This window comes from Triturus cristatus, chromosome 6 (genome assembly GCF_964204655.1).
Source record: "Triturus cristatus chromosome 6, aTriCri1.1, whole genome shotgun sequence".
NCBI classification, from domain to species: Eukaryota; Metazoa; Chordata; class Amphibia; order Caudata; family Salamandridae; genus Triturus; species Triturus cristatus.
Window position 1 is genome coordinate 1,654,736,431 of NC_140589.1, and position 72,089 is coordinate 1,654,808,519.

General features: G+C 44.0%; 1 long non-coding RNA gene across 1 annotated transcript; it reads left to right on the forward strand.

The window, feature by feature from the left end:
* Window positions 1–16,882: 16,882 nt before the first annotated feature.
* LOC146821768 (uncharacterized) lies at window positions 16,883–41,721 on the forward strand. The gene is made up of 3 exons (XR_014962770.1): window positions 16,883–16,979; window positions 38,939–38,999; window positions 41,493–41,721. It is a non-coding gene; the product is annotated as an uncharacterized LOC146821768 (long non-coding RNA).
* The last annotated feature ends 30,368 nt before the right edge of the window (window positions 41,722–72,089 follow it).

Sequence of the window (72,089 nt, forward strand, 5' to 3'; positions counted from 1 at the left end):
CAAAACAGGGAGTTGTTGTGGCTGCGAAGGAAACAGCACTTCCAATTTCTTTAATCGCTTTTCATATTTGTCGATGTCGCTTGCCAACTGGTGTTGAACCCCATAGGAGGTCTTGATACAGGATCCTCAGTTGACAACCTTCTTTGCTTCCCAAAATAGGGCCAAAGTGCTAGCTGAGCCCCAGTTGTCAGCAAAGTACTGTTCTAGTGTCTGGTTAACAGTCTCCATGCGTGGGGGATCAGACAATGCTGCATTATGGAGGCACCAGAGAGGAATCGTTAGATGTCCGGGTGAATCTTGGCAAATCAACAGGATCAGGGAATGGTCTACAGAGGGTGCTAGATCGCTTGAGACAAAACAGCATTAAAACTGATTATGTGTTTTGGTCACAGTGGTGTAACAGAAGAACACTCTCTCAGTTGGATATCTGTCTCAACAGACATCATTTAGGTGCAAACCATGTATCATATCACAGAGTGCTTCTGTCAGGCAGGGCCTAGTACGGTTTTGGAGAGGTTCCCAATCTAATATGCTATCTAGGGCAAAATTACAGCCCCCTTCTAATAAAAAGGGCTTTGTCAAAGTATGGGGATCTGCTGCAGCAACGTCAGCATAAAAGTCTGGGCAGTCAATATTTGAAGCATAGACATTTATGAAGCATATCTCCCTGCCATATAAGGTCTCAAGCAAAATAACATAGCAGCCCTCTGGGCCAACTACGTGATTTATGTAGCTGAAAGGGACTCCCAGAGCCACCCAGATAAGTACCTCATGGACGTAAGTCAGTGAATTCCGCCCCATTCCTACTACTGCGCAATTCAATAAAAAGAAAGCATTGCTGGAGACATGCTGATTGGAGCTGTGTGTCAGGCAGAGACGGGTTCAATTGACTTGGGCCCTGGCCCGATGAGCAAGGCAGAGTATCCAGTCATTTGCAAACGTCCCCCAGAGAGAAAGGAACAGGGCCTTTCCTTCATGCTGTATTCTTGGTTTTGCTGGGTACATTAGGCTGTATTTCATGTTGAGGTCATGGAACCTCTTCTTAATTGGGAGAACGCTTTTCCACTGTTCCTGCACTCATGTGTAGTCAGGGAACACAGAAATAGGGTGTTCTTCGAAAGGCAGCGGACCGCGAGTGCTTTGCAAGATGGCGTCACCATCACGGTTGAGGAAATTAAACAAATGGGCAATGATTGCTCTGGGGCAGGGCTCCATGGCCCCATGCGTATTCTCAAAGGCAAACATTTTAGAAAGTCTTTTGGCCATAAAGTTCAATGTGATCCAGTCCTCCCAAAAAAGTTTGGTAGGCTATCCTTCTGATCTTTCTCTGGAACCCCACAAATCTTAGATTTCTGAGTCTTCGATTCTTTCATCCAAATGGGTCATCAGTGTTCAAAGTTTGAAAACTGAATCTCATAGGGTGCAGACCTATCTACATTTTGCTCTGTAGCTGTCACAGGTTCAGCCACCTTACTTAAGTCAGTGCGCAACAAATTAACATCAATGGCTACAGAGTCCATTCAATGAACCATTTTATTCCCTGAGTTTTGAATTGCTGCTAGTAAGCCCAACAGTGGCAGAGTTGCATCTGCTGCTCCATCTGCAGTTTCCATTGCGCCAACCAAGGGACCGTCCCACATATGGCCCTCGGGGGGAATAGGTTGCGTACAAAGGATGGTTTTGTTTTGTTAAGTAGGTTTGGGTCCCTTGTCTTTCACCATTGTGGGGGTTAGTTATACACCAAACAGGGAGAGCAAGACACACAGTGCAAGAGGCTCCTGGCTGTCTCCCCTCCTCTCAGTATTTAGTTGGGTTCACCGTGCCCCTGTGCACCACAACAGTCTTAGACCACTCTCAGCAGTCCACGAGGGCCTAGAGACATCAGACATCTTGCTAGGTTCAGGCCACTAGACTCATGGACCCACTACACATATAGGTGGGCAAGCATGCTTTTTTGCTATTTAGAAGCACTAACCGGGCGAACCCCAGAACATTTCATATTTTCATCCCCAGGCGGGCTGGGGTGCCCAGTTTAGGATTCTCAAGATCTGAACAGCAGGGGACTCCCCATCCTCTTACCTGGCTCCACTGGGTGATATCCGTGCTCTCTGACAGGGTCTAATGTGGCCGGGCTCAGTGGGAGGCAGATTAGCAAGCCCAAGGGGGGCAGGGCAATAGCAGGTACAAGTTGCGGAAAATGTACTGTCTCTGCTCCTCACACATTATAGGGCGATTAACAACTCATCAAAACAAGGACTGTGCCTCCGGCATTAAATCACGCAGGCCATCTGGTGGGAGGCCCTGCATCAGGTAGGCCAGCAGGTCATTAATCGGGCCCTGCAGGACCACGTTCACTTGCCTGAGGGTCCGAAGTGCTTCACCGCACTGCTGTTGGCACTCCAGTCAAACCAGGGGGCCACACAGATCTTGACACAGCTGATTGATTATTTCCAACAGCAGGCTCCTCTACAGCAGAGGCTGCTCGACCGCCATCACTCAGCGTGCGTACCTCGAGACTCAGGCATCTGCTTGGGGTCTAGTGCGGGCTGCTGCCGTTGACATTTCTTCAATCACTCCCAGAGGGGGCCACCAGCAACATCCCTGTATGGCCCGCCAACAGCTGCCTGCAAAAGGCCTTCACGGAGCGCACCCTGCTCCAGCGCAGCACCTCAGCTCAAGCAGGCCTGCCAGGTGCAGCAGCTCATCCTCACACAGAGGGGCACACCGGCACCCAGCAGGCTCTGCAAGCACCATGATCACCCAGGGCTCGTCTCTATGAACCGGCCAAAGACATGCAGGGTTGCCTGTAGCAGTCCTAAACTGAGCAGCACTCCGATTTAAAATTACATCTGTTCATCCCACATAGGCGGGATCCAGGTGAGGGCCGCAGGGCAGCTCGAATTTTAGCGAGAGTCGGCAATGCACCCAATTGTAGTGTCAGAGGTATGAGGGAGCCGTTGGGTGATATCTGGACTCAGGATCACGGCGGATTAGGGCAGGATTGTGATCGTCACAAAATAAATCCACTCCAAGCTGTTAAACGTCCATTCTCAACTTCACGGCCCTCTAAACATCCTCTCTTGCCTTTCTTCTGTTGCTCCTTGCATCCTGCGCTCCGCCATCAGTCACCTTTACCTTCCCTCCAGAGGGGTGGCTCAGCCCGTATGTGACTCACCGCCCCCCAAAGTTCCGCCAACCAGGCACCCATAGGGCAGTTACTTGCCCCATCAACTCAACATGTGCACCTTTCGTATCCCTCAGTCCTCCCTGCGACACCATATGGACTCATTCCATAGTTGGCTGATCATATCTCGTACCTCCATCATATAATACGAATTCCCCATCCTCGAAAGGGATCACCGGGTCATCTCTGAATAAAAGAGACTCCTCCAGCCTTAAACCCCCATGAGCAATCACCTTTATATCTTTTGTCTGGCAAAAACAACTCATAGCTCTATTCAATTTTCTCCATGCCTTGTCAATTGCAGCATGACTGACGGCCCCTCTCTACACCCTACGAGGTACCATCTCAGTCTATATTATGCATGTTCCTGCCAAATTCCTCTTCAATGCCTCCAAATCCCTTTGCATGTGCTGGAGCAATGCCAGTCCTGACACTCTCACTAGGTCATTTTCTCCCAAGTGTATTACAAGCATATCTGGCCAGCCCCTTTGAGATACCATCTTAGTCAACCAAGGCAGCAAAGCACCCCATCTAAAACCCCCTTTACCCCACCAACAAACTTCATGGTGGCTGCTCCTCAAGCCCAAATTGCACCCATACAATTGCTGGTCTGCATACTTGGCTGCCCAGTGCACGAATGAGTGTCCCACAATCCAGGTAACCGTCTTTGGTCCCGGTCGTCTCACGCAGCCTGCAGTATAAAGAGATGATAATTAGTCTCCAGCAAACAAACCTCTTCCTCAACCGCTTCTACCCCCCTATTCCTCCTTTCATTTCCTCACGTATCTCTCACAACATCAAGAGAGCCAATGGCCTATTTGGCAAATTTTGCCCCATTACCAGCCCAAACGTGCCGCCGATGCAGCCGCGCCTATGCAGAAAGAATGTGTCCCATAGTCTGCTGGCTCCCTGCCCACCCTTCAGAGTGCCCTGCATAGCACCGCTAGTAACTGGAAAGCTGCCACTTGATCCCCAGAGGCATTACAAAAAACCTCTTCTCCAGTCCATCTCTTATTTGCCGCATACTCCAGCCATTCTCACACTGGGCATACCTCGCTGCAGCCACTCTCCTTCAACCACACCCATTGTCCCCTCCCCACCTGATCTGTTTTGGACCGACTCTACCAGGTTCCCAGTTGTCCTCGATCCACCCGCACTTCACCATTTGGCGAGACAGCGGCCCTCATCCTTCTGATTCTCTCCACCGCCTTCGACACCGTCTGCCACCGCACACTACGCACGTGACTCCAAGACGCAGGGATCCGGGAGAAGGCCCTGGACTGGACCACCTCCTTCCTCTCAGGCAGAACTCAGAGAGTCCGCCTCCCCCCGTTCCGGTCCAAGGCCTCTGAGATCATCTGCGGCATCCCACAAGGATCTTCCCTCAGCCCGACGCTGTTTAACATCTACATGGCACCACTAGCACGCATCGCCCGACAGCACGGCCTCAACATAATCTCCTACGCCGACGACACTCAGCTAATCTTCTCCCTCACCAAGGACCCTCTCACCGCCAAATGCAACCTCCACCAGGGAATGAAGGCAGTCGCCGACTGGATGAAGGAAAGCCGACTTAAGCTGAACTCAGACAAGGCGGAGATCCTCATCCTCGGGTCCAACCCCTCAGCATGGGACAACTCATGGTGGCCCGCATCCACTAACCATGCACGCAACCTGGGAGTCATCCTCGACTCGAAACTCACCATGACCAAACAAGTCAATGCAGTCTCCTCCACCTGCTTCAACACCCTCCGCATGCTCCGCAAGATCTACAGATGGATTCCGACAAACACAAGGAAAACAGTCACCCAGGCCCTAGTCAGCTGCAGACTCGACTACGGAAATGCCCTCTACGCCGGAGCCTCATCCAAGCTCATCAACAGACTGCAAAGAATCCAGAACGCCTCTGCATGCCTGATCCTCGACATCCCGCGCCGCGACCACATCAGCCCCCACCTGAGGAACCTGCACTGGCTCCCCAGAATCTCCTTCAAGCTCCTGATCCACGCACACAAGACACTCCACAAGACCGGACCAGCCTATCTCAACAGTCGACTCTCCTTCTACGCACCCAACAGGAAACTCCGCTCTGCTGACCACGCCCTGGCCACGTTCCCGTGCATCCGTAGAACCACTTCCGGAGGCAGGTCCTTCTCCCACCGCGCCGCCAAGACCTGGAACACCCTCCCCCTCTAACTACGACAAACCGAAGACCTGCTGACCTTCAGGAGACAACTCAAGACCTGGCTCTTCGACCAGTAGCAGCAGCACCCCCCACCCCCCCCAGCGCCTTGAAACCCTTACGGGTAAGTAGTGCGCTTTACAAATTAAATGATTGATTGATATGACAGCTCTGCTCGTGGTGTTGACCCCAACAATTCTGAGACCCTGAAGGCCATGAAAAGCATCCAAATCATGCATAAGCAAAATATGGACACCTCAACTGTGTCGTAACAGCAAACTGCCAAAACCCCCAACAACTCCCTCAACAAATTGAAAGTGATAGCTTTCCTCAAATCTCCTCCCCCTGTCCCCTGCATCCACCCCCAACCTTTCAATATTCTGCTTAGCATTTTGTTCTTGGTGGGATCAAAGCCCAGATATAGCTTGCTGTAAAAAGATATACCAGCTAATTTTCCAGCTATGGTTGTCTGCAATAGACCTTTATCTATACAAAGCAACACAAAACCCAACACTCCCTGCTCTGCCGCTTGACGTGTGTTATTCCTTGTCGCTACCCCTGGGCCCAAAAGCTCTCCAAACCCTGACCATGTCAGTCTGTAACTCTGTTGAGTGGATTTCGCCATTTCTCAACCAGGTCAACTACTCTCATTCCCCCCAGGCCCAGATGTCGTCCAGCAACTGCGTCTTGCACTGCTCCGCTCCAGGCACCAGAAATCGCTGCCACTGGGAACAAGATAAAGCATCCGCTACATCATTGCTAGCCCCAGGCATGTGCTTAGCATGAAAAATCACATTCAATTTCAGACACCTCGACATAAAGCTGCGCAACAGTCTCAACACCCTCAGGTCATTCGCCTTCTGCCTGTTTACTAATTCCAACACTGTTGTTTTGCCTACGTAGAAAAACACCGTCCGATTCTGGAGTTCACCACCCGACACCACTAATGCCACTAGCAGAGGCAAACTCCAGGAATGCTATACTCCGCCCTTGGCTCAACCATGGCACCAGCCACTTCCCTGCACACTAACACCCATCCCAGAACAAACCAAAACCTGAAGCCCCTGCCACATCCGAGAATATCTGCACCTGCCAGACTGTGCTCTCACAAAATCCAAGGATACACCGTTAAATTCAGCCAAAAAATCCTGCCACACTCCTATATCTGCCCAGACCCCCAATGAGATCCTGATCCTGTGATGTGGTAATACTGCGCCTGACATGGCCATGCCAAGCCGCCTACAGAAAGTCCTTCCCACTCGCACCACCCTGCACGCAAAATTCAGGAAACCCAGAAGCTTCTGCACAGCCCTTAACTCAATTTTCCTTTCCCCCATTACTTGTAACATGAAAGCCTGCATGTCATCCACTTTCCCCTTAGGTAGTTGTGCCATCCATGCACCGAGTCCAGTTCTATGCCCAGGAATGTCAACCTGCAGCTGGGCCCAGCTGTTTTCTACAGTGCCATTGGTACCCCAAATGTTCGTGCCAAGCCTTCAAACGATGTAGTGCTCTCTCACAGGATTCAGAGCCTCCCTTCCCCATGAACAAGAAGTCTTCCAGGCAGTGTGACACCTCTCTGTGACAAGTGCTCTTGACCAAGAGCCAGTGCAGAAATGTGCTGAACTTCTCAGAGTGTGCAAGAATTTGCGCACCCCATGGACAAAACTGTGTCCACGTAGATGGCCCCCTGAACCTGCATTCCTAGTAGCAGAAAATCCACCAGGTGTATGGGCAGTGGACAGAAAGCAGACTTGACATCACACATCACCACTTCTGCTCCCCACCCACACCCCCTCACCCGCCGGACCGCATCACCCACTGAGGCATACAGTACCCTAGAGTCTTCCTCAGCAATGAAGTTGTTGACTGATCTCCTTCTGGCCATGATAGGTGATGAATCATTCTGAACTCCCCTGGTTCTTATTTAGAGACCACCCCCAAGTGTGACACAATCAAGTCTTTAAATGGCCAGTCCGAGAATAGGCCTACCATCCTCCCTTCCTCAACTTCTTTTCCCAATTTTGTTGCCACCACGTGCAGAAATTATTTGGCTGATTTCAGGTTGTCTGCCACCGACGTACCCTTGGCCCTTGGTAACCCACCCGGAAACCTTCAATAAAGCCCCCTGTAAACGCAGTGCTGCCTCCCTGTCGGGGTAAATCGAGAGCCAGGGGCCCATAGCCTCAATCTTAATTGGAGTAGGGGCACGTCTGTCCAGACTGTCCTCTCCCCTTCGTTGACCTCCACTGCTCGCTTGGTGTGGCCCAGATAAAACACTAAGTGAGTGGGTGCCTACCCGCGCATTTGGAGCATTCATGTTTGAATTTACATGGGTGCCTGGAACAGAAACCTTTCTTGAAGTTCCAGCAGGCCCCGGATGTGGCTCCTGCCATTTTTGGCGGTCCACTCGCTCCGCTTACACCAGGATTAGCCCCTCCCGCCCCTTGTTGGGTGGGACGCGCCTGAAAAGACTGATATTTCATCGGCAGGCTACTGACTGTATGCGTGGATGAAGATGAGTGCGTGGACGACATCCACTGCATCCTCTCCCCCAAGGCTTGTCGGGGTTGATGCTAACCCTGGCCCTAAATTCTTCATCATAGTTGAGCCATGCAAAAGCCCCAAAATGTATCTGGGCCTTTCGTATAATGTCCATATACTTTAACAATGCGATCGCCCTATTTAGTATATCTCGCAGTAAATTTCTCTCTATGCAACAGCTTAAAAATTGTACATATTCGTGCTTCCAGATCCTGTTTTTTTTGTCCTGTTAGATAGGTGTGAACCTAATGGCCTCGCCAGACCCATATAAGGCAGTTTGTTGTGGTGTTTGTCACCTATTTTATCCTCATTCCTGTCAGCCCCTTCAATTTTGTCCGTCTGGACCCCTGCGCCTACTAAGCGTGATGCTCCACCCTTTTCTTTGGGCTCCGCAGGTGCCGCTGCTGCCTCGGCTGTCCCTAAAATCCCTCCCTTGAGACCCCCCTCCCACCTTGTGCTTTCCTGCCATGCGCGAAGTACCCCGGGGGGGGGGAGACTGGTCTGTAATCCTTACTTGCCCCGGGCCGCCGGCATTCCGGTGGGAGAAGCATCTGTTCAGCCATCTTACTTGGCCACACCTCTCACTGCATAAGGGAAGTAATTAAAGTACTACTTATTACAGGGAGCAACATTTTTAAAGTCAAATTGGCTGTAGTATGTTGTGGTTGAAAGGTCAGTAAAAGTCTCTATGTCCAGGGTGTTTATCTGGAGATGTTACTCTGGTGTCTAGGTGTATACTGTTTTGTAAAGTAGACCCTCAAAAGAAACTAAATCATGAACTAGAAATACATCAAACATAATGCAACAAATGCTGAGACATAGACCGTATCAATAAAAATAATATGCCAGCATCTTCATGCGTACAGCATTTTAAAATAAAGTTATTAATTTAGGATTCACTTAATGGGTCACCGTGAGCACCTGTTCTTTTATAGAAGCCAAGAATATATATGCTCCCGGAAATGGATATTAAATGATTGTGTAGCATATCAAAGTTACCGAAGAATGTTATCTTATACATACATGTATACTTTTGCATTTGCACCACTCTTTGTTTGCATATTTTATTGAGCCTTCGCGAAATAATGTATTTGTTCTATTTGAAACTTATTTGCACAGTAAGCATTTATAATACTATAAAAATCGATAACCTGGCAAATTTGTTGAAGCTCCAGCAGGCCCCGTTTGTGGCTCCTGCCGTTTTTGGCCATCCATTCGCTCCGCTTACCCCAGGATTCCCCCCTCCCGCCCCTTGTTGCGTGGGACATGCCTGAAAGGACTGATAAGTCATCGGCAGGCCGCCGGCTGTATGCGTGGATGCCGATGAGTGCGTGAACGATATCCACTGCATCCCCTCCCCCAAGGCTTGTCGGGGTTGATGCTAACCCTGGCCCTAAATTCTTCATCATAGTTGAGCCATGGGAAAGCCCCGAAATGCATCTGGGCCTTTTGTATGATGTCCATATACTTTAACAATGCGATCCCTCTATTTAGTATTTCTTGCAGTAAATACTAGCATATATCAGGAATGTCAAGGTCCAGTTTTTCATATTATTGGGCACCCTCGGTCTTCTTGTCAATTTCAATTCTTCCTCTTTCGACCCCTCCTTGGCTTTTATCTCTCTATGCAACAGCTTTAAAAAGTCTACGTATTTGTGCTTCCAGATCCTGTTTTTTGTCCTGTTAGATAGGTGTGAGCCTAATGGCCTCGCCAGACCCATATAAGGGAGTTTGTTGTGGTGTTTGTCACCTATTTTATCCTCATTCCCGTCAGCCCCTTCAATTTTGTCCATCTGGACCCCTGCGCCTACTAAGCGTGATGCTCCACCCTTTTCTTTGGGCTCCGCAGGTGCCGCTGCTGCCTCGGCTGACCCTAAAATCCCTCCCTTGAGACCCCCCTCCCACCTTGTGCTTTCCTGCCATGCGCGAAGTACCCCGGGGGGGGGGAGACTGGTCTGTAATCCTTGCTTGCCCCGAGCCGCCAGCATTCCGGTGGGAGAAGCATCTGTTCAGCCATCTTACTTGGCCACACCTCTCACTGCATTAGGGAAGTAATTAAAGTACTACTTATTACAGGGAGCAACATTTTTAAAGTCAAATTGGCTGTAGTATGTTGTGGCTGAAAGGTCAGTAAAAGTCTCTATGTCCAGGGTGTTTATCTGGAGATGTTACTCTGGTGTCTAGGTGTATACTGTTTTGTAAAGTAGACCCTCAAAAGAAACTAAATCATGAACTAGAAATACATCAAACATAATGCAACAAATGCTGAGACATAGACCGTATCAATAAAAATAATATGCCAGCATCTTCATGTGTACAGCGTTTTAAAATCAAGTTATTAATTTAGGATTCACTTAATGGGTCACCATGAGCACCTGTTCTTTTATAGAAGCCAAGAATATATATGCTCCCGGAAATGGATATTAAATGATTGTGTAGCATATCAAAGTTACCGAAGAATGTTATCTTATATATACATGTATACTTTTGAATTTGCACCACTCTTTGTTTGCATATTTTATTGAGCCTTCGCGAAATAATGTATTTGTTCTATTTGAAACTTATTTGCACAGTAAGCATTTATAATACTATAAAAATCGATAACCTGGCAAATTTGTTGAAGCTCCAGCAGGCCCCGTTTGTGGCTCCTGCCATTTTTGGCGATCCATTCGCTCCGCTTACCCCAGGATTCCCCCCTCCCGCCCCTTGTTGCGTGGGACATGCCTGAAAGGACTGATAAGTCATCGGCAGGCTGCCGGCTGTATGCGTGGATGCCGATGAGTGTGTGAACGATATCCACTGCACCCCCTCCCCCAAGGCTTGTCGGGGTTGATGCTAACCCTGGCCCTAAATTCTTCGTCATAGTTGAGCCATGCGAAAGCCCCGAAATGCATCTGGGCCTTTTGTATGATGTCCATATACTTTAACAATGCGATCCCTCTATTTAGTATTTCTCGCAGTAAATACCAGCATATTCAAGGAATGTCAAGGTACAGTTTTTCATATTAATGGGCACCCTCGGTCTTCTTGTCAATTTCAATTCTTCCTCTTTTGACCCCTCCTTGGCTTTTAGCCCTCTATGCAACAGCTTAAAAAAGTCTACGTATTTGTGCTTTCAGATCCTGTTTTTTGTCCTGTTAGATAGGTGTGAACCTAATGGCCTCGCCAGACCTATATAAGGCAGTTTGTTGTGGTGTTTGTCACCTATTTTATCCTTATTCCCGTCAGCCCCTTTAATTTTGTCCATCTGGACCCCTGCGCCTACTAAGCGTGATGCCCCACCCTTTTCTTTGGGCTCCGCAGGCGTCGCTGCTGCCCCTGCTGATAACCCCAACTCTTTTACCTTCAAATCACCAACACCCAACCAGCAGGATTTCCTACCCACAACCCCATCCCCCCAGTCTGCCCACCAATCCCCCGTACCTGAGGGTCCTCTTTGGGTCTCTTTGTCCTTGACCCGGCAGCTGGGCTTTCTCTGCGGCGCTGACTTTGCCTTATCCTTGACCCTGTTGTCCTCCTGAAAAACACTAACTCTCTTGTTTACCCTCTCCTGGACCCCAGGGCCCCCCATCACCCTTTCATCCTCATCTTGAAGTTCACCTTCTTCCCACTCATCACTCTCCTCCTCGTAGTCCAACACCAATTTAGCCTCATTCATCTCCGTTTCTCTCACCTTCTCCTGCACCCTCTTCTGACCTCTCGAAACTACACCACTCTTTCCAGTGCACTTCTTCATTGCCGCAGGAGTTTTGTTCTCCCTCGGTGGAGGAGAGGCTGCTGCGGACCCCCCTGCTGCTTCTAACCAACGTCCCGGAGCCGTTGTGTGCCCTGCCGGTGTTACCCCCCTCTCCCGGCCCCAGCTGCCTGGTGCTTCCCTCCCCCCTAGGCTACTCCAACCTGAGGGGTTCCCAGCACCAACAGACCTCACTGCTGTGCTGGCTCTGTCCCTGTTCTCTTACCTGCCTGCCACGCAGCAGTGACCCATACCCACTTGCCCCCTACAATCTCCCCTTCTGGCTCCTGAATGTTGGCTATATCTACTTCCTCTCCCCATTCCTCCTCCCCACCCTCTAAATTACCCATACCTACCCTCTCCCTGGCCTCACATATGGCTGCCCATCTGGCCTCAGTCTTCTGTATTAGTTGCCTCTGCTTCTTTATTTTCTCTTCCAAGGAGAGCCCCTCCCAACGAGGCAAAGAAGGAGGGTAAATATCCCCTGCACCAGACCCAAGAGAACCCTGCTGTGGCCCCGCCCCTTGCCTGGGAGCCCTGACATCTGCAATGGCACCTGGGTCCCCGCTTTCTTGGCCTTCTTTAACGCGGGGCCCAGGTTCACACACTCATCCCATGTCGCTGTCCCAGAGGAAGGCCTACACCAGAGGTCCAATGGGACGCTCTCCTCCTCCTGTTCTCAATGCTCAGTAGACTGCATGCCGGCGCCCGTGTTCAGCCGGATCATATTGCAGCTGCCCTAACCCCCGCTGGCCTCGTCACCTGGCTCTCCGTCAGCCGCACGGGCTGGCTCTGCCTCCTGCCTCTTGTTTTGGCCCCGCCCTCTGGGTCCAGAAGGCTTCTTGATGGTTGGCGGCTCAACAACGCACGCCGCTATCGCCGCCTCCACAACCACAGACGCGGACCACGTGTGTTGAACCATGCCGACTCACGCCTGCTTCAAAACATCGGGTCAGAGGAGGTCTGCCCGGCCCGCCTGCCAGAGCACTCTCAGTGCTTCGCACAGCGTGTTGTTGTCCGGTCCATCCATTTTGTCCCGGGTGACGAGGTAGGCAAACGTTGTGCCTAATGTTCACTAATCTACCAAAAGAGGGGGCCTCCGTTTGAAAGCGCGCTTGGATAATCTAAACTACTACCACTACACAGATACTCTCCCTAAACCAACTACGCTACTGCCTAATCTCTAACTAATTAAAATGTTCCTAACCCGGTGGTTCGAGGTGTCAGGAAAGAGGCTGGAACCTCTCCTCCTGACAACTTTATAGCCACCCTTGACTGGCCCCTAAAATCCCTCCCTTGAGACCCCCCTCCCACCTTGTCCTTTTCTGCCATGCACGAAGTACCCCAGGGGGGAAGACTGGTCTGTGACCCTTGCTTGCCCCGGGCCGCCGGCATTCCGGTGGGAGAAGCATCTGTTCAGCCATCTTCCTTGGCCACACCTCTCACTGCATAAGGGAAGTAATTAAAGTACTACTTATTACAGGGAGCAACATTTTTACAGTCAAATTGGCTGTAGTATGTTGTGGCTGAAAGGTCAGTAAGAGTCTCTATGTCCAGGATGTTTATCTGGAGATGTTACTCTGACGTCTAGGTGTATACTGTTTTGTAAAGTCGACCCTCAAAAGAAACTAAATCATGAACTAGAAATACATCAAACATAATGCAACAAATGCTGAAACATAGACCGTATCAATAAAAATAATATGCCAGCATCTTCATGTGTACAGCATTTTTAAATAAAGTTATTAATTTAAGATTCACTTAATGGGTCACCCTGAGTACCTGTTCTTTTATAGAAGCCAAGAATATAGATGCTCCCAGAAATGGATATTAAATGATTGTCTAGCATATCAAAGTTACAGAAGAATGTTATCTTATATATACAACATGTATACTTGTGCATTTGCACCACTCTTTGTTTGAATATTTTATTGAGCTTTCGCGAAATAATGTATTTGTTCTATTTTAAACTTATTTGCACAGTAAGCATTTATAATACTATAAAAATCGATAACCTGGTGTTGGCCTGGAAAGCAGATAAGAGGTCAAGAAACCATTACAACCCAATCACTGTCTAACTAAGGCACTCCTCTATTCCCATCGCTGCCACATCTCTTTTCAAGTGCACCATATGGCACCCTGGACTCCAAACTCAGTCATGTGCCATCGCCACAACCACATCTAACTGCCCTGGCTTATTAACTGTATCTCACTCGCCCAAACCTAGCTAGCAGGTTACCACATCCAACAAACAATCCAACAACCCCAAACCAGATTAATTTTAAAACATAATGGAAATGCCTGCAGCCTCACTGGATTTGTGGAACAGCGTACAAGACATACAATGCCTGCACTGCAACAGTTGTGATCTGCAGCCGCCACAATCCTTCATAATAATGTGTTGCATAAAGATGTTGCTACCATAGAGAAAACAACTACCCTTGAGGTAAGGTAAAAGTGTTGATTAACAACTGGATTTCTACTTCTTTTACTATGCTAATGATATTAAAGAAGAGTAAAATCCCTCTGCTTTATAAAGTAGTACAGCTGAATGGTTAACCCATTTATTGTGTGTGGGGGGGTTTGCGAGGGATCTGAATTTCTTCAAGAATTAGAATTCACAATCACTACACCCTTAAAGTCAAATACCACGTGATCTATGTTGTTTCGGTCGTTCCATGGCCAAAAGGCATTACTCATTACAAGGTCTACCCATATGTATGCAGATTTCTTAAGTCAAGCAGAACAGTCTTAAACCGAGGCTGCTTGTTATGTTATCAAATATATTCCAGAAATGTTGCCAATCCAGGAGAGACTGCTCCTGTATTCAGATTCTGTTAACTGAGCTTTACCAAGGTAATACATTCTGGGGCCAATTACAATGTGGCTCGTAAAGGCTCCGACCTGCGTAGTGGGCCATTCAGGGTCCTTTCATAATGATGGAGGCGGCAGGAAAGGACACCGGACACTCATTCCAGCTGGCTTGCAAAGGGCTCAGAGAGCCCGTCCACCAGATGGAATCCGCCATGTAATCTCAAGGGCGGGCCTTTCCCCCCTTGAGATTACGATGACAGTTTCCAACATGGTTTCCATGCGGGCCTGTCCAACATGGAAACCATGTCCCCAGTTGTCCCCAGCAGGGCCCCCTTGAGTGCACGGCCTCTGGTTGGAGGCCGAGGAGGCACCAATGGTGCCACCCTGTAGACCCCTGCCCCTTGTGGCTGGCACCTTGGGGTTTCTCTATGGGAGAGTGCATTACAGTCAGTTTATGGCTAGAATGCAAGCTCCCATAGTAAAATGTAGGAATGCAACCAAACAGTGTTCAGTCGTATCCTAATGAGACGCTCGGGACCGCCGACCAGTTGTCGTTCGGGCCCATGACCGATACGGTGTCGGGTAGAAGTGTTTCTGCCTGACATGGTAATGACCTCCTCTGTCTAACTTCTGAAAAATGATTCTTACTTACCGCTGTTGCACTAGGATTATAGAAACTGTTAAAGGATAAAGAGTATGGTGCTGCATACCCACATTTATATATATAGAGACCCGTGTCCCTACATGCAGTTGTTGCCTACAGAGGTCATATGTTCTTCAAATGTATTCCCTGTAATCAAGACTTTTATTTGATGTATTGTGAAAGTTGATATTATAGTAAACATGGCATTTTTTCTAACCTTCAACTTGCTATATTACTCGGATTCTACTGTTCTGTGCTATAAATGCATTCTAAAGTTTTTCAAAGAAAATGCAAATTAATTAATTACTCGAGGAGCTAAATATTTTAGAAAGTTTAAAGTATGTAGAGTTTGTAAAATTCAAGATTGTCTGGAATACAAGATTAAATTATCAAATGCTATCATCTACAAAAAAGGGCTGCTTCTTTTTTAATTAAATCAATTTACATGTAGTTCTCTAGCTTCCGTCTTTGGATAATTGAATGTCTTTTCAGAAACCATTAACAAGTATTCTGAATAGGTTATGCATTTTTCATTTAAAAGACCTATTAATCATGCTCTTTTTTCGATATTTATATTTCCATCATTTTGCCATAGTCTGGATTTTATTATCTATTCTAGCTAATGACATTATAACTGCCGAACAAGTAGTAGGAAATCAAATGCTATATGAAAGTAATTGAACATTTTGCCCTATTTCAATATCCGCCACTGTATATTTTAATCGTATATACGTACTCAATTGAATATAATTAAGACAACAGGCACACATACCTTGTGAAGGCGAAATCGCCCAAGCAGGTTTGCGCTGTAAAAACACATTATTATTGGTAACACTGCTGGCTGTTATACAGACTGCTGCATAGGTTGCACAAATTATCCATGTGATTTTAATGTATGAATACGATAATGTAGTGTCCAGACATTAATGTGTGTGTGTCTGTGTGTGTGTGTGTTAGTGGGAGAGAGAGAGAGAGAGAATGAGGGAGACAGGCGAAGGAAACATAAGAGTAGGCAGCGAGAAACAAAGTCAGAGATATAGAAAGACAGTAAGAGGCACTAATATATATAGGGAGGAACAAAGGAATATTTTCTGTGTCAAGATTCAGAGGCAGCAAGGTGGGATTGGGCGAGATAAGGATATTTATCGCGTGTGAGCGCTTGTCTCTCTCTACAAGATTGAGAGGCCCTGAGAGAGAGAGAGGAACACACACACAGAAAGAGAGAGTGAGTTATGGAGCGTTTCCCTGTTATAGTTTTGTTGAAATGAAGATATATTTGTGAGAACAGGGGGTTGTGATTTCCTGGGAGGCAATACACGTTGTCAGTTTCAAAAGCTTGAACCATATTATGTGACAAAGGGACATGTCTGATCTACAACGCGATTGCTAGGAAGGCACATACTTTATGTCTAAGACATGTATGCAATTTGCACTTATAGGATACATAGTTTTCTGGGGGGTATACACTTCTTGCACTCGATTTTGACAAAAAGCTGCACAAATCCTTCTAGTTTGTGAAAACAACACTGCTATTGCTAAGGAACAGACACAGCAATTCTTTTTTTTAGTTTAAAGAGCTTTATTGAAGCAAATATCATAGGTACCACATTACAGCATCAAATGTAGAGAAATAGCAAAAACTAACAATCAAAATGTATAATAATAAAGAATGAAAACGTAAGATACCTACAATTATCAAACGATTAAAACCAAAAGATGAAAGCAATAGTGAAAGGCTGTACCTTGAAACAAAATAGCGTTTTACATTTTTCAGAGTGAAGAGAAAGCTAGAAGAAGAGAAAAGAAGAGAGGCGGAGAAAGAAAAGGGAAGGAAAAGAAAACAACATCCGTATCAGTCATCATATGTAATACTATCCAGGTACAATTCTTATATCATTTCTAAAACAGAATAATAACCATACACTAACTTATAAGAACAATATAATAGAAATGAAACAAACTACTCAAGGTGGTTAAAAAACAAAGAAACTGTCTTTGTTGCGTAAAGCAGATGAGGATAGATAATTGGTGAGTGGAGATCAGAAGACTTCCTTTCGAAGAAGTTGCTGAGATGTGATGGCAGAAGCTCTATCCAGCCTGTGATGATAGTGATTCCACCAAGCAGAAAAAGAGACCTTAGTGGCACCCTTCCAATTAGATGTAGTTACCTGAAAGGCAATAGCAATTAACAGATCCACCAAAATGCCTACCCAGTGAGATCCAAACCAATTTGCAGAATAACTTCCCAAGAATATGGAGTAGGTGTCAAAGTGAAAATTAATAGAGCAAATGGAGGAGATTGATTCACATACCTTGGTCCAAAACAGATTAATGCTGGGGCAAAGAAAAAAGGAGTGTATAAATGAGCCAGCAGAGTTTTTGCAGGACCAGTAATTCGGGGATAGATCAGAACTATACTTGGAAAGAGATAATGGAGTTAAAAATAACCTTTGATAGAAATAATATAGAGTCTGAGTGGTGCTGGCATAGCAGGAAGTATGGTGTAGGGGAGCCCAAATAGAGTTCCATGTGTGAATAGGGGGACTGCACTGCAAATCAGATTCCCATAAAAGTTCAACTTTACTCTTGGGGCGGTTAGGAGAAGAGAAATAAAGATATTTGTAGATATGAGAAGCCCGAAGGGAAAGAGAGGTGGATAGAGGTTCTAAAATGGGGTCTGAAGCGGAGGGGGAAGATCCAGAGAAGAGGGAAAACTGATTAGTTAAAAGCAATCTTAAAGAGTCATACCTAAGAAGAGAGGAGACAGGCAGGCCAAACTTAGATTGAACTTCCTGAGGAGAAAGAAAAAGCAATCCATGTATTAAATGTTTAACCAGAAAGATCCCCTTAGCTGCCCAGTGTTTCCAGAAAATAGCACGATTGGACAGTTGAATTGGTTTATTATGCCAAAGAGGTGAGTCTAGGAGTATTTGTAGAGGAGTATGGGATTTGCGCTTGACCAGATAAAAGGTTGAAATAAACTGTGAAATAGTCGGGTAGTTAAAAGAACAAGGAGGATGTGAAAAGTTGGCTAACGAGGAAAAAGGGAAAAGGTGAATCAGGGATTTCTCCAATGTATGCCAAACCGATGTGGAGTTTCTCCCAAAGAGGACAAATAAGGTAACACTTGGCGGATTAAAAGGGAGGAGTGATATTGTCGAAAATTAGGAAAATGGACACCTCCCCTATCCTTAGGAGCAGACAAGAGAGATAAAGAAATACAGGCTTTCCAACCATTCCAGAGACATTTACTCAAAACACCATTAAGGGTTTTAAAAAATTTTAATGGAAGTTTCACTGGTAGGATGGACAGATAAAAGTTGATAACCGGGAGCATCATCACTTTGATTGTGTCTAGTCTACCCCACCATGAAAGAAATAAGGGAGACCATTTTCCTGCCATGTTATTTACTTTTATTAAAATATCTTCCATGTTTAGCTGGGCCGTTCTCATAATTGAAGAAGAATATTTAATACCCAGGCAATCAATCAATCAATCATAGCATTTATAAAGCGCACTACATACCCATGAGGGTCTCAAGGCGCTGGGGGGGGCGGGGAGCTGCTGCTGTTCGAAGAACCAGGTCTTGAGAAGTCTCCTGAAGGTTAGAAGGTCTTTGGTATGCCGCAGGTGGATGGGGAGGGTGTTCCATGTGGTGGCGGTGAGGTGGGAGAATGATCTGCCGCTGGCGGTCACTCTTCGGATGCGGGGGACGGTGGCGAGGGCGCGGTCTGTGGAGCGGAGCTGGCGGTTGGGGATGTAGAGTCGGCTGTACACTGGTCCGGTGTTGTGGAGTGCCTTGTGTGCGTGGGTGAGGAGTTTGAAGGTTTCAGGAGTCTGGCCGGGGCTCCTGTGTAGAGTGTGTTTCCGTAGTCCAGTCTACTGCTTCTTGTTTCGGTGGGGATCCACTTGAAGATCCTGCGAAGCAAGCGGACGGTGTTGAAGCAGGAGGAGGAGACGGCATTGACCTGCTTCCTCAAGGAGAGGGTGGAGTCGAGGATGACCCCTAGGTTGTGAGCGTGGTCGGTGGGTGTAGGGGGTGCTCCTAGTGCAGTCGGCCACCACGAGTCGTCCCAGGCCGAGGGGGTGGATCCGAGGATGAGGACCTCCATCTTGTCCGAGTTCAGCTTCAGTCGGCTGTTTCTCATCCAGTCAGCGACAGCCTTTATTCCTTTGTGGAGGTTGGTTTTGGCAGTGTGGGGGTCTTTGGTGAGGGAGAGGATCAGCTGGGTGTCGTCGGCGTAGGAGATGATGTTGAGGTCATGCCGTTGTGCGACGTGAGCGAGCAGTGCCATGTAGACGTTGAACAACGTTGGGCTGAGGGATGAGCCTTGGGGTACGCTGCAGATGATCTTGGTGGCTTCGGAGTGGAAGGGGGGGAGGCGGATGCTCTGTGTTCTGCCGGAGAGGAAGGAGGTGGTCCAGTTCAGGGCCTACTCTTGGATTCCGGCATCGTAGAGGCGTGTTCGTAGTGTTCGATGTCAGACCGTGTCGAAGGCGGCTGACATGTCAAGGAGGATGAGGGCCACGGTTTCTCCGTTGTCAAGCAGGGCCCTGATGTCATCGGTGGCGGCGATGAGGGCAGTTTCGGTGCTTTGGTTGCTGCGGAACCCGGACTGGGACGGGTCCAGGATGGTGTTCTCCTCGAGGAAACTGGTCAGTTTGTTGACGGCCTTTTCGATGACCTTCGCCGGGAACGGGAGCAGGGAGATAGGTCGGAAGTTCTTGAGGTCCTTGGGGTCCGCCTTGGGTTTCTTGAGTAAGGTGTTGATCTCGGCGTGCTTCCAGCTCTCTGGGAAGGTCGCTGTCTCGAAGGAGATGTTGATGGTTTTCCGGAGATGGGGTGCGATGGTGCTGCTGGCTTTGTTGAAGATGTGGTGTGGGCAGGGGTCTTTCAGGGATCCGGAGTGGATGGTGTTCATGATCTTGATGGTGTCGTCGTCGTTGATGTTGGTCCAAGCGAGCAGACGGTTGGTGCGGGTGGTGGTCGTGGGAGCGGGGGTCTCAACGGTTGCCGGGGAGGTGATGGCGTCAAAGCTGTCGGGGATGTCTGCGATCTTACAATGGAAGAAGGTGGCCAGCGAGTCGCACAGGTCTTGTGACGGTGGAATGTCGTTGGTGATGGAGCTGGGGTTGGAGAGTTCCTTCATTATGTTGAATAGCTCTTTTCTGTTCTTTGCGTTGTTGTCTAGGCGGTCTTTGAAGGAGGTCCTTTTGGCGGATCTGATGAGGTGGTGGTGTCTGCGGTTGGCATTCTTGTGGGCTGTGTAGCTTTCTAGTGTACGTTCATGGATCCAGTTTTTTTCGAGTTTTCGGCAGGTACACTTGGAGGCCTGGAGGTCTTCGGTGAACCAGCTGGTTCTCTTGCTGGTGTGGGTGTTGGAGGGCTTCGTGAGCGGGGCGAGGGTGTTGGCGCAGTCATCGATCCACCGTCTGAGGCTACGGGCTGCGGCGTCGGGGTTGGTCGGGTCTGCGGGTGGGCTCTGGGCTAGGGCGGTGGTTAGCTGGTCCTCGGTGACTTTGCTCCAGCGGCAGCGAGGCATCTGCTGGGTGCGGCTGTGTGTGGTGGGTTTCCGGAAGGTGAAGTGAATGCAGCAGTGGTCGGTCCAGTGGAGTTCGGTGGTGCGGTTGAAGAAGACATGGGAGATTGCTGAGAAGATGGGGTCCAGTGTGTGGCCGGCGGAGTGGGTGGGTGTTGTGACAAGTTGTCTGAGTCCGAGGTTGTCGAGGTTGTCGATCAGGGTGGAAGAGTTGGAGTCGTTGTTGTTCTCGAGGTGGAAGTTCAGGTCCCCGAGGAGGATGTAGTCCGTGGAGGCGAGGGCGTGTGTGCTGATGAAGTCGGCGATGGAGTCGCTGAACTGCAGTCAGGGTCCGGGGGGGTCTGTAGATGAGGGTGGTGTTAGGGTCTGTGTGGATCTGGAAGTGCAGGTGTTCTGCGGTGCTGAGGGTACCGAGTAGGTCCCAGAGTTCGACGGTGTGTTTGCGGGCGGAGCGGGTGTTGAGCAGGATGCATTGGAGGAAGTTGGGATCTTCGGTAGGTGGGTTGTCGGGCCGGGTGCTGGTGAAGCTGCAGTTCCAGCAGGAGAAGGGTCCTTGGGTGCGCTTCGGGGGGGCCAGGCAGCAGGTGCGTGATCGTCCGGCGTTGAGTGTGTGGAGGGTGCTGGAGTCGTAGCAGAGGCGGGCGTCACAGCAAGTGATACTATTGGTGTGCCATTTGAAATCAGTCCCATCAAACATGCTTTTTAATCAGTATTTGTTTAAAGGAAACACTTCAGATTTAGGAAAATTCAATTTGTAACCGGACAAGGCGGTGTAAGAGGATAAGAGATCTGTGGAGGCGGGCAAGAAAGTAAAGGGAAACGTATAGCATAATATCATCCACATAAGCGGTAAATTTGATTTCAATTGTCTTGTGTTTGAAACCTTGAAAAGTGGATAAATGACTCAGAGAGTGAAAAAAATATTCAAGAGAGAGAATAAAGAGCAAGTGGGAAAGAGGACAACCTTGACGAGTGCCTCGTTGTAAAGCAAAATAAGAATATTGAGAGCCATTAACAAAAACTGAAGTGGTTGGGGAGGAATATAGCACATTGATAAGGGACAAGCTACAAGGGCCCAAACCATGCCATATGAGGGCGCGCATCATAAAAAGCCAATGAATGCGGTCAAAAGCTTTCTCCGCGTCAAGGGTTATGGCTGCAACAGGGGAGGAACTCTTAGATGCTAGATGAATAATATTAAGAAAAGTTGTGGAATTATCATCTAAAGTCCTTCCCTTAACGAATCCCGTCTGTTCAGAACCAATCAGTTCTGGAAGTACCCGATTGATACGGAGGGCCAGTACCTCAGCAAAAATGCTACAATCTAAATTAATGAAATGGGGCGATAATTTGCACACAAAGAAGGATCCTCATCTTTTTTTGGAATTAAACAAATCATAGCCTCAAGAAAAGCACTTCAAGCTTCCTTATGAGAAATAAAATATTGAAAAAGAGATAAAAGATGGGACAAAAGAATTTGTGAGAAGCAGGAATAAAATTAAGCAGTAAAGCCAACCGGGCCGGGGGCCTTATCTTTAGGTAACTTAGCCAAGGCTGACTTAACCTCAGAAAGGGACATATCTATATCCAATATAGAGCAATCGGGTGGAGGGGAAGGGGGGGGGGGGTAGTGAATCAAAAAATGAATCAAGGCAGCATCAGAAGGAGAGGATTCAGGGGTATGTAGGGTCTTATAAAAGTCTGTAAAACATTTCAATATCTCTTAATCTTTAAAGCGATTAACACCACTATCATCAGTGATTTTATCTATTCTAGATCTTTGGGATTTGATCTTCAAATAATTTGCCAGCAATTTACCAGCTCTATTGCGACCGCCATAACATTTTGAATTAATTTTCAATAACGTCCCGGAAGCTTCCTCCGTGGATTTTCTATTAAAATTAAATGTAGCTTGGACCAAATTTTTTAGATTAACCTCATCATTGGAAGAAGAATATGCATGCTCCAGTTGCTTAATGGAAGACAGAATGGAGGCAGATTCCTTTCGATATTTTTTCTTTTTTAATAGCTACATGGTCAATGATAAAGCCTCTGGCTGTCGCTTTAAAAGAGCCCCAAATATTATGAAAGGGCATATCTGGACTAGCATTAAAGAGAAAGAATTCTGACACAAAATCTTTAAAGCGCCCAATAAAAATAAGGTCTTTGAGAAGATAATTATTGAAGCACCATCAACGAGATTTGGAAGTTAGGGAGGGAAGATCTCAATTGATAAAGACAGGGGCGTGATCGGAAATAAGAATGGATACAATTTCAGCATGTTGTAAATTAGAAAGAAGGTGTGGGCTCCAAAAAATATGATCAATTCTTGATGAAGATTTATGATAGGGAGAATACAAACAGAATTCCAAACAGTCAGGATTATACTTCATCCAAGCATCTACCAGGCCTCTCGAAAGTATAGTGCTAGCAAAGGTGTTTTCCATTTTATTAGGAATATATGTAGAAGAGGATTTCCTATCAGTAAAGTGGTCCATGACCTGATGGCAATTCCCCCCTCCCACTATGAGATTAGAATCAGAACATGAGTGAACAGTGTGTGACATGGATTGCCAAAACTGTGAGTCAATACCTGTGGGACCATAAATGTTGAGGAGAGAAATATGGGATCCATTTATGAGAGTATGAAGAAGAAGCCATCGTCCATTAGTATCCTTTTCCTCGCTTTCTATAGTAAGGAAAAGGGACTTTTTGAATAGTATCACCACTACATTTTTCCTATCTTTAGGTGGGGAACTATAAACATTGCCTACCCATTGTTTGTTTAGGGAATTAACATCCTTTTCATTAAGGTGCGTTTCTTGTAACATCGCAATCTTACATTGTAATTTGGAGAGATGTGTAAGCACCCTTTGTTTCTTGAAAGGCTTACATAAATCTTTTACATTCCAAGAGATAATTCGAACATTATCAGTCATCACAGGGGGGAAAGGGCATTAAACCACACCATGAGTATTAGAAAATTAGAAAAAGTTAAAAACTCTACATGCAAAAATTTAAAGTAAACAAAGTTATAATATTGAATTAAAAACGGATAGGAGAAAAGATACAAAAAAGTAAAGAGTAATAGGAAATGATAAAACTGAGGAAGGAAAAGGAGAAAAGGGGTCAGAAATCAAAGAGGAAAAGACAGAAAAAGGAAAACACGAAAGGAAGAGAAAAGGAAAGAAAATAAGGTAAAGAATGTACATGATGGACAAAGAGAAGTTGACAGGAAGCCGGAGGACTTCAGTCAATAAAAACGGAATACATATCCAGACTAAAGAGAGTATCATGGGGAGGCGGGGAGCCGCAAGAGGAAGGCAGATGGCGAAGCCAGCGAGGACACGGGAAAAAATAGGAACTGATAGATAGAAAAATATAACAAATAAGGAGCTTAGTAGGAGGTAACAAAAAGGGGGAGACTGACGACATAAAAACATAAAATGATAAATATACAGCAGGAAAACAGCTGCACCAAGGAAATCTGATGAAATAATTAACACTTACCAAACATGAGGAGTAACTGTAAACATCATGAGTGGGATGGAAGGGCAGGAAGAAAGGAAACTCCGGGAAAATGAGTCTGTATGGGAAGGGAGACACCCGTGGAGAAAAAAACAAAGAAGTAATAGGAAGTGGCCTCCAGAGAAGGCAGACAAACTCCTAACAACAGCAAATGAAGACGAATGTCTTCAGAACATTAGAATGGGAAATGTAAAATCAGAGAAACTTTAGACAGAGCAAGAGGAGACAATGCTCAGGCCCCTCCAAAGTCCATCTCCTCTCCTTAATGATGAGAAATAAATTGTCTTAGATCTTCAGAGCGATCAAAAGAGTAGATCCTTTCTTTCTGAGTGACTTTAAAAAAGCAAGGATGCACCAGACCGTATGTAGCATTCATGGATTGAAGAGCCTGGCGAAAAGAAAGGAATTCCTTGCGACGAGCAGCAGTGGCATGAGCCAAATCTTGAGAGAAGAAAACTCTTTGACCAGACCATAACATCTGCTTTCTTTGCTTCGTCACTGAGAGGACCATTAACAGCTCTGTGTACTTCAGAAATAAAATGATTATCCCTCTGGGGTGGCTGACTGAAGGAGTAGAAGATGAACCTCCGGGTTTAGGACCAATGCGATGGGCACGTTGCAAATTGAGAGTGGTGCTGTCCTAGAGACCAACAATTTTAGGAATATGTGTGTTTAGAAAGGCGAGCATGTCGGACCCCTCCTCTCCCTCAGGAATACCATAAATTTGAAGGTTGTTGCACCTATTACAGTTGTCTAAGTCCTCTGTTTGCATTTTGGGGAGTGCAAACTCCTTAGACATAGCTGCAACCTGAGGGATCACATCCTGAGTATCAGTGATCGTCTGTTCCACCACGGACACTCTTGAATCTAGATTAGACCACTTCTCCTCCAGTCTCTGAAGGGTAGCGTTAGTGTCACTCATGAAAGGTTTTATAAGCTTTATCTCTTCCATCAGGTCATCCAATGTTATAGGTAGTGGAGATTTAGTAGGAGAGTTGGGTTCTTTCTTTTGGCATTTGGGAGAAGCAGCAGTATTGGAGTCCTTGCAGAGGAGAGACATATTTGCAGAGGTACTCTTCTGACCAAGGGAGGAAGAGGGCTCCATATATATGAATGTATTGATGTATTGGAGTCTCAAGAAACAGGCAGTGTATAGGAATATGGTGTAAAACCTATAGAAACTGCTAGAAGAAAATGTGAGACATATCTTAACCCCATGTTCTCGCTTCAACAACAAGCAGATGAATCAGAGATGTCTCCAATGATTCAATTAGAGCTGACAGGTTTTTAGAGTCAACCCAGAGGATTCTGAAACCTGCTAAGGTACGTCATATAATTATTAATGACTGACTTGTTAATAAGAGTTGAAGCGTACCAAGAAGCAGGTGGTAAAGACGCTCCTCATATCCCCTCCACAGCCCACTGGGAACAGGGATACCAATGATTCCAGAGCTCAAATAGAGAACGCACTTAATGCGTGACGACCGGACTCAGTCGCAAACGTCTCACAAGAATGGCAAACCAGTACAAAGAACGAAGCCTCAAAGGGATATGGCCACCTTGTGATGCTTCAAGCCATTCCCAACATATGATTTTACTTTAGTCCCATCAGGTGGTTTCAGGGTGTATTGATTTCCTATGATATAGGTTTCTCCTCCCCAAAGAAATTGTAGATGAAAAATATTACTTGATTACCAGATGGCTCTGCCACAGTCATGGAGCTCTTGACAGGAAACAGCAGTGTTTCCACCCAGACGCACCTCAGGCAGCACGGGAAAAGCCATACATCAAAGTCGCATCCTGCCACGAGCAAAATGGCCTGCTCTGCCAGAGAACCTGAGGGGAGCGCGGTGCGGAGGAAACAGGCAAAAGGTAGCTCAAAAAAAGGGAAAAAACCAGCTACCTGTGCCCCCGCTCCTCACGTAGAATCAGACTATTGCACCGGAACTCAGCAATGACAGCTCTGGGTAGAGAAAAGTTCCCGCTCGATGCACGGAGCCTCAGCTGGACGCGACCATCTTGTGGCAGCTCAAGCCACGCCACCCGACACAGTAACACTTAAGTACATATTGCACAGTATGTGTTAGCTCACCTGTAGTGTGCTAAGACAGTATACATTCTATAAAGCACCAGTTTTTATGTTACATATAAAAATTAACTAACTTCAGTTATTTTACCTAGTCAGTTTTCGGTTCAAGATTTATTTGGATGAGCTTCCAGCACCAACTGATTATAATGTTTTAGCTTAAACCCCTATCACATACAGTGAAGTTAAACTTGTCATACAGTGAAGTTAAACATGTCATGTGCAGGTAGGAATACAAAGAAAGACCTGAGCAGAAGATGTTGCTTTGTCTCTCTGATATAGTATGAGCATCAACGGACCTATACATTGATATCTTCTGATGTAAGGAAAGATGTATTTCAATGTATTTTTTAAGTCTTGTGTAATACCTTGAGATTCGCTCATGTTAAAAGGTGAATCACTACCTGCAGACATATAATGGAGCAGAGTTCTATTCTTTATATTCGGATGTATGCAGTATGAGGTGTCTCTTGAGCAGTATTGAAACCGTGCATGCAGTTGATAAAACAATTCAGATTAATTTGTTCTCATTTGTTGAGAGCTATTGCTGAAGAGACTAATAGGAAAAAGTGTAGGCGCAACGTAATTCAGTGGCCAGAAATGCACCACTACTAAAGTTATCCTTAATACACTTACAGCGAGCCCTTGTTATCTATTCAGTTCAGTTCTGTATTTGAGAGTGGGTCTCCCCTTAGCTTACATGGCAAAAAATACCTGCCATTATTTGTTGCCCATTTCACCATTCTTCATGCAGAATCTTCCAGGGATGGCAGCTTAAGAATAGTCAACAATCAAGAAGTATTGTTCACCCTAACAAGGGCGACAGGAGTCGGAGTTGGGCTCAGGTTGCCAAAGCAATTGCATGTAGCACTGGACTATACTACACTATGCATATAAACTTTAACCTAGACAAATGCACGCAAGTATCTCTGAGGGAATCGAGCTGTGCTCACCGCATAGGTTTCTGACATCCAGGTCAACACTGCTATTGGCTGAATGCATTAATGGAAATTATTTCTCCCTGCTATTGATTGGGTCAGAGGAAAATATATCTTCTGGAGCAACTGTTTAATGGCTAGCCAGACTAAGATGGAGAGAGTGCGCCTCTAAATTATCTGGGATATCAGAGACATGTCTTGCATAGTGTAAAACATATAGCCAAAGCATGTAACCATAACCTTCTCTGGTTCTGTTAATTGACAAAGATTAGGGTCCAGAAAATCTTGAGTGGGACGAGGTAGATGCTGTAGGCAAAGAAAGTTCTAAAAGGCGAGAAAATCCTCTGGTGAAGGACTGCTGAAAGTATTATCTGTTGTGGAGCAGAATGTAGTGGGAGAAGTCACAAAGTCATTCTGACTGGCGATGCACCTCAGGTGGATGAGCGAGAAGGTGGGTCCCAGTCTCCTCCTGGTACTCAGAGCAGTTTTTAGTAAAAAATGTTCCAGGTCCCCACTTTTGGATTTTGTCTATCTCGGTACTTTTAGCACCACTTTCAAGGGTCCAGGACTGGAGAGGCACCACTTGGAGGGTCAGCACCCACTCAGGATGGGCCCAGGTGCTGGTTTAACCCCTTCGCTGCTAGGCCTTTTGCCCACTGTGCTAAGTCTTTTTGGGCTATTTGGGGTAGTACGTGCTTAGGCCCCTAAGGCATCCACGCAAAATTTGTGTCCTTTTCTTCCAACATCATGGCTATTTTAAAGGTACCCAGGGTTCGTTGATTCCCCTGGAGGGGACCCAGAGATTAGCCAAAATACAGCTAAATTTTGTTTTTTGGGGACAAATGGGAAAAAAGGGTTACAGATGAAAGCATCTGGTTTTTTCCTGCAATGTTATCAACAAAGGGGTTGTGGTGCTGAAATCAGCATTTTCCCAGCTTTCAGGGTCAAGCAGACTTTTGTCAGAAAACCAGCATTTTTTACACAGTTTTGGCATTTTACTGGGACATAGCCTATTTTTGCTATTTTTGTGTGCTTTCAACCTACTTCCAGTTAATGGTAGAAATGGGTATGAAAACAGTGATAGATCCTGGAAAGCTATACATTTCTAAAAAGTAAACAACATTTTTGAATTCAGCAATGGGTCATTTGTGTAGATCCTTCAAGATTTTTGTATAGAATCTCACATTTGAAAGGAGAAAAAATTGAAAAATTGAAAACGAGTTAAAAAAAACCTGCCATTTGTGCCAACGTTTTCACCTGTAATGTCTACTAAGTATGACAGATGTTTGAAAGCAATATATTGTTACATCCGCTGGACTCTTCTGGTTGTGGGGATATATAGGACTTGTAGGTTCACCTGAGGAACCCAGAGCCAATAACTGAGCAGCGTCTCGCAATGGTTTTTTATGTGTACCGGGTATATAGCAATTCATTTGAGAAAATATAAACAGGGAAAAATCGGTATGAAAGTCATCTATGTATTTCTGAAAGGAGAACAAAATATGGAGTTTAGAAACTGTAGCTATTTACTCATCTCACTATATAGAAAGGTATTCCCCGGTTAAATTAAGGTTCAAGAGGGGGGAAAAAAATCAAGAATATTGAAGTATAGACCTCTTAACCAACCTATCTCATTTTACTAGGTAGAAAAATCTCTCAATTGATATAACAAAACCCCACAATGTTCCCCATAAGTGTACTGACTTCACAACATAAATGCTTTTTCTTTGTATTTATTATTTAATCAAAAGCAATACATGATTTTTTGTATCAAAAATATATATTCATATAACTTTTTCAATTTTTTCTTTTTTGTTTGAAAGTTGGTATGTGAGATTAGACAATTTTCATGTACATAATTTTTGTTTTTCTTTGAGGGGCACTGTCAATTTTTCAATCACTGCTTTTGCATAGGGCAAGGATCTAACTGTTGTTTATATTTAGTGATTTTGTATGTATATGTTTTCTGAGAATTCATGTAAATCACAAAACAATTGAGAGATTTTTCTACCTAGTAAAATGAGATAGGTTGGTTAAGAGGTCTATACTTCAATATTCTTGCTATTTACTCATCTCCACAATTGTGGGTACCCATACCAGCAGGTGAATTATAGGCCATTTTTCAAAGTGACTTCTTTTTTACACATTGTCTTCCATTTGGAAGGCAGAAATGCATTGAAAGTCAATCGGTAATAACAGTTGCTCTACAATGTTGTGTTCCCCTAAGTCTCCCAATAAAAATGGTGCCTCACTTGTGTGGGTAGGTCTACTGCTCGTGACAGGAAACGACCCAAAACGCAATGTGGTCACACCACATTTTCACATTGAAGATGGACCCTTTTTTTGCTTTTGCAAAGTGCCTAGCTGTAGATTTTGAAACCTAGCTCTGCTGGTACCTAGGGAAACTTAGCAAACCTATACATTTTTAAAAGCTAGACACCCAGGGGAGTCCAGGATGGCACGACTTGTCTGTCTCTCACCAGGTTCTGTTACCCAGAATCCCTTTCAAACCTCAAACTTTTTCAAAGAAAACAATTTTTCCTCACATTTCTGTGGTGGAAAGTTCTGGAATCTGCGTGGATCCACACAACTCCACCCACCCCCCATTCCCCTAAGTCTTCCGAGAACAAGGGTACCTCACTTGTGTGGGTAGGCATAGTGTCCGCAACAGAAAATGGCCCAAAACGCAACGTGGAGACACAACATTTTCACAGTGATAATGGACCCTTTTTTTTGCAAAGTGCCTAGCTGTAGATTTTGAACCCTAGCTCTGCTGGGACCTAGGGAAACCTAGCAATCCTATACATTTTTTAAAACTAGACACCCAGGGGAATCCAGGATTGGGTGACTTGTCTGACTCCCACCAGGTTCTGTTACCCAGAATCCCTTGCAAACCTCAAACTTTGTAAACAAAACAAATTTTATTCACATTTTTATGGTGGAAAGTTCTGGAATCTGTGTGAATCCACAAAATTCCATCCACCCCTCATTCCCCAAAGTCTTCCGTGAAAAATGGTGCCTCACCTGTGTGTATAGGTGTAGTGCCCGTGACAGTCATGGCCCAAAACGCAATGTGGACACACCACATTTTCACAGTGAAAACTGACCCTTTTTTGCACAGTGCCTAGCTGTAGCTTTTGAACCCTAGCTCGGCCGGCACCTAGGGAAACCTAGCAAACCTATACATTTTTGAAAACTAGACACCCAGGGGAATCCAAGATGGGGTGACTTGTCTGGCTCTCACCAGGTTCTGTTACCCAGAAACCCTTGCAAACCACATTTTGTTTTAAATCAAATTTTCCTCACATTTCAGCGGTGGAACGTTCTGGAATCTGCGTGGATCCACAAAACTACCCCCATCCTGCATTCCCCAAAGTCTTCGGAGAAAAATTGTACCTCGCTTGTGTCTGTGGGTCAAGTACCCGCAAGAGGCAAGGGCCCAAAACGTATTGAGGAGACATCAAAATTACCTATCACAAAAACAACCTGGTGCAATGATACCTCACTTGTGTAGCTGTCCAATGCAGAATCAGCTAAAAATGTATTTTTTTAATAATTGTAACGCTTAGAATTCTCGATGCTATACCCTTCATCCATATGTTTTGGGCTCTTCTCAGCCACAGGCCTTTGGCCCACCCACACAAGTGAGGTATAAATGAACTCGGGAGAACAAGGGGAATGCTGGGTGGAAGGACAATTGTGCTGGCAAGGTGATCCCATGCAAAAATGTATGGAAAAAGTTATTTTTTCAGCTAAATTTGAGGTTTGCAGGGGATTCTGGGTTGGGAAAGGTTGGGGATCCACACAAGCCATACCTCATTGGACTCCCCAGGGCGTCTAGTTTTCAGAAATGTGTGGGTGTGGTACGTTTCCCTAGATGGCTGCAACCCCTTGACAAAACACCAGGTGCCCCCCCCCAAAAACCAGGTAGTTTTATGATAGGTAATTTTGAAGTCTCTACAGTACGATTTAGGTCATTTCCTGTTGCAGCCACTAAGCCTACCCACACAAGTGAGGTACCATTTTTATCGGGAGACCTGGGGGAACGCTGGGTGGGAGGAAATTTGTGTCAGTCCGGTGATCCTACAACTTTCCCACACAGAAATTTGAGACAAATTTGATTTTTTCAGAAAAATGTGAGGTTTGCAGGGGATTCTGGGTAGGGAAATTTTGGGTGATCCAACCAAGCCATTCCTCCTTAAACTCCCCAGGGTGTCTAGTTTTCAGAAATGTTTGGGTTTGGTACGTTTACCAAGATGGCCACCGAGCCCGGGGCCAAAATCTCAGTTGACCCCCCTGCAAAACCAGGTCCTTTCAAAATAGGAAATGTTGATGTCTCCACAATATGTTTTGGGCCCTTCCATGCCACAGGTACTTGGCCTACCCACACAAGTAAGGTACCAATTCTATCAGGATACTTGGGGAAATGCTGGGTGGTAGGAAATTTGTTGTTTCTCTCTGAAGCGTGAAAATTGTGGCACAGTAATGGAAGGACATTGCGGGTAAGATAACTTGTTGGGATCCACAAGAGAGACATCACTGTGTACTCCTGTGGGTGTTTTGTTTACGACAATATCTACAGTTGGTAGGTTTTTCTTAGATGGAATGTACACCTTGGCAGAGAGACAAAAAAGACAAATATTACTGCACAACCATCGATTCCTCAAGCACACACACATACTGGTTGGATTTGGCATGAGGGTGAATGATGGTTCAGTATATAACATTTTATTAACAAGAGATTTCACAAAAATGAAATACACTGTCAATAATTGAAAGGACAAAAAAACGGAACTAGTGACTCACAGCTAGTGAGCAGTAAAGCCGCGTCAAGACCTCAACTACTTTACAAGCCATTCACACACCTTTCGTATGTGATACACACAAGACCATTCACACCACCAGGCACGGAACCAACACATTACAGCATTCACAAAAAAGAACAAGGTATACCCTGCTTAAGATAAATCAGAAAGGACAAATATTACTGCACAACCATCTATTCCTCAAGCACACATACATACCGGTTGGATTTGGCACAAAGGGTGAGTGATGGTTCAGTAGATACAATTGTATTGACAAGAGATTGATTTCACAAAAATTAAATGCACTGTTAATAATTGAAAGGATGACAAACTGAACCAATGACTCACAGCTCATGATCTATAAAGCCACAACAAGGCACTAACCTCTTTACAGGCCATTCATACACCTTTCATACATGTGACACATACCAAACCATTCACACAGCCAGCCACGAGCCCATCACATTACAACACTCACATCAGCAGACCGTGCCATTCAAAGGCCCATCACTTTCACACGCCCACATGCCTGACACAGCAATCACACCAGCTGATGGATTGCGTGGACTGGCGTTTGGCTACCAGTGTGTGTAGTGACCAGCAGCAAGTCGCTACTCACACACCGCCAGCCAAGCACCAGTCCACGCGCACCGCCAGCCAAGCACCAGTCTACGCACACTGCCAGCCAAGCACCAGTTCATGCACACCACTAGTCAAGTGCCAGTCTACACACACTGGCAGCCAAGCGCCAGTCCATTCACACCACCAGCCAAGCGCCAATCCATGCACTCCGCCAGCCAAGTACCAGTCCACGCACACTGCAAGCCAAGCGCCAGTCCACACACACCGCTAGCCAATTGCCAGTCCACGCACACCGCCAGCCAAGTGCCAGCCTACACACACCGCCATCTCATTTAGGTTTTATTTCTGCAAAAAAGAAAACACAAACAAATTGTAAATAGATAAAAATCTACTAACATAAAATCTGAAAATAAATGCAGTGCATAAATGTCAACCTTGAAACTGAACAAAAAATATATAAAACAATAAAGACCAGGCAGTTCACTTTACCACTCATGTATGCTCCCAAAAAGTCTTATGCGTGTGGTACATTCTAAAGCAAGCAGGCACACACAGCGCAGGGTTAGAAGGACACTCAGGCAGTACATACGAGTCTCTTTCCATGTACCTCTTCACCAACAGACTCTACATCTCCTACTGGGAAAGTCTTTTGAGGGCGTGGGAGGAATGTGATCAGGAAAGTGGCGATCTTTTATTATAGCCACATCCTCCACCACTCCAACTCTAGGAACACTTGCCTGTTCCACTACAACAAGGCTGCCTATTACAGACTCCTGAAACATAGCAAAAGTCACTTTTGACTCAGGATAACAATCCTTAAATACAACAAAAGCATTAAAGGTTGCCAAGTGGAAAAGATGGATACCCAACTTCTTATACTAAATGTAATCCTTACGATGAGCAGTGTAAGGTTCCAACTGATGAGCTAGTCTATCAACACCACGCATGTGCCTATTATAGTCTTAAATGTACACAGGTTTGCGCGCTTCAGCAACCTGACCCCAAACAGTCACAGGTAAAGTGCTTTCATCGTGGATGGTGGTCAGCATGTAGACATCTCTCCTGTCTGAAAATTTCACAGCTAGAAGTTCCTCACTAGGTAATGCACTGCACTGTCCCCACACAAGCTTTTGACAAACAAGTTCTTTTGGTAAACCTTTACGGTCAGAGCGGATTGTGCCCCAAGCAACAGTGTCCACTTTGACCAATTCCCTGAACAACTGCACAACAGTGTAGAAGTTATCTACATATAAATGGTGGCCTTTGTTAAAAAAAAGTCCTCTACCAAGTTCCCACGCAATTTTCTCAGTCACTCTAAAAGTGGACGGACAACCAGGGGGGTCAATCCTGGAATCCTACTGGTGTACACCCTGAAATTAGAGACATAACCAGTCCTACTGTCATGCAGCATATACATCCCAATTTTATAGAGTACCCTCTTACTATGAATGTATTGCCTAAAAACCAAGCGTCCCTTGAACAAGAACAAAGACTCATCCACTGCTATTTCTTTCCATGGAGCATAGATCTCAGAAAATCGATCTACAACGTAATCAATGACAGGCAGAATCTTAAAAAGATGGTCACAATCCGGGTGATCTTGTGGCAACGCTAAACCATTATCGACAAAATGCAGCATCCGAAGCAGAAGCAAATACCTATCATGACTCATGACTGCCGGAAATATAGCCGTTGCCATCAAGGGACTAGTAGACCAATATGAAGGCATTGATGGCTTCCTTAGCAAGCCCATCAAAAAAGCTAAAACCAAGAATTTCTTCAACTCATCCAGATTTGTGTGAGTCCACTGGGTAACTCTAGAGTGGGGACTAAGGCTGGCACTGTTGTCTCTCAAATACTGTTCAGCATACAAATTAGTCTGCTCAACAATCTCTGCCAAAAGTACATCGTCCATAAACAACTGAAAAAAATGCATCGGCAAAACGTGTTCAGTATCCACTCTTCACCCTGGAACAACAATAACGTCTGGCAATGCCGGCTGCACCATGCCTGGGGCAACCCACAAGTCAGCACTTCCAATGGGAAGCCTTGCAGCCCCAGTCTGCAGCCCAGATGCCTCTTGCTGCACTATCAAAATACACACAATTGATGGACGGAATGCAGAACAAATCAAAACATTCACCCCCAGTCAAGAGATCTGGGTTGAATCCATTATTCTTTTGCTCACCATGCCACCCAGTTTAGACCTGGCCATATGCAAATCAGTCTTGACCCAGTGCCTCATAGGAACAGTCCAGCCCGAACTGCCAAGCCAGGTCCTCCCTGGACCTGAAACAAGCATCCTAGGACCGGTTTCGGGGTTTCACCCGTCTTCAGCCAGGATAGCTTGATTCCAGTGGCACAGTGCACTATTGGCACATCAATGTCCTCCTCTAAAACAGCACTTCATCCGCACTAAGAGTAGCTTCATCCGCACTGAGAGTAGCTTCATCATCCGATGATTCCTCGTGGACAGAAAACTCACTGCCTGAATCTTCCACTCCCTCCTCTGCCTCAGATGCAGAGTCAGTCTCTGAACCATGGTCAGAGGAATTCTCAATAAGCATACCAACAACCTGCTGAGCAGTAATCCTGCGGCTAGCCAGAATACTTACTAAGAAAGGAGACTTCACTAACAAATCAACTACAATCAAAACTGTGCAAAATAAGTAATAAATAAAGTGTGGCTTTAGCACAAAGATCTATATACTCTAAAACAATATGACTCACTTGCCAAAGATAGCTACACTCACCAGTACCTACTCAGCAGCGACACAGCAAAAACCAATGATATCCCACTAGAAAGAAGGAAAAAAAACAGTTACTCACAAGACAACAAAATAAACATCGAGCACAAATGCAAAAAATAATTGACACTCAAAAAACAGAAGCCAAACATACTGCTATTATTACACCATTTGCAAAAAACACATTCATGCAGGGAAATTAAACTCATTTAGATTAAATAGAACAAAAAAGTCTCTTACCAAACACATGCAACTACACAAACTGTAGCACCACCAGTAACGAAACCGCAACCTGGAACATCAGTCTAAAGAGCAAAAGCTTGAACTAGAATAAAAAGGAAAAATAAAACGTTACAATTGCAATTCAGAAGAAATAAAACAAGTAACATTATAACACGCTATGTCACTACTGAAATGGTCAATCTGCTAGATGGTCCTTCAAATAGGGCTGAGAAAAATGGTGGGTGATCTTGCACAAGGGATCTGGTGGGGTTTGTTGCCTAGCCTATCTGTTCCCAGGTGGGGCAGAAAACAGCAGGCAGAAATTTGCCCCCTAGCAAAAGTATTAGATCCCTGGTATCTAGTAGGTTTTTCTGCCCCCCTCCTGCCTGGGGCAGAAAATACATGAAAATAACTTAAGCCCCTAGGAGCAAACCATGGCCAAGGGGTCGCTTACATCTGCAATAAAAAAATCCCTCGTGCCTAATGGCGTTTTCTGCCTCCCCTGGGGGCAGAAAGGCCAGAAAAAGGGTTGATCTGCCAGTTAATTTGACGCCCTTGTAAGTGACCAGGAATTTAGTTTTTTGTTGTATGAAAGCCTTGGATCGCTTTCATACAACAAAAAACAAAATCCCTGGGGATTTCTGCCTCCCAAAAAATGGGCTGATCTGCCCCGGGGGGGGGGGGGGGAGGGGGGACGAAAAACGTCACAAATAATATTGCTCTCCAAGAAGTAAAAAAGAAAGGCCAAAAAAACAGGCTGATCTGCCCCCGGGGGCAGAAAACCATCCAAAGTTCAAATGCCCCCTTGGAAGCGACCCTTGCCCAAGGGGTCGCTTCCATGCATTTAAAACATAATCCCTGGTGCCTAGTGGGGATTTCTGCCCTCCCCAAAAATGGGCTGATCTGCCCCCCGGGGGGGAGAAAACATCCAAAATAATATTGCCCCCTTGGAAGCGACCCTTGCCAAAGGGGTCGCTTCCATGAAGTAAAAAAGATATCCCTGGTGCCAAGGCGGGGCATTTATGCTGCACGATCACGACACTGTGCGGGATCGTGCGGCACAAATGCCCTTCAAAGAGACACCAGGAAGAGGAAAAACTCTTTCTGTTCCCCTGATGCCTCGAGGGCTAAAGAACCCCCCACCAGTGCAGGAATACCTACCTTCCTACCTGGCTCTGTGGATCCCTGGAAGCAAATGGCTTCCAGCACATCCAGGGCTTCCTGACGACATTGGTGTGTGCTGTGCGCGCTGATGTCATGGGATTGCCTGGGGGGTCAGGGGTGGCATTGGAAACTCTTCCACTGCCATCCCCCTTTGTGGGGGCTAGATGGGCTGCCCACGGGGGGAGCACTAATGCTTCCCCCATGGGTGGGTGCCATGACGGAGTGGTTCCGTCATGAGCACACACCCACCGTGGCTCATGAGGGAACCGCTCCGTCATGGACATAGCAAGGGTTAAAATGGAAGATGCCTTTTGTGTCACTTTGGCCAGTAAACTATCCCTGGTGACTCTGGAGATCCTGGGACCGCTGGAGATCCAGACCTTCTACCCAGGCAGATGCTAACAGAGCAGCAGGACAACAGGGTAGCAATCCAAGAGTGCAGCAGTCTTCCAGAGCTGCAATGCAGCAGAGTCCTTCCAGCAGCACAATAGTCCTCCATCTTGGCAGAGTATCCACAAGTTCAGAAGTGTACTGGTGCCTGAGGTCCTATTTTTAGACCCTGGTGTCCTGGTTCCGCAAGGTGAGAGAAGCTTCCAGACAGTGGCTTGAAGTGCATGGAATTTCCTGCCACCCCTGCTCTGTTTTTAAGCTGGCTGCAGTAACAATGTGGGGCCATTAAGCTGTTTGTGTGAAGGTAGGTCACAGGCTATTCATTAGCTAGTGGGACTGTGCTCAGCTTCACCTCCTCATCCTGCCAGCATATGGCCCATTCAGGCACACCTAATCCCTCTATTGTGTAACTGTCTGAGAGGAATTCACAAAGTCTAACTGTGGGTTACACCCAGTCATGTGACCCAGGTCAGGTGAGAGGCAGAAAACGATAAGGAGAGAAAAATGGCATTTTCAAAATGTAATTAAAAACCTGACTTTATCATCAAATAGGATATTTCACTGTAACTCTTAAGACACCAAACATGATATAGCTACCTGCTTCCAATTCAATATTACAGCTTATTAAATGTAATAAAGAATCCCTAATGGTATACCATGGTTGGGCTAGGATTCACAATAGTGAAACATTATTTAGGGAGATTTTCACATCCAGGACATGTTAAACATAAAGTACATCTCCAGCATTTTACAGCACCCTGCCCTATCCTATAAGCCTACCTTAGGGGTGACTTATATTTAATAAAAGAGGAGTTTTAGGCTTGGTAAGAGGGTTTTAATGCCAAGTCAACATGACTGTTTAAAACTACTTTCAGGCTGCAATGGCAGGCCTGGGACATATTTAATAAGCTACTTAAATGGGTGCCACAATAAGTGCGGTAGGCCCACTGGTAGCATTTAATTTACAGGCACTGGGTATATAGTATACCACTTTACAAGGAATGTATAAGTGAATTAAATATGCCAATTAGGTGTAAGCCAATCAAATCATGTAAAAATTAAATATGCCAATTAGGTGTAAGCCAATCAAATCATGTTTTGGCGAGTGATCACATGCACTTTAGCACTGCTTGGTAAAGTACACAGAGTCCTAAGGCTAACAAAAACAAATTCAGCAAAACATGATGGGTAAACTGCACAAAATATGGATGTAACCAAGTATAGAGGGCCAGGTCCAACTCATCGACCCTCCAGTCTTATCAGTACCTTGATGGGCTTCCCTGCTTAGGTGAGAGAATGTGAACAATAGCCCTCTACTGCAGAGGCCTGTTCCAGTTAATGTTTTACTACCTGCCCCTGGGGACTACCCCCACCACACTTTTAAATATGTGCATTCATTGGATTATTGGATTATTAAAATCTTATATTTATTTTTAATGCGTGTTGTAATATTTATTTTATTCTAATAATGTTTGTTTTTATAAACTGTGTTTAATTTTTAATAGTAAATGTAAGGTGAGTATATATTGTTATTCATTTTATGTTTGTTGTTTTAATGTGTTATTAATAATTTTTGCAGCTTGTTTGTTTATTGATTTATTGTTCATATAGATATGTGTGTGTGAATATATATATTTTTAACATAAGAAAACAAATTAGAATATGTTTCCTTATTTTTAGCAATATTATTGTAGTTGATATTGTGTGCTTCAATTCTTTTGATATGATGTATATATTTATATAGAATACAATACTTTGTGTTTTGATATTTTTGTATTCGATATTGTTGTAATTAGATATTTTTTACAACAATCTTTTTCTCATTCCCAACACAGAGGTTTTGCCATCATCAAGAGGAAGTGAAACTCAATGGGGAGGAGAACCAGATATTAATAAGTGAGGTGACAAAAAATCAACATCTCCTATTTGTCACCTTAAAGTTGCCATTAGGGAGGAAGGATGCCACTTGGCAATTCATAGTGGACACAATTTATGGTGTAGCACAAACAAAAAGGTTAGTCCTGGAGCGCAAGTAGAGGAGGCATTATTACAAGCACAGGAACAAAGAAAAACTGGCCTGGAACCATTTGGCAGCCACTCGGACAGGATGAGTACCTGATGTCCAGGAGGAGTTGGATCCATTGAAGGAGCAGGTGGCATCCCTCATTCCAACCGAGTTGGAAGCAGGAGTGGAAGAGCAGGACAGGCAACATACTTTGCTGTGCTGTGCGAAAGGAAAATGGCAGGAATGTCGCACATGTCAACTCATCCTTCATATAACTGTCCTTGTGCAGTACCAATTTTACCAGCCCAGGCCAGTCCAAACAACTTTCCAGGTTCATGCATGATGTACTGCCCCTGTCAAGGTATTACCTCTCAATACTGTGACATGTAGTGTCTTTTATCCCTTCACAAAACATGACTACAGGTTACAGAATGCAAAGCACAACACCTGGCCTAGAGCCGCACATCATTCATGGACCTGGGAACCTTGGCAGACATACCAGTGCCAATGCAGGCCCTCTTGCACCATTACGCAATTGTGCTTGATTAGGGGCCAGGTAGCCAAAAGTGTATTGTAATGTAAAATTAGTCAGTGTCTTTGTAGAGAGTTTTACCCGAGAGGGTCACTAGGAGCTGAGGAGGTACATTCACTGTAAGTAGTATCACTGAAAGAGCCAGGTGTGCAGTTCCTAGTACAAATCCATACTTTACGCAGCTGACCTGATGTGCTGGAGGAGATTGTCCCAGGTGTAGGCGGCCATGTCAGAGAACACCCTACCTCCTGTCTTGCTCATATGGATATTGGGGATGTGGATGAGTGCAAGTGATGCAGAACGGAGGCTTATGATTTGTTGGCGTACCATAGATGTTGTGAGCTAGATGGGTCCCTAGTAGTCTAGTGCCTAGTAGGTGCGGCCGAGCATCTTGAACTGCTTGTGTGTCTGAATGGTGAGGCAATGTAAGTTTCATAGGTGGTTTGTGATGTTTATAGGCTGGGTAATAATCTGCCAGTAATTGGAAAGTTTGCCTTTTGTGTAGGAGGTGTACAGAGATGATATAATAGAGGGCATTGGTGTATAACAATCAACATGTGATGATGGGCTGGGTGATGGTCGTACAGAGGTCAGGAGGGAGCCATATGTAGGAATGCCTGACCATGCAAATAAAGTGAAATTAGGTGGAAGTGATTGTGGCAATTTGAAGTCTCCTGCTGACATAGGTGTTCAGCAGGGTGGACAGGTGTCTGTGGTGGTTAGAGGGTGAGGGCTTTAGGCCTAGTCATGTGGGCAACCAGGGTGAGTTCATGTTGCAGAATGTCAATACTTCTATCTTGTCAGGTTGAGTATGAGCAACAAATCTCACATACAGGTAGTCATGTTGGTCAATAACAAAATGTAACTACTGTTGGTGGTGTTGGTGTCTCCTGAGAGTTATAGGATGATATGGGTGTCATCAGTGTAAGAAATGATGTACAGTTCCTGGGTTTGGATGATGATTGCCAGTGGAGTCATGTACATGTCCAAGAGAGTGGGGCAGAGGGAAGAGATTTGCCGGACTCTGCAGATGATCTCCTTGGATTCTGAAGGAATGTAGTGAGCATGAGCTGTTGCATACTACCAATTATGAAGGACACAATCCACTTCAGATATACTCCACAGTTCTTAGTGTTGTGGAGTCTGGAGTTGACTGTGAGTGTGCTGGAAAACTACAGTATTCTCCCCAAAAATTTGGATTATGGCATGCACAGGTTATTACCCTTGCATGCAGTGCAGAAAAGTGACTTGCAATGTAGTGTTGTGTGGATGTTCGGGAAATATGAACCCTAGGGTGCAATAATGCACAAATTGCATGCAAGACAGTACAGCAAGACAGATTGGTGTGTAGTGCTGTGTTATAGGCAGAGTGTAGGATAGTGTGAGGTATAATAAATTTAGACATGTCTTGGCTAGTGCTGGGCCACAAACAGATGGTGAGAGCAAATGCAGGCACCCTTGCTATGTGGTGCAATGGTCTCAGCAGTGGTGCTAAGAAGCAAAATTTGCATTGGTGCAGGCAGACAGCAGCAATGTACCATAGCAGGTAAAACATGGCCTATTCCTGCACTCACTCTTCTTTCAGGCAGAGCAGAGCAACAAGCTGCCTAGCTGGGTTGCGTTATGTGCAACTACACAAATACTCCTCCTAGTGAATACTGAGGTTGTATGAACAACGCACATGTATTGCCATTTGAAACCAACAATACTACATTATGGCCACATAGATTATAAACATATGTCCCACATATCCCTTTGTATTTGAAAGTGAAGAAAAATACTGTCTGAATGTCACAGAAATAACTCATGTCAAATTCAATCATGGAATTTATGTAATATCTATTTTTTCCAGAGGGACAAACAACACCTCCTGAAGACCAACCTGCCTGTGATGCCCACATCATGCCCCCCATAAATGAAGATACCTTCCAACAGCTTCTGGACACTTTTGATACTTCTTCTCCAGAACTAGCAAGGGAAGACGTTCTTGGGTCTCAAGAGGAACCAACACACACTGGACATGGCCCCATCATCCTAGGACATTACAGATGAGGACTCTGAGGTCTCCCCAAGTTGCTTTTCAATGGTGAGTGGTAGAAATCCAAGAGCGAATGGCTGACAAGGTTCGGTTGGGAATGGAGACAATAGGGGGCACTGTTGGAGGAGTCCATAGGTGTCTTAGCCTTAATAGGGGGTTGATAAAGGCTATCACAGAAACCTACTCTTGGCTACATGGGATTCATGAGTCCCTAGCTGGCACTGCTAGGGTCATGATGCAGAAGGTACAACAACACCAGTCTTCTACATCGGACACTAGTGACATTTTCAGACAGATGGGCACTATTAATACATCCATCAAGCCCTAGAGGCCAAGCTTGACTCCTTTATAGCATCGACAAGTGCCCTCAATAGCAGCATTGTTGCTTTGTTAGCTAACTTGTAAACCCTTGTCAGGGACTACCATGCTGCCTTACTGGCGCTCACAAATGTTGTTGGAAATATGGGAGTCACATCTTCTGCCATTAATGTGTGTGTTCCTGAGGCTAGTAATATCTCTCAGTTGCCTCCATTCCAGACAACACAACATTCAGAGAAGGAAGAACACGCATCACAGGAGGAAGATGTAGAGTTCCCCAGTTTCCGATGAAGTACTTCCCTATGAACATTTGTGAATGTAACCTGGCAGTTTTCCTATCTGTCCTGTGTAGGACATCATGCCACCCTCTTTGGAACCCAGGGCAGCCCTCTTTGTGAATTACCTAATTTCGTCCACTTCTGCCCCTAAATACTATGCTGCACTTGATAATGGCAATGTTTTCCTCCTCATTGATCTCACTACACACATGTACATGTGTTGTAACATGTGTAAACTCATGTCTTTTAGTTTTTACACGCAATACCGAATTATTTCAATATGCGTTTGTAAACAATTCTAAAACTAAACCTATTCAAGTGTTGTAATGTGAAGATGGGAACTTCTGAAGAAGATAAATATGATTTCAGAAAGCATCATGGGCAATGCCACTGTTTTTAAGCTGAAGAAGAGTCAACGCAACTTAATTGCACATGCTGTTTTTGTATGTGTACCTACACCAATAACATCTATTACAATGTTATGAAGAGCAATGTGCACCTTATCAAAGTAAAGTCAGAGTGTATCAACAAGATGCCTTTTTTTGATAGGCAAACAGAGAAAAGGTTTTTGCACACATACGTACCACCTATAAATGGGATGTGTGAGGCATGTGAGGACAAAACACTGTAACAAATTTCAACATACATATTGCAATGTAAAGATTACAACATCATTCCCAAATGTGAAAACATCAGTGCTGACTCAAAAGATAATAAACAATGCAAAAATCTGGATGGCTGTACCAATACTAGCCAGATAGCCATGCCTATAGTCCTCATGGATTAGCATTGTACTTGTGGCACAGAAGGATGCACAAGGGCAACCCAATACCTTGAATGACAATAACGAAGACATGAAAGTGCACCTTGCCTGGCCCTGTGTATACTGATGATTGTTGAGTAATGCAACCCATTGCCAAATTATGAATTTCTGCCCACATTACATCATTTGTACATTCTATTTTGCATAAGTGGCAGACCATGTAACCCCAGTGCTACACGTCCTCAGGGGAGAGGAAAATGGGAGCTATAGGGACAAAAATCCTTGTTTTTAGTTCTCTTCTAGGTGAGCTGCATGATGTGCAACACTTAGAAAGTAGTAAATGATGGATGTTGCCCAGGCCGGTGTGAATTCATTACATGTTGCAACCAGCCAATAAGACAGACCCCCTTGCACAATGGTTGAAGGGTGTCTACGGTAGTGCTCGGCTGCAGTCTGTGTGCGAGCGCAGCCAGGGAGCAGCAATCTGCAGTCAAATGTCAAATCCTACACTTACCTTTCATCTCCCTTTCACACAGGGTCCTGCATTAAGGAGCCTACCTGTGTTGTGCTGTGTGTAAAATAAAATACTGAGCCCAACTTAAAATGTTGAAACTATGGAAATTGTTCCATGCATAATTCAAATGTGAGGAAGCCTAACAACAATGTACTCATGACAAGTTGAACATCATGTATACACCTGACACAATAGTACCAACTCATGTCAAATATTATCCAACTAGAGAACAATAAATATTTTAATAACACTAACTAACCCTAACTTACCTGCACTAACTATACTTAAAACGTACCTGTAATTACTAATCTAAAACTTAAGCTATCTTAACCACTATTGACACCTGACAAGTTAAACATCAACCTCCACCCCCCTAATGCACATACCTCAGCACAATACAAACATCAACAACATCCTGAACATATACTAACTATACATAGAGACCTAAAGAAATATAAGTGTTTACTATTTGTTTATTTTTGTATTCTTTTTACTCAAAATGTCAACTCCCACCCACTTAAAAACCTAACATAACAAAAAAGTACTAAAAAACTACTACTTGGAAAAGACTTACTTATCTGAAACTAACCTAAACTAATCCTAAACCTACACTATACCTATCCCCATTTGACATTCCTTCTGTTTCCAAACTTATACAAGTACATTTTCTAAAAAGATCCCAATGGAAATTCCTTTTAGAAGAGCTCCCTCCGTCAGGGGGTTGAGTCCACTCAGATACAGTAGGTGTTCTGGAAGAGGATGGATAGATAGATAGATAGATAGATAGATAGATAGATAGATAGATAGATAGATAGATAGATAGATAGATAGATGACAGATAGATGATAGATGATAGATAGATAGATAGATAGATAGATAGATAGATAGATAGATAGATAGATAGATAGATAGATAGATAGATAGACACATGCATACATTGATAAATAGATACATAGATAGAGATATAGGACGGTGTCACAATGTTTGGACGATGTCATCAGTGGTGTCATTCATTATGTTTTTCATCACTAATGTCATTTAACATGTCATGAGTGACTTAATATGTGAGTTCATAAGCAGTGCATAGTGGGGCACAGTTATTGTTAGCTCAGTAAACTAGAACTGGTGAACATCAGTGTTTGCTTTGTTTTAAACAATAGTTTTTATATGATTACATGGCCTTACTATAACATCACTTTAAACACAGTTTTTTTCTCTCTGAATTTCTTGGTATTTTTTTCATCCCGTCATTGCCAGGCCTTTTTCCTGCCCTGTGCTAAGCCCTTTTTAGGTCGAGCCTAACGACAGCACGCATGCGCTGCTCACTCTGCGAAACTGCTGTAGTAGAGTATGAGAGAGAAGCTGCGCCTACTCTCCTCCCATATTTTTCATTGGGTTTTGTCGTTGTGCTTCGAAAATGTTGCCTTCGGATTCGTTAATAGGCTTGCTAGTCCCTCCTTAGTACGACAGTGTCTTCATTTGTACCCTCCCATGGGGACTGGCCCTTTTACTTCGGTTGTTACACGGGACCTGTTATATAGTCTGTAAGCACTATTTACTTTATTGAGTTTCTCTTACTGCAGGCCAGACATGCGCTGCTTCAGCTGAAACCGCTTATGTTTTTAAGCGGCACGGCCGCCTTCGTAACACGGGTGCCTGTTTTCAATCACTTTAACCCGGCATTATCTCCTGTCTGTTTCAACCCCCCAAATAAAATTTAGAAATGATTAGCAAATTAAGTCATTCGAATCCAAGTAGCACATAATCTTGTGCTAATGGGCCGAAGCTGACAACAGCACATCTGTTTTACATGTCATCTGTACTAAAGCCACCTGACGGGTTGTTTTCAAAAGCCTGTTTTATTAACAACAACACCACCAATACCACCACCACCAATACCACCACCATCAATACCACCAATACCACCACTGCTAATACCACCACCGCTAACACCACCCCTGCCAATGCCACCACCAATACCACCACCAATACCACCAACACCACCACCACCATCATCACCACCAATACCACCAACAATACCACTACCACCACCACCAATACCACCACCATCAATACCACCACCACCATCAATACCACCACCACCACCAATACCACCACCTCCACCACCACCAATATCACCACCAATGCTCCCACCACCAATGCCACCACCACCAATACAACTACAACCAATACCACTACAACCAACACCACCAATACCACCACCACCCCCAATATCACCACCACCAATACCAACACCAATACCACCACCACCAATACCATCACCACCACCAATACCACCACCAAAACCACCACCATCACCACCAATACCACCACCACCAATACCACCACCACCAATACCACCACCATCAACACCATCACCACTAATACCACCACCACCAATACCATCACAACCAACACCACCACAACCAACACAACCAATACCACCACCACCCCCAATATCACCACCACCAATACCAACACCACCACCAATACCACCACCAAAACCACCACTGCCAATACCAATACCACCACCATCAAGACCATCACCACCAATGCCACCACCACCAATGCCACCACCAATACCACCACCACTAATACCACCACCACCAATACCACCACCACCAATACCATCACCACCTCCATTACCACCACCAATACCCCAACACCAATACCACCACCATCAATGCCACCAATACCACCACTAATACCCCCACAACCAATTCCACCACAACACCAATACCACCACTACCAATACCATTACCATTACCACCACCACCAATACCAATACCACCAACACCAATACCAATACCGCCACCACCCCCACCAATACCACCAATGCCACCACCACCACCAGTACCACCACCACCAATAACAGTACCACTAATAGCACCAATACCAATAACACCATCACCACCAATACCACCACCACTAAAACCAATACCATCAATACCAATACCTCAGTGCCTCTCGCTCACTAGTAATAGCAGGGGCACTGTACGAGGCTGGAGCTGCAGTTGAGACCTTCCCTCCCTCCCTCCATGCCTGCCATAAAGCACAGCCCGCCCGGCACCAGGAGGTAAAGCCTGGGACCTACTACAGCTGGAGTGTTTTTTATTAGGCCAAAGACAGCAATGACATTACACAATGCCACACTGCACACTCAAATCAGGGAGAGGGCAGGAAACACCCCCGCTCTTGCTCCTGAGCCGCAAAAGTGTAATCACAGAGCACTTTGTTAGTGTTTATAGCTCAGATCATATGTAGCTCTCACTTCATACTTTGTGTCTGTGTAATTTACAACACTTACACATCTTCTTCACTGCACTATTTATTACTACTTTTACAATCTAACAAGCAGTCGAGAAGGCCTTTTATTGCAATGCAATAGTTCCAGCCTTTGCAAGAACTTAAGATATTAGTATTGTAAATGACAATGCCTTTGATTTATGTTTTAAAACCCAAAACATAAATAAAAGGCATTATCATTTGCAATGCCAATAGCTCAAACTCGCGTGAATGCGAGACCTATTGCATTGCAAATGCTTGTTTTTGCAATTTGGGTTTGTTTGTGCTTATGCCCCCATAACTTTTTTGTCCATGTAAGGTATCCATACCCAATTTGCAGCCGTTTTCCAACATCCTGGGGTTTCTAAAGGTACCCAGGTTTTGTGGTTTTCCCCGGAGGGGACCGAGCAATGAGCCAAAATAAAAGTGCTGCAGAAGAAAGCGTCTGTTTTCTTTCCCTACAAATGGCTTCAATGAAGGGTTTGCCATGCTAAAATCACCATCTTCCCAGCTTTCAGTTTTGGCATTTTACTGGGACATAGCTCATTTCTCCTAATTTGTTTGTATGTTCCCACTCCGCCCAGCAGGGTGCCTCGTTCTTATCCTCTGAAACTGGCACACAGGGACAGCATCCCCTTCACAACACCACGGCCCAGAAGAGGGAAACCAGGGCTCTGCTGGGTTCACAGACCCAGGCCTGCTGGCTTCCTGACCCTGCTGAGCCCTGTCCTGTGACTTGGAAGCCCTCACCGGAGCTACGGCCAGGTGTTTCCAAACAAGTAGCCCACAGTTGCCAAATAGGCCCAACTATGCTGATCGACCAGAGTCCGGTCTGGACCTTCCCCAGGCAGGCCCTCTGTCCAAGACCACGGAGCCCTTTTCCCCTGCCGCACTCTTTGTGGCATGAAGGGCCAGCGCATGGAGCCCGGTCCCTGCAGGAGCACTGACCGAGGGTGCAACCACAGCCTCCCTCCCTGCCAGAGAAAGGGGATAGGGCTATCCGGGCCTGGAGCTTCTTCCTTGCCAGGCCCTACTCATTTTTAGGAGAACACTAAGCTGTGGTCCGGGCCTGGCGACGGTAACTCCTGGGTGGTGCGTGACATTGACAGTCACTGCCATCAGAGCTCAGGCCCAGGCATCTGCTGAAGGCTTCTCCAAGCTCTCCCTGGCTCGTGTTCCAGCTCAGTGGCCTGGGGAGGAGCTGGGCCTTCATGAAGGGCTGGTCTCTGCTCTTTACCCCAAACACAGTACTGGATCACTCTGCCCTGGGCACTGTGATTGCCCTACCATGGGCTCAGGGTGCTGCCTTTGGTAGATGCCTTCCATCATTTTTGAACCTGGGGAGCCAAGGAGGGTTAAGCCCAGGCCACATCCTCTCCGCGTGGGCCTCATTGGGAAGCCCATTTTCTTCGACTATCAAGCACCCTGGGGGAGGACAAAAGTTGCACTTAGTCTGGCCAGCTGGCCGGCTGTCCATCTGGTCGTGCAGAATGGCGACCAGATAGCCCAAGATGACCCAATGACCAGATGGCCTGGGATGGCCAGACCCAGTCACACGGCAGTCCAAAGATGACAGGAGTAGTCATGCACTATGAGGCTGATGCTCAGGCGGCACCTTCCCAGGACTGCTTGCCTTCCAATGACTTGTGCAGGGGGGTCCGTCCATCAGGTCACCATGCAAGGGAAACATGCCCCCATCCCTACACCCAGTGGTGCATGGAAATGAGGGAGTCCCCCGTGCCGATCAGACGTGGTGGAGGCAGCCTCCCACATGCCCACATTTCCCCCTTCAGCATCCCTCCTGCTGGCCGGGTGGCAGAGGGACACACCCCCAGGTGTGGTGGAGGAGTCCTGCAGGCACCGACGAACAGAGACAAAAGTTTGGCTCAACTTATAAAACGGGACCCAGAATCAGACCATCTACAAATTATTTAGCACCGGGTGTCCCAAGAACATGCATTGCACTAAGAGCGATGGAGGTGGTAACGTTCCATCCTTGTTCCATTCAAGGCTTCCCCTCTGGGAGTCAGCCTCCCCGATTCGAAGAGCGTTACTAGGCGCTCAGCCCAGGAGCCCACCTTTTCCACCCCACAGGCAAGGGGGGCTCCAAAAGTGACAGGAACAGCTAGCCCCACCAATACTGGGCACAAGTCTTCAAAACCTCAGCATGGCCACACAGGTCCTGGACAAACCGGGTATCTGGCAACAAGGGAGGGTCACCCCACCTGCACATCAGCCAGCCACCACCAAGCTTGACTCCTGTGGTGGCAGGAGTCCCCGGCTTGGGCGGTAGCCCCGAGCCATCCCAGCAGGCTGGTGAGTTGCCCACTCCTTGCTCTGGCTGGAGGCGCTGGAAGGGAAGAGCCAGATGTCTCCCCATCCTGAACTCCTCCCACCGAGAGGAGCCGGGTTCCATCACATGCCCGGCTCCTTCTCTTCCAGGCTGACCTGCTGCTCGAGAAGGGCCACTCCTCTGTTTGCCCAAAGTCCAGTCAGGCTGGGATCAGACATTGAAGGGTCCGGGGTGGCAGGGCCCACAGGTGTGGTCCCAGCCTGGGGAGGCACAGCCACTCAGTTTCCGCAACATGGGGTCATGCTGGGTGAGCCTGGGTTCAGTCTTGGGAGAGCCTACTGCTGTTCCCCTCCCAAAGGGTCAGGTGCTGGGGTTTCTGCCCCCATCCCCAGAGCCTCACACGTTTATCAGTCGGTACCTCCCCAGTGGAAGAGCCTGCCCCACACCAAGTCTGCACCCAATTACCCCAGCGGCCGCAGACCACTCCACCTGGGGAGGTGCGTGAGGGCACGGCCATGTCCTGTGCCTACAGTGTGCATGTTCCTTCTGGGTGGCAGCCGAGGGTCTCAGGCTGCCGCTCCGCTGTTATTGATACTTCTGCACCTTTGGAAAACTTGTTACTTCCTCTAGATAGTCAAGTTTGATCATCTTCTTGGTGGTCCACCAGGGAATTTACAGACCCCGGCGGTGCCGATCTGAGGACCTCACTAAACCATCCAATTGGTAGTAGAGACGGTCGGTGTGTATAAAGGGGAGGAACTTAATCAACATGAGGTTCTGACCAACACTTACTTGAAATTCCTTGTTCATGGAAAATAATCGAAATCCCCAATCCCTATCTTGAACCTGTTTCCATGGGTTACTTACACCTGTCGGTGAAGGGTAGACACACGCTTATCAGTTCAGTGTTATGAAACAAAGAGGTCAACCCAGACAATTCACTAAGACCTGGGTAATGTACGGTACATAGAACAAATGGCCCCAGTGGACACAATGTTATGACAATTTTTTTTATGTCACCCGTGGAATTAAATTCAAAGCAATTTTACGATAGAGTGAGCGCATTTATTCGTGTGAAACATAGATTCTTATGTTCACTGAGAATACAGCAATAATATACATTCAAAGTACATTTAAAGAAGGTGCCCCACTGGGAAAGTGCAGCAATGTGCAAAAGTGGGGGTAAGTGAGAGAGAGAGGGAAGTGAGAAATATATACATCCAAATAGTGTAAAATGCCAGTCCGGCCTGAGATACATGGCCAATTTATTTACAACACCATAGTATTAGGACACACGAAGGCCCTGTCTATGTTGTCCACAATAGGAAATACAATATCTAGCCGTTAACATTTCGACCCTGGGGGATGGATGTAGACAACTGGAGTTCTTACAATAGGGTCTTCATCAGGACCAAGTGTGAGTCACCCCCGCGACCACCAGGAGCATGTGGTGGTGAGTAGAAAGTAGATGGGCCCTCAGGCTCCGATGTCAGGAAAGGATGCTGGATTATGGTTATTAATGCAGTATTTAAATGTGATCCTGGGCTTGAGTGAATCATAAAGTCACCAGGTATCTCTGTGAAAAGACTCACATCCGTATCAACAAACTGAACATGTTCAGTGTAGCGCATGTGCAGCCACGGACATCTAAGGACATCATAGACCTGTTATTGCTCAATCTCGTGTAGCTGAATGCCACTTGTTCTCTCTAAGAAGTTGGACACCGACCGCTGGGTGTTGCATAACTAGTTAGCAAGAAGGAGTCTCGTTTGTTATTGAAATCAATCAGACAAATTGCTCCACCATCTAAAAACAGCCATGCACCACCACCACCCACCGAATCGAGAAAGAGCTATCAATCTGTCAGTCCTTTCTGTTTACCCGGTCTGGGTGAGGTTTCTCATGTTAAATCAAATTAGGCCGCATGCTCCACTCCTGGTGGTGCTCTTCACCCAATTCCTTTATGTTACAGCTTTGCAAGCATACTCCCCCAGGAACCAAAAGACTTTGGTTTCCCGGGAACTGCTCAGTGGGTCATGGTAATAACGCTGCAGGACCGATAGTTGGCATGGTTTATGGTCGGAACTATTACAGTATCTGATCATCTTCGAGCCTCTGACTTTCATTCTTGATTAATGAAAATGCTCTTACTTTTACTTTTGTACGTATTGCACCAGTCGAAGAATTTTCGTCACTACCTCCCCGAGTAGGTCGTGGGTAATTTGTGTGGCTGCTGCCTTCCATGGATGGAATCTAACCCTGATTCCAAGTTACCTGTGGTCACCATGGTAGGCACAGAAAGTACCATTGAAAGTTAGTAGGGCAGACATCTGAATGCATCATCGCTGTCACAGGAATGTTTGATCTGCCTGAGGATATCTAGAGTCAGAACAACAAATAGTAGCTAGTATACAATAAGCAATACATAATCTATAATCTCTGAAACTAGTGATCCTAAAGTATAGTGTGAAAATTGTTTAATAGTGTTAAAAATATTTCTTTTAAATACTTCAAAAATTAAACCATCACAGGAAAAACAAGAGCATTTATTAGATGGGTAGAGACAGATGGCTATCACGTGGTGTGGAACTCATAAATATCGAAAAACTCAGCAGACAGTTGTTTAAGAAAATTGTATTTCTTATCCAAAAGGATAGTATAAAGACTGCATATATTGTATGTTTATGATGTGCACACATGTCACAACAGGGACCATTCCAGTTCAAAAATTACAATTGAATTATGTTCCCATTTTATATGTGTGCTGTACAATGCACCACCTACACAAAGTTAAAAAATATAAAGAACTTTAAAGGTTCCTGAGACTTGTAACTGCTTCAGGACTCATATGTTTGCGGCAGAGATTCCTACTGACCATTTTTAATAGAGGATGTTTTGTGAAAAAGTGTGACTGATTCTGTAGAAATGTGTATGTACGTACCATAAAACACTTCTTTGATGAAAAGTGAAGGAAAATTGTACATAATAACTACTTTTTATTATTTTGACCAAGCTTCCGATACAAATATTGATTTGTGTGAGAAAATAAATACAGCAGGTATGTTTGCACATAGTTTGTATTATAAACTCTATGCAAACCCTTTGGAAAGTGGTAGTAAATCTTGTAATGTTTTTACACTCAACAACATTGTGTTAACACTTATTAACGTTGCTTTTAAGGTATGGTGGCACATATTTTCAGACAACAGAATGCTGACAGCTTCATTGTAGACGATCGAGCAGCAGCAGCATGTAAAAGATGGTATAGGCCTATTGATTAGTGTTCTAATCCATGGCCTCTACCTCTCTATTTCTCCTACCTGTCCAATGTATGTGGACTGGCTACAGAAAAGTTGTAGACAACTGCTGTGCACCATGGCACTGGTGAGCTTTGCCCGTTTACTCCTTCTATTGCTCAGAGTCAATATAGGCTTAGAAGGAGAGGCAGGGGAATTTTGCTCAGCTAGTGGGTGTCCTTGGCTCGTTTGAACTAGGAAAAGAAGTTTGGCCAACGAAAACCAGAGACTAATTTCGGCCTCATCATATAAATATTAATGTGTATTTCAACAGTTAGCAGCTGTCATGTTTCTGGGTGTAATTGTGGAACATTAATAACAAGAATAGTGAAAAAGCAGCTTCAGAGCTGCAAGAAGTTTCAATCCCAACAGTTTCCTGCCACTTCTTTGTTTTTAATTAGGGCATTCTGTCCTTATAGGTTAGAATTTCCGAATAACATTATAGCTCACTGTATTGAGCTTTACTGGGCATAAAAGTCCCATTCCCTTGTTATAGACATTTGACTTTGTGTCGGGCCAATAACACTGGAACAGTCCTTTAATGGCCGGCATAGTCTGCTATGGTAGGCTATAAGGCTATATTAGGACAATGGGGCTGAATGTTCTAATAGCATTATAGCCAGCTGTAGCTGGGAATTCTGGCCACTATAGTCCCAATCCCTTGTTGTAGAAATACACATTTGTTTTAGGCATATAACGATTGAGCAGGCCTTTAATGACTGGTATAGCGTGGAACAGCTGAATATTAGGACAGTCTAACCTCATGGAGCAGAATGTTCTAATGGCATTCTAGTCCACTGCAACTGGCTATTATAGACATTAACGTCCCACTCACTTGTTATAAGCCTTCGCCTTTAACTTGGGCCTTTAACACAAGATTGACAGGTATGGGATGCAGGCTAAATGGCTACATTAACATTAAAAGACAGACATGTCAAACAACATATTTTGTTCTATCTTTTAACCAAGAAAGGTAGTTCTAAGAAGAACCTTTGTTTTGTTTGTTATTTTTAAACATTTTTCTGTATTTTTGTATTTTGTCAGGGTTTAATTAAAAACAACTAGAAATCAAGGTTTTTAATCCTTAGTCAAAAAACTGAAAACATAAAATATTTTTTGCAGCTTGCTTTGTGAGCAGCTAGCAGTTGCTCTCAAGCTGCTGTACTTTGTTCTCCAACAAAGACTAATTTACACATTTGGTGCAACAAAAGGTAAACCCTGCGTATAACAGATAGGTGTCTTGGTCGAGGGTGTGAACAACTTCCTCTAACAGACTATCACTAGTTTGGATACTCTGGAGGGCTGCAGATGAAGTAGAGGTACCTTCTCTTGGCACCATTGCACTGAGAGGTGTACCATTACTCAGGATTTTTCTTATTCCAGATCTCACAAACAAGTACTTTTTCCAGTAAACCTGGAAATATTATGGCGGCAGATCATTGGTGGTGGTAGAGGCTACGTACAACTACCTTAGCTGACACTTTCTTTTTCTCCTTGAGGGATTGAAAAAAAGTCCCAAACAATGGACATAGAAGAACCCCTAGCCTCCTCCCGATCTTGCTGGTGCTCTTCATCTTTGTACTCATCTTCAGATGCCATTTTATGATGTTTTTTAGTTGAATCCTTCAAAAAGGTTCAAAATTGTAGAAAACAAACGAGCTGAGAGTGCAAATAATGTCAAAACACTTAAGTCCCACTCTCTATTTATAACAATAATAGGTTTTGGACCTCTTTCAATATATGTGAATCACAAGTACTCTGGTACCATTTTCAAGTATTGGTACTCTCGAAATAGCCTCAATTTCCCCAAACACTGCAAAATATCTATCTTATTTTTGCTGTGAGAAAGCCCCTAGGCTCAAAGTGTAAATAAAATGACTCCTTTATAGTAAACACAACATTTGCATTACATTTTCCGGATCCCTGGGTACTTTAGCTGGTCCCAGAAAAAGAAAGTAAAGGCTGCGCTGGAGTGAAGTCATCGGCTCACTGGGTCCCGTGGGAGTACCATGGGACCTTCTGGGAGGTTAAAAAAACATAAAAATGAAAGCAACCATTTGATTGACGTCTCAGGAGACAAAACTCAACAAATAAACCAACACTCTTTAGAAAGAGTTTCAACTGATTTTTCCTGACCATCGTTAGTTGATTGGTATTTAAGAGAGGCAGCTTGGCTTAAATGCAATTGAGTCCAACATGGTCCCAGGCAAAAGTAACCAGGAAACACCAAGCGCATCATCCACCTTGCCTAGCATAGGTGCAGCATCAGAAGACAATGAAATCATTGTAATTTCTTTCTACAGCACCATAACAGCCAAAGCCTGAAAAATAATCAGTAATGCGTGCATGTTATAAGCATGTTGTGCAACTAGGTGCCCAATACAGTAAAGGCTGGACAATATTCAATGGTAAGTGGAAGCTCATGAGGGCTATGCATCATGAAAGCTTAGCTCATGCTGAAATTCAGAAACGTCTAGCAGCTGGAGGAGGAAAGACTGCTCAACAGGAAGTGCTGCATCAACAACAGCTGAAGGAAAGTGATGGGAAATTGGATCATTTTGGAACAGGTATCAGGAACTGTTTCAAAGTAGCAGCTTTTTGGGAACCTAATAAAAGATTTAAAAAAAATTAAAACAGTGGTTCTAAACTGTAACCAAAACTGTAAAAGACGCATAAACATTAAAAAAGTGTGAAAAACAACTTAATATGAAAATATAGACAAAGAAAATAGAAGTCTGCTTTCAATCTCTTCTACACAGAAACAGTGATTGTGACTTGAAGAGGGCAGGTTGGATTAAAAGGCAATTTGCAGAGGGTGGATGGTCATATGCAGGAGTGGTTTGGGGCAGGGCCTGGCTGGATGCCAGGCCCTGCATCCAATGCCTTTGCTACGCACAACCAAAGGCTGCAAGCAGTAGGGAAGTTGTGTAATCTGATATTAAAAAGAAAACTAAAATTCCCTGAAAAAAAACAAAGGTTAAAGTGACATTACAGAATTACAGATATGTATGAAAAAAAACCTAACCCTATGAAAAAACTAAAATCTGAAATTAACTGAAAAAAACAAAAGGTTAAAGTGATATAATATAGGTTGGTGACAAAGTCACACAAAACATGACATTAAAAAACAGAAATCCACGTATTACATCACTCATGACATATTGAATGACATAATTGATGACATCACTGATGACATCTTCATGAATCGTACAAAGGCTTATAATTTCCTTAGGGTATTTGGAAGCTGCAAGGTGTCACATTTCCACAGGAATTCTGGACAAATACCTTCCTTTCACTGGATAATTCGTATTTTGAAATAATTACTTTATGGAAGTTATTTGGTTTCCTAAAGTTTATTTTCTTGTATAGATTAGCCTATTTTCTGTACACCCTTTCTAAGTGGCTATTTAGTCCATCATCAATGAAATACATATCAATTTATGGCAATGGGTCAGGATAGTCCTGTAACAGCGTGATTATTCTTCCTGAGAATAAACTAAGAATGTTCTAATACCCTTCAGAAAATCACTCAAACATGTTTTGGACACCCCTGAATTTAAAGGTTGCCAAATATTGTGATTCAGACCTTACATTTTGACTAAAGAAACTATTTGTGATATCTAAAGTATTTTGTATTTCTTCTGTGCTGAGTTTATCATAAGCCCCTTCTATGGATATTTTGCATCTTATATGCTCACATTTGTGAGTTAAAATTTCTATAGTCCAGTTCTAGGTGGTTCAAATAAAGGAGCATTCACAGAAAAGAAGCATGGTATTTTCGCTCCGTGAGATTGTAATCATGTTAGTATCTTTTGTACTAAACTCTCATTCTATCTTGTATCACTCTTAAATAATGCAGAGTCTTGATTCTGGGCCCATTTTTGTGTATACCTTTCTATGGCCTACTCAGGTAGTAATGGAGAAAGTGATCTAACTATACTGTCCTCTTCACAGAGTGTATCTTTAACATAGTGTGGGGTCTAATCATCCTCGGTTGGTAAGATGTCATTGTTTTTTAATAAATGTGGCCAAAACACTATTATTGTATGCCAGCTTTTCGTCTTTAATATATTCCTTTGTGTTTTACTTGTTTGCACTATAGAAACACCACACACAATCAATTAATCAGTACGTCTGTTTTGTCAGAGTTGAGCTTGAGGCAGCTATCTCTCATCCATTTTGCCACCTTGGTCATGACGTTGCAGAAGTTGACCTGTGTGGGGTCCTCAGTGAGAGGATTAGTTGCGTCTCATCAGCATAAGTGATTATTTTGAGTCTGTGGGGTTTGCCGACATCTGCGAGGGGGGCCATGTAGATGTTGAACAAGGTGGGGCTGAGGGATGAGCCTTGGGATGTTCCGCAAACGAGGTTCTTGGGTGCGGAGGTGAAGGGGTCAGTCGAGTGCATCCTGAAAGGAAAGAAGGAATCTACTTGAGGACGTTCTACTGTATGCTGATGTTGTGTAGTCTGTCAATGTGTCAAAGAGGTTGTGGCTTAGGCTCACTTTGAGATTTATGTACAAATCTTCTATTCAGTCAAAAAGGCTCAGATTCTCAAAATCGAAGTCTTTCAACTGCAAAATAGCATTTGGGTATGTTCAACACCAAAATTCTGATTTGGTAACTCCCTACCATTTTGCATAGGCTTCCAAGTACATACTGAATCACATTGCGGGAGGGGCATATTTAGGGAATTCCTTCTAATTTGCAAGGCATGTAGGGGTGAGTGGAATGTTGAATTCCGCCAGAGGAACAGAAGGAATTTAGTAATTCCGCATTGCTCATGTAGCATGGAATTACTAGTAAATTCCACTGCTACGCCGGCGGAACTAATCAGCAATGCAATTTTTTTTACAAAGTCTGAAATAGGGAGCAGTCCCTCTATATTTTAATACCACTGCAGATTAAACTTTAATCTGCAGTGATTTTACCATAGAGGGACTGCTCCCTCTTCCACCCTAGTTTAAACCACTGCAGTATACTTAAGTATGTAAGGACACCAAGGGGTATGTACTGGAGTGGATTTCCCTTGGTGCCCTTACATATTTATGAAAGGGCAGTGAGGAGTATTCACTGCAATGCAGTGCAGCGCATAACCCTTGTTGCTCTTACATAAGTATGCAAGGGCACTGAGGTGTATGAGGTGTAATGGAGTGGATACCCCTCGGTGCCCTTACATACTGATGTAAGGGCACAGATGGGTATGCACTGCAGTGCATACCCTTTGTTGCCCTTACATAAGTATACACGGGCAGTGTGGGGTGTGCACTGGAGTGGATACCCCTCGGTGCCCTTGCATACTTATGTAAGGGCACTGAAGGGTATGCATTGCGGTTTCCATGCTGCCCCTTCGCACATTTCCACTGAATCTCATGGAATTGTAATGGAATTCCGCAGAATGATACTCCGCCAATTCCACCCCTAAAGGTATGTACCAATGGTTTGACAGATTACAACACATCAGGGTTGGTGGTAACCCATTTTCAAACTGGAAGGGTTCCCCAAGGCACCCTTCTGTTTGTGAATGTTGTCAAAAAACTTTTTCTCGGATTAGGCAATGGTCCATGACCACTGCTTACTTTTAAAAGAATTTTGAAGATTATTTTTTTTATGCATTTTCCTTTAAGGAAATCAGACTGCATAAAAAAAATGGTTGCTTCATTTAAAAACAATCACAGGCATGGTCGTCTGCTGACCTAAGCAGGTCACCATGCCAGTGAGTAGTAGTGTGTCTCTATTTGCGTCCTGCCTCATTAATATTCATGAGGTAGGTTGAATTGCAACAAACTGAAACATTCATACAGAGGTCGGATTGCAAAATACCTATGCATTCAGTAAAAGTCTGTGCATAAATTGCATCAACTTTTACCAAATGCATTAATTCACGTATATAAGGCCAATTATTCTTTATTTGCAGAACAATGTTTATTAAAGTACTTTGAGGGGGATGAGATCCCTTGTTAAACAGCAACCACAATCCTTGTCAGGGTGAACCACAAAAGTCACTTAACCGACCTGTGCATAACCCTCTGGTAGTTTGGCACGAAAGCAGTTGTGCTTAGCTTAGAGGCTCTTAGTATGTATGCTGTACATAAACAGTAATAAAGTGAAAATACAAGATAAATCCTCAATGAATTTAGAAAAATAGAGAAAAGTTTAATAAATAAAATCAAACCCACATAAATTAAATCCAATCAGTAGAACTGCAGGTATGATTTTTTTTTATTTTTTAGTGAACTCTAGCACCTATAAGATTAAAGTGCCTACCGCAGGTATTTAGTGGTGTGAAAGTGTGCAAAGTCAAAAGTTAAGGCCCATCACGATAGAGCACGTAGCAGATAAAAGGCATGGGCATGGTCTTGCCTTAGAACATTTTCAGGAGAAGGTAGAGTTCAATGGGGTTAGGCAGTAGGCGGTGTCAAAGCAGGTGTCTGCATCATCAGGGAGCCACTGGGCATAGTCTCAGTAGAGCTGTTGACCACCGCGGGACAAAACTCTGATCTGTAAAAGTCACATTTCCAGGCCGAGGAAGTTATCATCATAAATGGTAAGCCTGTCACCATCAAGCCTAGTGAAGATTGTTTTCTTTGGACTTACACAATGTTTTGAAAGTCAAAATTCTCCAGTGGAACAAAGCTGCATACTGTAACTGAAGACGGCTCCAAGAGGCTGCATACTGTCACTGAGAGGTCCTACTAAACAGGATTTGCTACTCATTGCCATTTTATTGTTCCCATTTACTGCAGCTCACAGTGGGCAGGGGGGAGATGCTCCCCTGCCCTCAAGAAGAAACCGTAGCTGATTAGGACTCGCTCCAGCAGAGGCCAAAGGCAGGGTTCATGGTCTCTGAAGCTTGTCATGCCACTGTAGCTCACAAAGGAGGCCAGTCAACTAGCTCTTGGAGTCACTTCTGGTGGTCCTAAGTTCCAGGAGATGGCACAGTTCTCCTTCAAGCAGCATGGCAGGTTTGAAAGCAGTAGGACAGTCCACTTGTAGTGCAGAGGAGTCCTCTGGGGATCCAAGCAGTCCTTCAGAAGTCTTCCATATGTTGAGGTGTGAACTGAAGAGGTGTCCTGAGGTTCTAATATTTACACCTTCTGCCAGCCTTTGAAGTGGGGGGCTTCCTTATACTATCCCCACATCTAGTTCTGGAAAGTTCTTGCCTTCCTCTGCTAAGGTTCCAAGTAGTCTGGGGTAAAAAAGACGACAGTCCAGTTCCTTTGTGTGTGCTGGAGACAAGCCCTTTGAAGTGGAAGTGGGGCAAGGAACAGATCCACACCAACCACCCTGGCAGAATAGCCCATCCTGCCAATATCTAGTCCTCTTTTGTCTCACTGTCTGGGAGGAATACACTGAGCACAATTTCAGAGCCACTCACAGTCATGGCAGAAGGTACGAATGTTTAGGACAGGAATATACCAACTTTCTGAAAAATGTCCTTTTCTGAATTGCGACTCAAAATCTACATTACCATTAAAGAGGATTTTCAATTACGAATAATTTGAGTCCAAACATCATATATGTACCGGCTCCCAATCCAAAGTTAGCACTTATTGACTATAATAAGGCAACCCAATGTGAGTCTATGGGAGAGGTTGGACTTAAAGTAGTGAAAAATAATTTGGGGAAATTTTCACTACCAGGACATGTAAAACCTAGATCCAAATGTCATAAATGTTAAATACAATGTACCCTGCCCTATGGGCATGTAGAGCGTAACCCAATATTGACTTACATATCTTAAAAAGGAAGCTGTAGGCCTGGCAAAAGGTTTAGTTTGCCAGGTTGAAATTGCAGTTTTAAAACTGCACTACAAACTGCAAGGGTAGTCCTGGGACATGTTTTAAAGTGCTACTTAAGTAGGTGGAACAGCGAGTGCTGCAGGTCCACAAGAAGCATTTAATTGACATGCCCTGGGTACATACAGTACCATATACTAGGGATGTAAGAGTAAAATTAAATGTACCAATCAGGTGTAGGACAATGTTGCCATATTTTAGGGAAAGAGCACAACACTTTAGCACAGGTTAAAGTGCACAGAGTCTTAATGCCAAAACACAAAATCAGGAAACAGGATGGGTGAAGTCAAAAGGTTTGGGGGAAGACCACATCAAGGATGTCAGGTCTAACTGTGGTGAGAATGTGACATTAAAAAGGAAGTGGCATACTTTATGTATCGAAATGTTCTTCGTCCCGGAATTGGGGACATTGAATCTGATGATGATCCTGAATTAACTACAAGTGGACGATGGCGGCCAATCTGAGGAAAAAATCTGGTTCTCTTCCAGGCAACAATATCTGTAGTCAGAACAGCTCACCAAGAAGAAGGGGGTGAGCAGAAGCTTGTCCAGAAGGAGGAGGACCTGGAGGATGAGTAGGGCATTGCTGCCCAAACACATAAAGCCTTAAGCAAGGCCATGTCACAGCCAGGCAGCAGTTCCTGTTAAACAAATTTCAATTGCCAGCCATTAGCCAAGCAGCCACAGATGCCAGCATTTCCATAATGTTGAAAACAGATTAGTAGTTAAGGCAAAGAAATAAAACAATAAACATGCATGTTATTCAATGTGATTTTAAGAACTTGCATATAACAAAAAAACATGCTAAATAGAATAAGTAAGGTTATAACAAAGATCACAGTGAACATATGACAGGACAGCACTTTAAAAACTCAATTGCACCGATGTGCCAAATAATCATATACATGTACTTACCATATCTCTGCTACTCAAACTTTTCCAGCTGAGCATGGGGGTCAGGCCAGCAGCTTTTGGGCTCCTCAATAGAATAATGCGGAGCTGCTGTGTCTTGGGCCTTAATACAGGCCAAGCATTGAAGGTCCTTGTGTGCTTGTGGCACAGCTTACACGATGGGTGTGGACATCCACTGCACTGCAGCACATGGCGACATCCAGTGAAATTTGGTCCAGCGCTGCATGACTCAGCTGCATATCTGGTATCCCATAAAGCTTAGGGGACTTCCCAATGACCCCATTTGTGATGATTGCCATTTCACTTTGGAAAAAGGAGGGCCTCCTCATCAATTCCCTAAGCTGTGTTTGAGGCAAGATTGTGCTAAGGAACAGCAGGATGGAGGAAGATGCTTCTTGGAGGAGAGAATAGCTTTAAATAAAAGCAAAATGGCTGAAATCCTCTACCTGTATGTCACTTCCTGTTTGTTTGCAGGTAGGTGGAAAACTCTACCTGAGTGCAGAGTCTCTGCACAACCTTCACACACAGGACAGAGATTCCACATGTGGAAGAGAAACACCATCTATATAGGGGAATACCTCTAAATGATTGAGAGTTATATGATCTAAGCAGGAAGGTTTGTGGACCTATTACATGTGTGTTTATTTATAGCTCTAGATTGTATTCCCTAAACCATGAGTGTAGTACATGAGATATGGTGGCTGAATGTTGGTCATAGATTGTTAGTTGGAAACATTATATGCAGTAAACAGAGTTGTCAAAGGATGGTGTATATGGGGATTCTGTTAGATGTCCAATATTCATCATTGACAAGAGCATGTCCAACCACATAAATAGTCATATGGCTATGTTGTGCAACACCCAACAGTCTACAACAATCAAGACTCCGTCAAGACATCTGAAATGTGACTTGAGGGCCACAAAAGTGTGTTAAATAATAGCTTGTGTTTGTATGTGTACCCTATTGTGAGAATTTGGCCTGGCATATGCTGGTCACTAGTTATAGTGGCCAACTTGCACCAGTCCAATTCGACTCTTATGGTAGATAGGTTTAAGACAACCTTTTAAAGAAAGTTATCCTAGTGGTAGCTGTGGAGAGCAGCCTTCAGGCTAAGTCTCAGAGGAATGTAAAGCAGCTTGTTTTACCTTATAATCTCTTGAATTACCAAATGAAAGGACACCACACAGGTATATATATCAAATATATATGTATTTATTACTAGACACACTCTACTAATCTCTTTATGAGATTAGAAGCCAGATACACATTCAAATGTCAACGTTTCACAATAAATTAAGCACAAATATGGCTGGAGCCCTAGGGGCGTACCACACCATATACTAAAAAAATGGTTTAAGAATGTCGACTTGCAAAATGACAAGGCCTAGGGCCTGGGGAATCGCTGGGGCTTCACTACTGCAGTGTTAACAGGTAAGTAACAGGCCCACGGGAGACGCGTGCAGTGTGTGAACACAGCCGCGGGTTCCCTATTGATTACAATGGTGCAAGTCGCGGTTTGATTTTTAAAGTTTTAGGGTACTTCAGCGCCTTGAGACCCTCACTGGTAAGTAGTGCGCTTTAAAAAATTCCTTGATTGATTGATTGATTGATTGAAGTAAGTCACTTACAAGGTAAGTACTTCGAGGGCCAACACACACTAGGGCACCGGAGTGCATGAGTTACCTCACCCAGGGAAGCCGGGTGCATAGGTGTCTTTTGGTGTCGGGTCGCGTCGCTGTTTTCTATGGAGACCAAAGAAGACTTGCTGCTTGCGTCGACTGAAGAAGTGTCTGGTGGAATCGAAGGGTGAATTCAATATGCAGAAGACCTGAAAATTGAAGGGACAGTGTTCAAAGTCAATTGCCAGTGACCGGTGGCCAAGAAGATGGGTGACCATAGATGTCGGGTGATTTCAGGTCATCGATGGTGTTTTGACTCTTCGCTCACGAGGCCCAGGAAGGATTGACGATGACCAGCAGTTGGATTCAGAGTGTCCCACAACGTCTGCAGCTGACTGCGGTGTCGGCAACTGGATTAGAGACAACAACCCTTGGCAACTGCAAGTCTCGTGTAGACTGATGAAAGTCGATGGTGCAGACTAGCAAGGTCTGAGGGACACACCCAGCAAGGGTAAGTGAGGGCAGTCCTGAAGCAACCAGGGGAGCCCTTTGAGCTGATAAGAAAGTCTTCGGTGGACCAACTAGCCAACGGGCAAGTGATCGCAAAGACGCCTCTTCAGGAAATGCTTCACAGGAGCCCATGGTCACTCGGATAGGGTAGGCCTCTGATTTTCACTGCAGAGCCTGATGGAGGCTTGGGACACAAATGGTCCAAAGCACAAGTTCTTAGAATGTCGTGAAGGGATTGCACTTGACAATAGTGCACAGTCCCCGGGTATTGCTGTTCCTCATCACTCGTGGGGTCCACTCACCACAGCTTTGCTGGGGACTCACAATGGCCGTCGAGAAGTCAGGAAATCCACTTCTGGGGCAGCAGGGACTTTGAACTCCGGCGGGAGCGGGAAAGTTTGCAACCGTTGATTAAGGTTTTTGGTGCCTGCCAAGCAGGGGAGTCACTCCTTGACTCCAAGGGAGATTCTTCTGTCTTCCAAAGGTAGTGGAACATCGAAGGGCCAGGATTCTTCTTTGTAGAGCGTCGTCCAGGGTTATCTGCTTTGCAATGGCAATGCTTGCTATCTTATAGTGAAGATAGGGGAGGGACTAGCTCTATGACCACTCCTCTAGGAGGGTCAGGGTAAGGGGTGGTTACACCCACTTCCCTTTGTCCAGTTTTGTGCCAGAGCAGGGAGAGGAAGTCCCTGAACCAGTTTGAGCTGGCATATGCACAGAGGAGCCTACTGCTCCCCCAGTGCAGGACTTCAAAGCACTCTAGGAGTGCACCCACCCAGCTCCAATACACTAAATCCTGTCTGGAAGGTGGTGACACCTCCCTGTGACAGGATGCCTTTTGTTGGGCTTCCTCCACTGCGAGTTTCAGTCAGCAGCAGGAGGGCAGCCCATTGTCTGTGCTGGTGGCATCCATTTTGTGATGCCAGGACTCTATAGGATTTCTATTGTTTTGTATGTCGTCCCCTCTAGAAGGGTGGGATCATGCTCCCACATCATGGGCTGATGTGGGGGTATGATTCCAAGTTGTTTGACACTAAACATGACATGTTTTGATGCAGTCATTCCAAAGTTAGCATGTTAATGAACTTAAGAGTATATGGTTTAACCGCATCCACAAACAGCCATAGAGAATAGACTCTGGTAGCTGCAGAGGGGCCCTGCTCACGCAGAGGCACCCCCTCACATTGTAAACCACGCACCCTGCCCTCAGGATTGATGGGGCCTGCCATAGGGGTGGCTGATACGTTTATATGTGTGTGTATGGTGAGATATAGGAACCTATATCTCTGTGAGGAGTGCTAACACTACCTCACACAGGCTGCAGTAGCAGGCCTGTGGTGTCAGATTGAGAATGCTTCCCAGGGGTGGCATAATACATGCTGCAGCTCCTGGTAGGACTGTGAAGTGCCAATGCCCTAGGTACCTAAGGTACCATGTACTAGGGGCTCATAAGGTACCACAGTGTCCAATCAATAGTGCATCTAATATGCACACCAAGTCGTTTAGAGAGAACAGAGAGACTGGGGCCCTGATTAGCAGGGACCCAGCCAGACTATAGCCAGAAACCAGTGTATACATCAGAAAAAAGTGGGGGCAACATAAGTGCAGATCCTATTCTCCTACACCTATTCTACCTCTGCTCAGATACTGTGATTGAACATCTGTAAGGTCTGAGAAGAGAGCATACCCATTATCACCGGAAAAAAAAGACACATAGATTTTTTGACTTTTAATAAACGCTGTCTTTGTAATTGTACCCCATCATGCCTACCTAGAGCCAGTGTGCTGGAGTATGTGTGTGCATTATATTGTAGGGATTAATGGTTATTTTTTTAAATGGCACCCCAAAAAACAAATGTAGGCCCAGTGTGAGATGTTGTTACTGACCAATAGGTGCTTCTAGGAAAAGCATCGCACACATCAGCAAAGCAGCCCCTGGAATAACAGCCAGTCTGCACTTTGATGGAGTGCCAGTGGTGTCTGTCTGTTACTGAAAAGGTGTGCTGTGAGGGGAGGTGGTTGAAGTGCCATGATGGTGCGGCCAGTCATTTAGCACACTAGGGAAGTGGGTAAAGGTATAAAATTCTCTTGCATTCCTTTGCCTTCCTGCCACTTCCTGTCGGTGACTGTGTCATGGCAATAAACTGGTGCACTCTTCTATTGATGCATCTCAGTACCTGATCCAAGCATTGGGACTGGCTTGCCTGTGAGATGCCAACATTGTCAGAGAAGGCCCTTTGGAAATATATCTAGTGGCCATGAAATCGAGTGCAGCCAGTATCTTCACACAGGCAATTACATCTTCACCGGGCATACCAACAATGTTGATCATTTGCCTTAAATATTTCCTCCTCAAAAGAAGGGGCAAACCAAAAAAGACATTACATGACAAGGTGAATACAGGAAAATAAGTTTGGTGTTTGTGGTCCTTTCTTATGGCTGCAATTGGTTGTTGTTGTTGAAAGCTTTGTAATCCTTGTAATGTACATGTGAATTAGTGGTTGTAAGAAAAAATAACAAAGCTGTACAAACACACATTTTCCCTGGTTCAAACATTAAACCACCTTTTAGTTCCAGAGTCTCCCTGCTTATTTCTTTAGTTGTGTATTTGAAAGAAACATATATGTACATATATATATTACACACAAGTTGCAGTTCTCAGATTGAGAAAGGTTGTTACACAGCGGAAACGCATCTCTGTTTTGTCGCCGTGTCTGAGGAAACCTGACCAATTAAACAGGTCAACCTTATCCTGCCTTCGAGTGCTACTCTCTTCTAGATGGAGTTTGGGAAGTTTGGGAATATATAAATATATATATATCTCACTCTTCCGTGCGTCGCAGGATTGCCTCCAGAGACGGACACGATCCCAAAGATGGTGCGAAAACGGTAGTTTATTGCTCCTCACCACCAGTCGCCATTACGCGTTTCGGCTCGCTTGAGCCTTGATCACATGACAGTGGCAAGTTGAAACAATGCAATATTTAAAGTGATAGTGCCCCCTTTGAAACTCTTCACATGTTGCTTAATTTGATGAACCTGGAAGACAGACTAGAATCATTCCTATTCCTGTTATCGTAATGATACAATTCTCAGATCATCAAATGTTATTTTCAGTACCGAGTGAAACTCATTCTAAAAAACATCTTGATAATTTAGACAGTAAAATCACAAGTTCATTATGTACATATTGACCTATTCAATATCGGTAAAATACATTGTATTGTTTTGCTCTGCTTTTATTGTAAATAACTGAGCAGCCAATAACGGGTTAAATCCCAATTGCTGAGTTTGATCTTTCTATGTTCCATATTTCCATCTGGCAACAGTGAGAATTAATACCCAATAGTGCAAAATGTAAATTAAAGTGCTTTGTGTTTGTGCAAAGTTAGCAAAAAGATGTGCATACAGTTCAAAGTTTAATATATTTCTTTCTCTTGAACTTATAACATGGTGGGATATCTTTACCTATTTTTTCATTTGTTCTGCAACTATTCATTTGTTAAATGTATCCGGTATTGATGGCATATTTATTGATGATATCTATCATTTGACTTTGTTCTCTTGTGATTTAAACCACCCCTTGTGTCATAATGGACCAATGGTATTCCCCCGGCATATTCAAAATATAGAAAGGCCAGGGTCTGGAGAATTTGTGCAAAACAGCTACAAAGATGTCTAACTGTATAAATACAATAATCACCAATAAATAAATAGATACCATCCACTTCAGATAAAAGGTATAAACCCAATAAGATTCTGGTGGTTAATCTACAAAACTATCAGTGATTCATTTATATAATATATTCATAATCTCCTGTTATTTTTTTTTTTTAAACCGTTACCATTGTTCTAAAAATTCCTTAAAATTGTTATCAAAAAGTGGGGGATAAGAGATATAAAAGATTTCACAGTCAAATCACTGGTCCTTCTATTCCCTTGTTACATATATATCCCCTGTAATCATGTAAGACATGTGTGTAAATCTTCCATGGCATTAAGTCCCCCTGGATGTTTCGAGTCTAACTGTAGAATGTATATATATATATATATATATATATATATATATATACATATTCACTGAAAAAACCATAGGTTTCACACATGTTATAGTTAGGAATTAGCATTTAAAAAACCTTGCAAATTCAGTGAAAAAACCATAGGTTTCACACACGTTATAGTTAGCTGGACATTTCACTCGTAAAAAACCAATGAAATTTCCCCGTTATAGTTAGTTAAGCTAACTATAACTCGCGCGCCCGCAATCCACTGCTGATGACATCACATATTACATCACTCATGACATGGTCAGTGACATCACTCATGACATCACTGATGACATCTCAAATGACATCACTGATGACATCACTGATGACATCATCCAGTGAATGTGTGTTTTTCTGAAAATTACATATGTTTTATATATGTATATCTAAAGGTCAATGGAAGAATAAATGGGTATATAAGTGTCTAAATGGATGATTTGTTTTTGAAAAATAGATTGTATAACTGACTGATTAAGTGTATCTTAGTGAATACATGGCTTAGTGAGTAATGTTTAAATATGTAAATATCTGTATCAGTCTCTCACTTTGTGTATAAAAGGCTGCATGGGTTGGTGAGTAGCTACATGAGTGTCTATATAGGTTATTAGTTGGTTTTTTGAGTATCAGTGTCTATATGGTTCGGTGGGGGGTATTACATAGTGCATAGTTGCATGAATGAGTGACTCACTCTTTGTATGTGTTGAAGACAGCATGTGTGCAGGACTGTATGGGTGGATGAGTGTGTGTATGGGTGTGTTAGTGAGTGAATGACTGTCTCAATAGTGTCTTTATGAGTAAGTACATATGTTTTAAACTAGTATATGTGACTATTGGTGTATATAAGTGAGTATATGTGAGAGTGAGAGATTGAAAGAGTTCTGTATGAATAAGTATGTGTTTCTATAAGTGATTGTTTAAAAGACTAAGTATGTGTAAGTTTCCGTAGAAGTAAGTGCGGTGGTGTGTGTATAACTGTATATGCAAGTAAATGGATGTTTGATTCTTTATTAGCATGAGTGACTATGTGTGTGAGTAACTCTATGGATGAGTGGCATTGTGTTACAGGATGTTTAGGTGTATGAGTACATATGATGTGTGAGTACACGAATGAGTGACTGTACAGGACTGTTGGTGAATAAGTGGATGTTTATGTGGATCTTAGAATTATTGAAGAGGTTGTTGTAATTGGTATAGGTATGTCCATTTTTTTGAAAATTTCAGTCTCTATTTTTGAATGTGTGTATCAAAGGTTATATTAGGGTGAGAGGAGGTCTGCCACTCTATCACATGGATGATGTCATCAGTGATGTCATCAGTGATGTCATTTGAGATGTCATCAGTGATGTCATGAGTGATGTCACTGACCATGTCATGAGTGATGTAATATGTGATGTCATCAGCAGTGGATTGCGGGCGCGCGAGTTATAGTTAGCTTAACTAACTATAACGGGGAAATTTCATTGGTTTTTTACGAGTGAAATGTCCAGCTAACTATAACGTGTGTGAAACCTATGGTTTTTTCACTGAATTTGCAAGGTTTTTTAAATGCTAATTCCTAACTATAACATGTGCGAAACCTATGGTTTTTTCAGTGAATTTGCAAGGTTTTTTAAATGCTAATTTCTAACTATAACGTGTGTGAAACCCATGGTTTTTTCAGTGAATTTGTATGGTTTTTTAAATGCTAATTCTTAGCTATAACATATGTGATTCCCATATTTTTTTTTATTGATTTTTTATGATTTTTTTTTTATAAATTCTTAGATTAAATGTGTTTTTTTTTTTAAAAAACACGTTTTTTTTTAACTTTTTATTCTCTTAAAACACTATGTTTTTTTTCTTAAAATTCTGCAATATTTCAAGTTTTCTCTTTTTTTTTTTTACCAAACAGGTAAGATATATTAGTATAACTTTGAAAATATATTTTTTTTTTTTAGTGCGCGTACGGTAAGCTTACGGTAAGCGTACGGTTTACGCAATGTCCGTAATTTATCTACGCTGTTTGCGTATAGTTACGCAATTTGCGTAGCCACGCGTACTGCGCGTGGGGCGCGTACGCGTGTACGCTACACGCGCACGTTACGCGGAAGTGTTGGGGAGTGACTGTTATGCGCATGCGCGCGAGCGCGTGTCTTTTTTACGCGCATGCGTACTTTTGCCGTGAGCGCACCGTAAGCGCACCGTAATTGTACGGTTGGTCATGTGATCATGAAACACAACTTTTGATTGGTTGAAACTACTTTCAGTTCTAGAACTCTCCTACACCACACCCATTCCCCTCATTTCTGCTTGTGATCCCTTAGGAGAAGGAGCTGGGTTGTCTTTGTGATACGATGGCAGAACAGCAGAGCTCTTCTGAGAATGAGGCTAGCAGCACTACCTTGAGGCAGAGAAGGAGGAAAGAAAAGACCTCTTTCATATGGGAGTATTTTACTTTTCCAGAGGACAAGAAAAAGGTAAATGCACCCTTAGTGACTTGTAAGCTGTGTGGCCGTGTACTTTCAAGAGGGAATCCCAACAAGAAGTATTCCTTCGGGAATCACACCATGTTGAGACACCTTAAAGATGTACACAGAAGGACACATGCTCGACATACTGAAGGTAACCCTTCAGTAAGTCAACCAAGCACATCCACAGCAGCTCAGCCTGGTCCATCATCTGCAGGGCCGAGTCCTTCTTCTGCAGGTCAGGTGAGCCCTTCATCTGTGGTGGGAGCATCTCCTTTTTCTTCTCCTCTGGAAACCAACCATCGTTTTTTGAGGGTTGAAATCCGTTGCGCCACTTGTCATGATCTAATTTGTCATAGGGAGACCAGTGTTTCCCTAGTGAACAATAAAATAGATCAGCACATTTGTCGTAGAGACTAATATTCCCACTCTTTCTTTCCTCTGTCCCTGCATGAACACAACGGCTCTTTTAAGATCCAACCTTACCTTTCATCTATTTTTGATATATGTTTTTGAAACTTTTTTTTGATTTTTTTTTTACCGTACACGTACGGTACGCGTATTTTTTTTTTTAAAAAACACTAAAAATCAATTATCACATTACAAGGTCCTTGAGAGACTACAATGAAAAACTGAAAATGTGATTGTGGAGAAGTGGAAAAAAGGGACCTTGAAATTTTTGACTTACCATACCCATTCAAAAAATTATTTATTAATTTTAATTTAATTTTAATTGCTTTAAAAATGCTTCTAGTTGTCGAAAATTTTCTATCTCAATCTGAAAAAAAAGAAAAAATTATTAATATTTAATAAAACATTTCATAATACAGTACACATATTTACATATTTTTCAAAAAAAATGTTTGCCTTTTTTTTTGCTGTTTTCAGAATATATTGCATTTCACTATAAATTGTGAAAGCAATTGCATTCATCATTTAACAGCAGGCAAAAAAAAAATTAACAATCTCAAAGATTGTTTTAAAAAAGCCCACAATCTCTTTTTGCAGAAACATAACTTTATAGAAATGATTATTATTCTTAACAAATATCATCTAATATCAATACTTATTTCTTTAAAATACCGTCTGACATTTTTGTTTCAGAAGTATAATCACAAAAATATATCTTCAATAACTCCACAATACATCTGATTCCATTTCCTTTAGGCCAAATAGTAATTTTAAAATTCTTTTTTGATTAAATTTCCAATGGTAATTCAATAAAAATCTAAAGTTTAAATTGTACAGATCTCACCGATTGTCTGTAACATTTTGGTTTCTGAAAGATTAATTAATAATTAAATAAGTCCACAATAGAATTGTTTACCTTTCCGCATGGCCAAATAGTAATTTTAAAAATCTTTTTGGAATAAATTTCCAATGGCAATCCAATAACATTCCAAAATTTAAATTGTGCAGATGTTACCGATTTTTCTAAATTTTTGGTTTTCCAAAGTTTCATTAAAAATTGAAAAAGTCCACATTACAATTGGTTACCTTTCCATTAGGCCAAATGATAATTTGTAAAATCACTTTTTTTGAAAATTCCAATGGTAATCCAATAAAATGGTAAATTTGTTTTGTACAGTTCTTGCCAAGTCTCTCTAAAATTTTGGTTTCAGGAAGATTAGATAGGAATTTGCTAAATCAAAAGGCAAACGTTGCTTAAAAATCAATTGGGAATCATTACACAGTGTCCAGCCTTTTTCACATTTAGGATAAACTGTGTAATGACCAGAAGTTACAGTAGGTCCATCATGGAAAATTATTGCAACTGTTACAAAAGTTTTTCCTGAAATTGATAATTGCTGTCCTGTAAACTTCTTTATTAAAGTATCTAATTTTGAACCATCAGCTTTACAGCGTTGCATCATTAAAATTACATACTGTCCGTATTCTTTTAAAATTAACGTTGAAAACATGTCAGATTGACACTCACCGCATTCCATGCTATGATTAGCATCTTTAACTAATTTAGCAAAAGTGACTGTTTTACTTTCTGGCAATGTTAAATAAATAAAGCTTTCAGAATCAACATTAGAGCCACATATATTATAACAGTTTTCACAACTATGTTCCCATTTATAAGAGAGACCAAATACATTTTCAATGGGAACCCCTTCTTCTTCCAGTACCTGAAGAAAAAACATCAAGAATTCCTGTGCGTCTTGCTGTACATTTTGAGAAAACTGTGTTCGTCCTGAACATACATCTAAAAGTTTTCTAATTTCAGTAGCACTTTCTATTTGAGTTTTATCATTACTCAGCTTTTGAAAAAGGAGACTCAACTCAGAACAGAATATTTTTCCCTGATTTACTATTATCTGCTCT